General features: G+C 33.9%; 3 protein-coding genes, 1 long non-coding RNA gene and 1 other non-coding gene across 9 annotated transcripts; 4 read left to right on the top strand and 1 right to left on the bottom strand.

The window, feature by feature from the left end:
• Positions 1-25,329: 25,329 nt before the first annotated feature.
• On the top strand, positions 25,330-29,787 carry LOC110787896 (cytochrome P450 734A1). Its single transcript, XM_021992536.2, has 5 exons — positions 25,330-25,708; positions 26,499-26,722; positions 27,060-27,301; positions 27,496-27,961; positions 29,017-29,787. Exons 1-5 carry the CDS (start codon positions 25,408-25,410, stop codon positions 29,440-29,442), a joined length of 1,659 nt encoding a protein of 552 aa, XP_021848228.1. The 5' UTR covers positions 25,330-25,407; the 3' UTR covers positions 29,443-29,787.
• A 3,340-nt stretch (positions 29,788-33,127) lies between these two features.
• Positions 33,128-42,521, bottom strand: LOC110787898 (uncharacterized). 5 transcript variants are annotated; one of them, XR_008932310.1, is made up of 6 exons: positions 42,265-42,521; positions 39,371-39,482; positions 38,132-38,228; positions 36,739-36,796; positions 36,185-36,234; positions 33,128-33,770 (listed from the first exon to the last, which is right to left on the bottom strand). It is a non-coding gene; the product is annotated as an uncharacterized lncRNA (long non-coding RNA). The 5 variants fall into 5 exon arrangements; XR_008932312.1 differs by having other exon boundaries at positions 39,057-39,482; positions 42,265-42,511; XR_008932311.1 differs by having other exon boundaries at positions 38,132-39,482; positions 42,265-42,515.
• On the top strand, positions 42,419-42,490 carry TRNAH-GUG (transfer RNA histidin (anticodon GUG)). Its single transcript has one exon. It is a non-coding gene; the product is annotated as a tRNA-His (tRNA).
• A 13,967-nt stretch (positions 42,522-56,488) lies between the features above and the next one.
• Positions 56,489-63,769, top strand: LOC110787899 ((6-4)DNA photolyase). Its single transcript, XM_021992537.2, has 14 exons — positions 56,489-56,923; positions 58,254-58,325; positions 58,481-58,561; positions 58,909-59,088; positions 59,182-59,253; positions 59,861-59,947; positions 60,090-60,188; positions 60,263-60,346; positions 61,712-61,798; positions 61,923-61,994; positions 62,074-62,187; positions 62,671-62,758; positions 62,850-62,945; positions 63,349-63,769. Exons 1-14 carry the CDS (start codon positions 56,528-56,530, stop codon positions 63,540-63,542), a joined length of 1,722 nt encoding a protein of 573 aa, XP_021848229.1. The 5' UTR covers positions 56,489-56,527; the 3' UTR covers positions 63,543-63,769.
• Positions 63,770-64,679: 910 nt separating this feature from the next.
• LOC110787900 (cytochrome c oxidase subunit 5b-1, mitochondrial) lies at positions 64,680-69,433 on the top strand. The gene is made up of 6 exons (XM_021992538.2): positions 64,680-65,064; positions 65,166-65,251; positions 65,362-65,412; positions 68,071-68,137; positions 68,283-68,362; positions 69,118-69,433. Exons 1-6 carry the CDS (start codon positions 64,884-64,886, stop codon positions 69,178-69,180), a joined length of 528 nt encoding a protein of 175 aa, XP_021848230.1. The 5' UTR covers positions 64,680-64,883; the 3' UTR covers positions 69,181-69,433.
• Positions 69,434-72,089: the final 2,656 nt, after the last annotated feature.

The raw sequence follows: 72,089 nt of genomic DNA, 5'->3' as shown, positions 1-72,089 counted from the left end.
GATTGCTTGTAGTATTTAAATGCTTCCCCTCTCTCATTTCTGCTTATGAGATTCAGTTAATATAAAACTGATTTTTCTCTCAATTTGCTCCAACAAAACGCTACTCTTTTATACATGTTTATCTGTAATATCGAATTAATATTCGTATGCATAGTACTTTGTATGTAAACTTTTTCATATTAATGCAAATTTTATTGATTCATGCAAATGATCAATATAGACGGAATTAAATATTACGTTTAATCCTCTAATTAAAACTTTACCAACTTTACCAACTAATTGCCAGTTTGGCACCCGTTGCAGCATACTGGATAATAAAAAGTAAGTAAAATTGTTATACTCTCGATCTCTCCTCTAAACTCTAGCACCCATATATTGGTAATTTTTGAGGGGTTTCTATTGGTTTTTACCGGTGGAAAGCCTCAATTATTTTGTTTTCTTGTGTTTTTTCAATTAGTTTTTGTTTTTGTAGGTCTAATAATGCTTCGAGTGATCAAGGGGTATTGTTTGTGTATTTCATGGTGGAAATTGTGTTGTTTCTACGATGTATATTTGCAATTTGAAGATCATGATCAATTTGGGATATGAAGCATATTTAGTTTTCAAGATGACTATAACGTTTGTAACGAGATCCTGCATACAACAAAAAGATGCTTTGACATCGAAGTTATTTCATGGCTACACATATACCATGATTCCGGAGTCGTTCTTCAGTATTTGCTCATTTAGTTATTTGAAAAAATGAATTTATTATTATATTTTAGATTTGTTCTTGTTCTTGTTTAGGAAAAAAATTAAATTGTAGATGTCGTATGATTTTATTTTAATGATATTTTCCCTTATTCGTCAAAAAAAATTATTATAATAAAAAGGGTAAATTGTTTTTTACCACCTAAACAATTAAATTGATAAATTGCTTTTTACCACCTAAAATAATAAAAATTGTCTTCTACCACCTAAAATAAAATAAAAATTGTTTTTTTACCACCTCTTAACCGGAAAGATGGACGAAAACATCATGCGAACCCATTTCAACGACTATATATTTTATTTCCTTCTCTTCTCCCACGATTTTCATATATATAAGCTAATATTTTCCCCTACTTACCATTATTTCACATAACTTTTTCGTCCATTTTGTAGTTAAGAGGTGGTAAAAGACAATTTTTAGATTGGTAAAAAATAATTTGTCAATTTTTTTAGGTGGTAAAAAAATAATTTAACCTAATAAAAAGTACGTATATAAGCATAAAGCATATTATGAAAAACAAAATGTGTATAAAATGCTACAAAAGCAACCCTAGAAAAAGCATTCAATCCTTTTCAAATAGGCTTAGGCTTAGGCTTGGACGTGGCTGATTAATGTCTAAATAAACTCTCAAAAATTACGGAATACTCCGTATATACTTTCTGTTCATTATCACGTCTATTTGTTGAACCAAAATTTCTTACTTTCACATTGAATTGACAAGGAAACGGCATCAATAACACCAACTCACTAATATGCATCAGGTATTCGATCAGGTGGTCAATTTTAATACTACTATTTCTTTTAAGGTTAAGTGAAATATCCGTTTAACCTTAACTACAATTTTTTGTAAACGTCGACCCTTTAACAGTTTACTACGAATCGTTAACTGCTGTACTCGGGTACCCCAAAAACGACGCGCTCATATTGTTTGTTCATTCTTGTCGACTGTTTGTTCTTTTTTATTGTACTGTTTGTTCATTCTTATTGTACTGTTTGTTCTTTCTTGTTGTACTGTTTGTTCTTTCATGTTGCTTTTTAAATTCATCATCAAATTTTCATAATTGTTGTATTTTTTGTTCTTTTTTCTGGAATTTTATGTTCTTTTTTATATTGTTTGTTCTTTCTTGTTTATTTGTTTGTTTATAATAATCATATGGTTAATGTTCATAATTAAACTCTTCATTAATCTTTTATTCTTTCTTTTTGTATTGTTTGTTCTTTCTTGTTGTACTGTTTGTTCTTTCTTGTTGTTTTTTAAATTCATTCATCAAACTTATTGTTGTATTGTTTGTTCTTTCATGTTGGCTTTAAATTTCATCATAAATTTGTTCATAATTGTTGTATTGTTTGTTCTTTTTTCTGGAATTTTATGTTCTCTTTTATATTGTTTGTTCTTTTTTGTTGAATTATTTGTTCTTTCTTGTTTATTTGTTTGTTCATAATAATTATCTGCTTTATTGTTCGTTCTTTCTTGTTGTATTGTTTGTTCTTTCATGTTGGCTTTAAAATTCATCATAAAATTGTTCATAATTGTTGTATTGTTTGTTCTTTTTTCTGGAATTTTATGTTCTTTTTTCTGGAATTTTATGTTCTTTTTTATATTGTTTGTTCTTTTTAGTTGAATTATTTGTTCTTTCTTGTTTATTTGTTTGTTCACAATAAATATATGGTTAATGTTCATAATAAAATTGTTCACTTCATTGGTCTTTTATGTTTTTACAAGCGCCTATATTGTTTATTTCCAAATAAATAAATAAATGTTCATTTCCAAAATAGTAAATGTTCATTCCAAATAAATAAATAAATGTTCATTTCCGAAATAGTAAATGTTCATTTTTGTAGTTTATTTCCAAATAAATAAATAAATGTTCATTTCCAAAATAGTAAATGTTAATTCCAAATAAATAAATAAATGTTCATTTCCGAAATAGTAAATGTTCATTTTTGTACCAGTATTTGTTCTTTCTTGTTGTATTGTTTGTTCTTTCATGTTGACTTTAAAATTCATCATAAAATTGTTCATAATTGTTGTATTGTTTGTTCTTTTTCTGGAATTTTATGTTCTTTTTTATATTTTTTGTTCATTTTTGTTGAATTATTTGTTCTTTCTTGTTTATTTGTTTGTTCACCATAAATATATGGTTAATGTTCATAATGAAATTGTTCACTTCGTTGGTCTTTTATGTTTTTACAAGAGCCTATATTGTTTATTTCCAAATAAATAAATGTTCATTTCCGAAATAGTAAATGTTCATTTTTGTAGTTTATTTCCAAATAAATAAATAAAAGTTTATTTCCAAAATAGTAAATGTTCATTCCAAATAAATAAATAAATGTTTATTTCCGAAATAGTAAATGTTCATTTTTGTAGTTTATTTCCAAATAAATAAATAAATGTTCATTTCCAAAATAGTAAATGTTCATTCCAAATAAATAAATAAATGTTCATTTCCGAAATAGTAAATGTTCATTTTTGTACCAGTATATTAATGTTCATTTTAAACAACACAAAACGACATCGTTTTGGATGGGGGTACAGCCAGCTTTGGCTGTACCCGGGTATAGCCAAAAATTTGCGGTTTACTACGGATATCACCAAATTCCTACATACTACATACATATTTGTCATACTACTAGACATATATAGTCTAACAGTTAAATAAATATAAGACAGTCTTTTAAGAAATTACCTAAACATTAATATATACTACGTACTTTTTTTTATTAAAAATTAGGTAGAAATATGAAAAAGTTACGGATTATTATTATACTACCTCCGTTTCAAAACGATATTACATTTTCCGTTTTAGTCTATTTCATAATGTTCTTAATACTTTGCTTTATTCTATTTTTTGACATAAAAATTTACTATCTTACCCTTTTTAATTACCCCATAATATTTATAATTTTTCACTCACTCTCTCTTACTTTATTCCTTTTTTTTTCTTACACACATCCACCATTTTACACGTTCATCTTACTTTATCTATATTTTATATTATTATTATATTCAATTATTTGGGGCTACCGCGCCCCTTTCCTTGCAGAAGCTATTACACTCCGCAATGGCTTATTATTGACAATGAAAAACAATATTTGGCATATTTAATTTTCATTGAGGGAGATAATTTGCTTATAATTCAGATTTTGCAACAACGAGCACATTGTCCATGGAAAATACAATTGTTTGTGGACGACATTCGACAACTGCTCTTTAATTTCGACAGCCATAATTCAAGACATGCATGTATATCGAGAAGCTAATCGAGCTGCTGATTACGTAGCATCCCTTGGTCATCACATTACAAGTCACATAGATATTGATCCTTTTATAAACAATACATTTTCTTATTTTATTTCCTTAGATAAGTTAGGAACTTAGGATATACTTTTGAGAAAACACTATTCTAACTTCTGGGTACCTTTCCATTAAAAAAAAAAAAAAAAAAGGAGTACGTCCGGATGGTTTCTTTGTCGTCATTTATCCCGTTAACATTTCGTCATTCCCTTCGTCATGCATGGTGATCTTTAATCATACTGAATGCACAAGTGTTAATTATATAAATTAGTGTACAACTTATTAATGTTTGTGTTACTTTTTAATTTCCTCCTAGTTTTCACGTTGACCTTGGCTGGATCATAATTGATTAGGGCAAACCGCAATATCACAATCTTTATGATGTCTCCGAAAGTTACGAGATACGTATATTCATAGAAATTCTAGCTTAAAGAGGATACTCCCTCCGTCCCGAAATACTCGATCCGGTTTGACCGGCACAGAGTTTAAGGGACTTGAATTGACTTATTTAATTTAATAGATAGTAGTTGATAGTGAGGTATTATTTTAATATAGTTAGTGGGAAATGTGTAAAAGGGTGGGGTTGGGGAGAGTAGGGGTTGAATTTTTAACTATTTTTTGTATGGAATAGGGGTAGGTAGGTTAATAGGGGTGGAGTGAGAAATAATATAATATTGTTAGAATATTTCCATTTTTAGAAACAAGTCAAGTATTAAGGGACGGCCCGATAAAGAAAACAGGCAAGTATTCCGGGACGGAGGGAGTATATAACAATCAACATTACCACATGTTTCAAAAGATTGACAACGTTACGTGTCAATTTCGCGACCAACTTTCTGTCAATCAAACACTAGTACTACCATATCATCGTAATTATTCAGATCAAGTTTAGGACATATACAACATGTTATTAATAAAGTTATTTATGGGTTATTAGAGTAGATTAACTCATATGTTTTATGAACTTTATGAGCTCGGGTCTAACAAGTTTGGATTGGACTTGAAAGCTAGGGTTTTAGATTGAATCAACTCGATTATTTACTGAACTTCTTACACTTTTGATTATATATGTTTTCCTCAAGTAATTAAGGTCGCATAGTTATCTTCATTGCACGCTAGAATGAGAGATTATATATATGTACTGTAATATAATAGTCAAATCAGTTAGGGTTATTTTATTATAAATGCTCGACTTAACTTTACACTGCAATTTCAAATGTGACAAGGATGGTTCTATCCACCTACACTACAAGAAATTATACCATTGACGACGGGAAATCCCGTCTCTAAAGGCCAATAATTGTTGATTAACGACGGTATTCCTGTCGCGAACCCGTCATAAAAGGGGGCCATCATTAATTAAAATTCTCGTCGTTAACCCATCGTAAAAGACATTTGCGACGGTTGTTCCCGTCTTTGTTTGGTTGTTATCCCCGTCGCAAAACGCTTTTGCGACGGAATTTTTGACCCGTCGTTATTAAGTTGTCATTAAAAATACAAATTTTTGTAGTGCTACTAATAATCAAACTTCTTAACTTAATTAATGATTGTCAATTATATTGATCATATGATGAATCCTGTTAGAGCTTGTGCCGGTCAAATTAACTCTTTTGTGTATTCAAAAAAGTTCATAATAAATTAAATGTGTACATTGTTTTTAAGCCGATGAAGATCTTTACGCGTTGTCAATTTTCATAAGGTTCGAGGTCGGGATTTCTTTCGGCAGGATGAAGGCTCCACTTTCATTAAAACTATTGTTGAACATATATATTGAAATTTTATCTGGAACAGGAAATTTCAACAGTATTATTTGTCGAATTAGACCAGAAACTCACTAAGTACCCATGACCTACCATGAAAATTAACTAGCTACAAATCCAAATATCAGCATTTCAACCTTTTGAGTTTTTACTCCAATGTAGTTGAAAACTATTGCTACAATGATACAATAAAAAAATCGTAATTGGTTATGATTTTTTTTATTATTGTTAACCTAGCTAAATCGGCCTGAATATTACATGTCAGCAATTTTGTATGCACAACAGGTTGTACCTTGCGCATAGTACAACCAATGCTATTATCTGTCTATGTACTTGTACATTGTAAGCACATGCATGTAGGGGCGGATTTATTATGCAAAGAGGAAAGACAATTTTCTACCCTCTTTACAATATTATTTCTATAACATCATAAATAAAGTACGTACCCTCTTTACAATATTATTTCTATAACATCATAAATAAAGTTGTAACTTGGTAGTAATTGGTGATGCTTTTAAAACTTTGTTTAAATATTTCCTTCAAAAAAAAACTTTGTTTAAATACTAATGGTCATGGTAGTAGACCTGAAAAATATGCCTATTATGCCGGGCCGGGCCGGGCCAAGCTTCGGGTCAATTTTGTGTGCCCAAAATTCGCTATTCCGGAAAAAAATAGCGGGCTTTTCGGGCCGTGCCAAATTTATACGGAGTAACTAAATTTTGTGTTTTACGTAGTCCAAAGTCGCAATTTTTTTATAAAGTTCGGGTCGAGCCGGGCCAGGCATATTCTGCCCAAAGCCCGGTAATTTTCGAGTAGGGCCAGTGGGCCAGGCCCATGCATGTTCATCAACTCTAGGTCATGGGTTCTAAACTTCTAATCCTAGCTCGTGCCTAACACTAATTTATCATTTCAACTTTGAATCTTCAATTTTCTTTCCTTAAAATATTTGCTTTCTTTATTTGGAAAATCATTTTATTATTTTCTCAATGTATGAAATACTGATACGGATTAATATTTTAATAAGTGTATTTAATTACCCTATTCTAAATTTCTAGATCAGTATGGCATAAAACTCGTATAACTATACAAGATATACATATAACTAATTGTACGGTGAATATCTTATACGTGTCTTATAAACAATAATTAACTATATATTGCACAAAATTACAAGTTGGATACCTGAGAAAGTTCCAAATTAAATTTGTATGTCCACTGTTGGTAGTTGAGAGTCATATCAGTGGACAAAAACGAACAGCTAGACCATCTAAAAATGAATGATCGATGGACAAAATCTTATAGTAATTCTGTAAAGTATGAATGGCCCTATCATATCATATCATATCATATCCTTACTCCATTTCAATTCCACATTTTCATTACTAAAGAGTAAAGACAGTTTGTTCCTCCCACCGCGTTGGTTGTGCCATGAACTTCACCACCTGGCACTTCAATTTATGGATTGGTAGATCACGGTACTCCGCGGAGTCCGTGCGTAATTATCTCCATGTTTGTTAAGATCTGACCCACGAAATATTATATTATGAGTGCTCTATATTGATAAGAGATGAGAAAGTTAATCACTTAATAAAAATAATTTTTTTATAATTAGTTAATTACCACCTTATACAGTTCAGTTTTTCAAACTTACCACCTTATAAATTTTTATTTAAAAATTACCACCTTAAATTTATCCAAACTTTCAAAATTACCACCACTTAACGGAAAATGTTACGTTGTCTATTTATGTGGTGGTGATTTATAACTTGAAACAAATTTAAGGTGGCAATTTTATAGTTGAAACAAATTTAGGTTGGTAATTTTGAAATAAACTTTTAGGGTAATGATAAAGGTCGCAAGTTGCGACAATATTTAGTTGTCGCAATCTTACGTGTTGGAATCTAATTGGTACATATAGGCGTGACGTAGGTTTGCGTCATCACAATATTTTTACTATGAAAATATGTAAATAAGGTAATCGATATAAAGAAGGAAACAAATTAGAATATTAAGATTTTCTAACCTTTTTGTGAAATATATATAATAGGTTATATAAGTTAAATATTCTAGTTTCCAATTTAAATCACGACACATAAGCATGACATGTCATCATTGTGACACGGCTTAAAGGTCGCATGTTGCGACCTTTATCCTTTTCGAAACTTTTAAAATTCACCTTAAATTTATCTAAACTTTTAAAAATACCACCACTTAACAGAAAATTAAATGGTTCCCATTAAGTGTTGGTAATTTTGAAAGTTTAGATGAATTTAAGGTGGTAATTTTTAACTAAAATTTTATAAGGTGGTAAGTTTGAAAAATCAGATTTTATAAGGTGGTAATAATGAAAAAATCCTAATAAGAAATCATATGATTTTACAATAAAAAGGAAAAAAAAATATGATTCTACGGTGAAACCTCTTCTGATTTCAATTGAACTTCTCCAAAATCTAAAAAAAAAACGGAAGAAAATTAAAACCCTCGAGAATAGTTACTTATGGAGTTGTAACAAACGTCCTTAAACCTAATTAACAACATAATGGGTGAAACTTTGTTAGGTTGTATTATAGGTGGCTAGATTGTCCTCCAATAAATAATTGAAGATTTGCCTTGGTTAATTAAAGACCAACTCCAATAGTTATAGCTAGGGATTTGTTTGTAATTTGCAAAAGTTTCAAGCTACTAGCTTATATTAACCATTGGAGTCATTTTGATGAATTTGATTCGCCAAGCAAATTAGCTTGGGGAAAAAAGCTAACCAATTGAAATTTAATAATAATTAAAATTAAATGATTAATTGTAAAAGTTGACCCATTTGAATATCAAGTCAGTTTGGTAAATTAGCTTACCATTTGAAATACAGACTAACTAGAGAGTTAATTAGCTTAAAATCGTAAGTGGCATGACAAGCTTAATTTGTCATTTCAGAACGTAAAGCGGATATCTTTTCCTATTTTCAATCCACAAAGGGGACTATAGTCTAAAAATGCAAGTTGACGTGAAATCGAATGAAACACAAAACCAAACAACAAAATTGATCGCTATATAGGGGCACATTCCGCATTACAATATATAGAGGTTCATATATAAGAGATCTCGACAGGAATGCTGTGATCTTTTCTTATTGAAAGACAAAATAGGTTCATATGTGAAAATTATTGAGTGGGCTACTATATAATCTAGTACGGATATGTGGCTAACTATTGTTCCATACTTCCATGAATATATGTACGGGCAAGCCTATTTAAGGTTTACAACTCAGCTAGTGTAATACTACTACATCCATTTCAAAAAAATCTTTACGCTTTCGTTTTAATCTGTTTCATAATAATCTTTACACTTTGTTTTATTCTATTTTTGACATAAAATTTTACTATAATACCCTTCTTATTCCACAATATTTACCATGTTCTACTCACTTTCTCTTACTTTATTCATTTTTTTCTTAACCCACCCACCTTTTTACACATTTCTCTTACTTTATCTATATTTTATTATATTCAACCAATTTCCCTACTTTTGTCTTAATATTTATACAAATAGTAATTGTAAAGATTTTTCTGAAACGGAGGTATTAGGATACATTAGGCAGTTCCGCTGCTTAATTGTACTTATGAACAATAAAAAACTACGGAGTATTATGTTACAAAAATTTTGAACAATCAATAGGGTGTCCACATCTTAATCCTTAAAAACATTTGTCAAGGACATGTCATACTCCTTATAATTGTGATATAAAAAAAAATTGATCACAAGATTTCCATTTGAACTTTAAGGGTTTGAAAAAATAAAGGGATTTGATGATCTAATTGAATCTTGATTGAGTTGATTCTCTCGTTATTGTTTTTGTTATAACGGATGCAAAAAAAGATTAAATAACGCAAATAAAGAACGCAAAGATTTAACGTGGTTCACTAATAATGTGTTAGTTACGTCACAGGCAGATGAAAATTTTATTGATCTTGAGGAGTACAGATTACAGAATAACATTAGTGTTGACCTAAAGAGTTTATATAGTACTCTCTAGACGGATGCGAAAAAGCCCATAAAAAGTCTCAAAACAAATAACCCTAGTTCAGAACCAGTGAGATCTCCGTGTTGGGACGTTACAGTAAAAGGGATTGATCAATTCAAGACATTATTCTAACAGTTTTTGAGGGTGCCAAAATATAATTAAACAAGGTAGATTAATTGGGTTATGAAAAATCTACATGGCATGTGAAGACCCAAAAAGAAGTGAAAGCCCCACATCCCAAAACCATAATCCAAATAAGAAATAAATCGGATCCAAAAACGGTCCCTCCAACGAAATGGACCCAACATGTCTTGGGATTATTAGGACAAAGATTTGGGGGCGGTGCCCTAGCGTGGGACACCTTGTTGCTTTGAGTCTCTCTAGACTTATCTAGTCATTTGTCACTTTAATTAAACTATTCCTCTCATCCCTAAATTAACCCCGTCAAAAATTAAAAATTCGTATATGTACCAAGAAATAAGGTGCATTCTTTATATTTACAGACTTATATGTTAATGTTTATGATGAATAAACGAACATAAGTGGTGGAGTTGGTGGGGAACTCACCTTGTGACTTGGAGGTCACAAGTTCGAACTCCATTAACTGCGAAATGCTTTGGAGTGGCTCAAACGATGACCTGCGGAGCTGAACTGGTTTACCTGTCCTATATATATATGTTAATGTTTATAACAATTTGTGTTACATAATATACGAGAGCAATTAATGCACTCAAGCACTAATAGATGTTTCTGCTACAAGTAGCCTAGATAGGAAATACGAGAAGAATATCTAAATACTACAAATGACTAATTGAGGTTGGCATGAGTAGTTAAAACCTCTTGCTCCTTAATCAAGATCTCGGGTTCGAGTCTTGAGTATGAAAAAAACCTCAACTTAAAGGGATGTTGTCCATCGAGGTACCCATGCAAACTCCCGCAGGATATTAATCTACATACTGAAGACGCTGAAAACTCCACGTAGTAGAATAAAAAACAATTGCAAATAAATATACTTCTTTATATTTCGTATTATTTTCATGTTCTTTAACTCACGACACATAATCTCAACCATGAACAAGTATTATCAATGTAGGCTATAATTTGTTCATCTGAAGCTATGTTACGTTTACCTCATTTTCACTTATTTCAGAGGAAAAATAAGTTGAGATAAAATCAAATAATATAAGTTCGGGAAAAATAAGTGTTGGCAAATTCCAGTTTATAACTAAAAAAAGTTCTAATACGTTTGAATAAGTTCAGATAAGATAAGTTCAGGAAAAATAAGTGAAAATTAACTGAATAGATGTAACGCCCCGACTTCTAAACACCATTAATTAGGTTAATTATCTTTAATTAGCAGCGGAAACCCTAATTTAGTCGGAGCGTCACTTGCCGTATTTCCCTCGTGGAAAATACAAGGCGACATAACCTTTTTAAATTACTAAATAAACTTTAATAATAAATACTTTTAGCATTTGGTTAATATTAGTATTAAAATCTAACTCAAATCATGAGATCAAACTTAGAGTTTAATTAATACATCCCTTTATTACTAATGACATAATTGTCTCTACTAAACATCGATCGTGAATTTGATGGTTGCATCCTCACTCTAAGGCATCCCATGATCTTCTTCGTACCTAAAACAAAAGCAACATCGTGAGCCGAGGCCCAGTAACATACTACCCTAACAGCGTAAACTCATTTCAATTCATTTTATTTACTTTGCAATCAGGGAGAATAGAACATAGTAAAACATTTTCATAAATGCAATAAAACATCATTTATAACTTGAAACTTTGATAGTTCCCATTATCTTTCTTAAAACCTTCTTTTTACTTGGTAACTGACAAGTTAGCCTTGCGGGACGTCTCCCACCTTGCGATAGTCCTCAAGGAGCACTCTCCCTTGTTGGACATACGCCCGTACCTAAGTAGTTTCTCTTTTAGCTTGCGGTAACCCTCAAGGAGCACTCTCCCTTGTTGGGTGTCCCACGGTACGGCGGTACGTGCACGACCTAGAAATAGTAACCCCACTAACTGCCAGAACCGGTTACACTTTTATTTATCATGTTTCGTATCTTATTCGTAACTCATCATTCTTATAAAATCATTCATAAACACATTTGAATATCATCATGCATAAAACACACTTTGTAAACACAATTCATATCCCACAATCCATTAAAACATATCATTATAAACATATTTCATAAATTCATAAAACACAGTTCATAAGGGGATTGTGGGTGTTAGCAATAGATGTTACCTCAACCGTAGTTTATACTTCCTGTTCGATGGATCGTTCTTCCTGAACTCCGAGTCCAATTTCTTTCAAAATATTAAATAATTGAATTAGTTATTAAACGATTAATATTTTAAAATTAATACTTTATATTAAGTTTATAAATAAATTGAATTTACGAATTATAATTTCATAGTTTTAACGAAAATGTTATTATTAATCAAAATTTCAATCTAAATTCATATTTCATAAATCGATTTTATACGAATATTATTTAAACCAAAACTCTGTCGAAATATATATATTTTAAATTACAATTAAAAATCTATTTTATTTTAAGCAACCATTTACTTTATAAAAAAAATCTAAATTTGATAAGTAATTGGGCAAGATAACCAACTCACATTGAAAATTTTGGGCCAAGAGAATTGGGCCTTGGCTGGAGGGGTAAATGAAAACAAAGTTCCTAAAAGGAACTTGTTTTCTGAAGAAGAAACACGGCAGGGGAAGCACGAGGAAAAAAGGGGAGAGCAGGGCACGAAAAGGCAAGGAGGATGAAGACAAGAGGTGGTTGGGTGGTGGCCTTCGACGCAGCGCCGCAACACAGCAGAGGTAGCCGCGACGGAGATGATGGCTGGGCACGGAGGAGCGAGAAGGCAGGGAGGTGCGAGTGAGGAGGAGAGAAAGGCAAGGGGTGTGAGGGGGGGTGGTGTTCGGCCGAAGGTGGCCGAAACCTGGGCAGCACGGCGGCGCAAGAAAGCGCCGGAAATGCGATGGGGATGGTGGTTCGCGGCGGAAGAACACGAGGGAAGGGAAAGGGGTGCGAAACAGAGGGGAAACAGGGGAATTGGTGGTGGTGACTTGGGGCGGTTCTGGGCGGCGACTATATAGTTCGTCGGAGTATGTGGGGGAGGGAGTTGGTTTACAAGGTGGTGGGGGAGGTTGGGAGTGGTGGCGCGACGTTGGTGGTGCCGAAAAAGGGAAAAGACAGAGCGAGGCAGGGGAGTGCGTGGGAGGGGAAGAGCAGGAGAGGTGAGGGATGATGGTGGTGCGATGGTGTTGAGATGGTGGAGGAGCTGGCGATTGGTGGTGGTTTCAGTGGCAACAGCCACTGAGGGTGGTGGTGGTTCGCACGGAGCAGGAGCAAAAGGGAGAAAAAAATTGGTTTTAATTTCTCTGATTTTTGATGTTGAAAATTCAATTGGAATTAGGATTGATTTGTATAGTCAAGTAGAGTGAAAGAGAAGCTGAAATCCTTGGGGAACAAGGAAATGAATCAAGACAGAATTGAGGGAAGGAGAGGAAGGAAGAAATTTCTGCATTTCTTGCTTTGTACGTGGAGAGCAAAGAGAAGAAAGGGAAATGGAATCTTGGTGCTCCAAGGGCATTTTCGTAATTTCACATGGTTGACTAAAATTCAGAAATTATGTTTCTATTTTTGGAAATTACTAAAAATAGAAATGTTTAATTAAAACAAAGTCTCGTAAAATATATCGTTAACGAAAAATAAATAAATTTTCGTTTATAAATTTATCGTTTAAAATAAATCGTAAAATCGTTTTAAATAACGAAATTTTTAAATTATTTCTAATAATTAAAACGAAATTACGTTAATAAAATATTATTAATTTTAATAAATCGAGTTTAAAAATTTCGGGGTATTACATTCTTACCCCCCTTAGAAAAAGTTTCGTCCTCGAAACTTGAATTGATTGTTGAAAGTCGAATATATTTGAATAAAAGTACGATATTTTATTTTAAAACCAAGATCTCACGATTTCATTCCAATTCCGACAATGTCTAGCTTTCATTCCACCATCTTTTTTAATGACTCCGCTTCAACTCGAGACCTAGAATCGAAGAGTAAAGAATACAAAAGGGGCAAAATTATATGTTGATCTTAATCGTCATTAAGGTCAATTATATTCCGCCATCGTCTTTTGTATCTCTACTTTACTTTATAAAATAGGATCGAGGAGCAAAGAACACAAAAAAAAAGGGCAAACTTGTTAGCGTAGACTAGGCTCCCATTTTTCTTTGTGAGATCCCGTTTGAAAAATATTTTCCACCAAAAATAGTAATTTTTAATGCAAAATTATAATTTTGAAGATATATAATGAAAATAAATATTTATCTAACAATTTTAATAGCCAAGTAATTTGTAAAAATTATTTATTATAACAATCTCGTACTCTGAGCTCAGGAGAACTTCCATCGAAGGCGGCTTCCATGTAAAAAGATTAGTTATTACCAATGCAATCATGACATCATAAACATAATCCATAAAGTATATCATAATTCAAAAATTGAAATTTCACTTTCAACATAAGCATAACATTCATATTATAATCATTTGATCTAACACACGAGCATGGTTGATTCATAACACGTTTACATAAAACATCGCGATTCGTACATTATATCATTCTTAGGCGACTATTTGGAGATATTGCGTTTTCGTTTGTTCTTGAGCTTCCTTGCTGCAGGAATCTTTTCGTTGACTTTCTTTATTCGATTCGTTTTGATTTCGATCTCCGCTCTTTTCTTCTACGTTGAATAACTTCGTTGACTACATTCGTTGCAGGGGTTCGAGTCAATCACGTGACAGAAAATACATCGTTTGACATACGACTTCGATCGTTACTTATTCTTAGTATTTCAGGTAGACAACCCTCGTATTTCGCGGATAATGCTAAGTCATCAAATGTGCCTTTCTCAGAAACAATCTATCTTCCAGAAAACTTAGTTCAGACTACCTGGTTTTATAGACATGTCATTTTGTCGATTTCTTATTCTCAATTTCATTGCATTCCTCAATCATTCATAACTCATTTCGAATTTCATAACATTCATTGATATCATCAACCCGATACACAGACTTATTCTTGATAACTCATTTTGGTAGAATCCTCAAAGCTTTATATGCAAAACTCAATTTCGTCTTTTCGATCACCACAAAACATATTTTCCCATAACATTTTGCAAAACCTTAAATTATCTCACTTAGCTTTCTTTATGGAGATTATCAAACATCCTTTCAGATAAATACATAAAAATAATCCTTATAAATTATGCGGAATGGTAATCTAAGAATCGATTTCAATCGTAACTTCAATGCTTTAAACCTCGATTTAATTGTTGATTCACCACTTACGAAATACAAACTCATGCTCTTTCGATACTCTATCATTCAATCTTTTGATATACTAATTCCTGATAACTCCTTTTGATAAAATCCTCAAAATCTTATTCATATGTCAACTAAAACGGGTCTTCTACCCTAACTCATGTGGTTCATAACGTTTATGTATAACTTCTTAGCTTCCTTAATAGAGGCATATCAATCATCTTTTAGATACTAGACTTTTGTACTTATACACCAAAATATTTATCATGGATAACACGGGAAGGTAACCCTAGAATCAATTTCATTCATAATTTAAACACTATAAACCTATAATAACCTTAACTTAATTAGTGATCCACCACTCGTGAAATACAACCTTATGCTCGCTTGATACTTAAACATTTATACTATCCTTAAAGATTCCATAACCATAAAAATTCCTCAAAACAATTCATATCCACAAAATCTTTGTGTTCGCACCGTGCTATAACTTAACTTCTTTCAAGAAAACAGTAATGCTTAAACTTTGCCTAGTCTGTCTAAGGTAGGAAACTCATAACATGATAAACATGAAAACATGGGAAGTTCGGATCCAAAGCGAGAGAGATAAAATAAAATAATACCAATGTTGGCGCCATCGTGAATGTTGCGCTTGTTGTGAGCTTCGTTCATGGCATCGTTAATGCCCTCGACAATCGGTATTTCGCATAATATATTCAATCAGGAAAACATAAATAACAGGAGAATAAATCCCTTTAATCCCGTTCCTACACTCACACTCATTCCATTTTAACTTGAATTGATTTTAACATATTCTTTTTAACTTATTTCTTGAAACTCTTCGCTTAAAACCTATTGAATTTTATTACGTGCAAAACCCGTAAGTTTTAGCACTTATGGTCCAGAACCTTGGCTCTGATACCAAACTGTAACGCCCCGACTTCTAAACACCATTAATTAGGTTAATTATCTTTAATTAGCAGCGGAAACCCTAATTTAGTCGGAGCGTCACTTGCCGTATTTCCCTCGTGGAAAATACAAGGCGACATAACCTTTTTAAATTACTAAATAAACTTTAATAATAAATACTTTTAGCATTTGGTTAATATTAGTATTAAAATCTAACTCAAATCATGAGATCAAACTTAGAGTTTAATTAATACATCCCTTTATTACTAATGACATAATTGTCTCTACTAAACATCGATCGTGAATTTGATGGTTGCATCCTCACTCTAAGGCATCCCATGATCTTCTTCGTACCTAAAACAAAAGCAACATCGTGAGCCGAGGCCCAGTAACATACTACCCTAACAGCGTAAACTCATTTCAATTCATTTTATTTACTTTGCAATCAGGGAGAATAGAACATAGTAAAACATTTTCATAAATGCAATAAAACATCATTTATAACTTGAAACTTTGATAGTTCCCATTATCTTTCTTAAAACCTTCTTTTTACTTGGTAACTGACAAGTTAGCCTTGCGGGACGTCTCCCACCTTGCGATAGTCCTCAAGGAGCACTCTCCCTTGTTGGACATACGCCCGTACCTAAGTAGTTTCTCTTTTAGCTTGCGGTAACCCTCAAGGAGCACTCTCCCTTGTTGGGTGTCCCACGGTACGGCGGTACGTGCACGACCTAGAAATAGTAACCCCACTAACTGCCAGAACCGGTTACACTTTTATTTATCATGTTTCGTATCTTATTCGTAACTCATCATTCTTATAAAATCATTCATAAACACATTTGAATATCATCATGCATAAAACACACTTTGTAAACACAATTCATATCCCACAATCCATTAAAACATATCATTATAAACATATTTCATAAATTCATAAAACACAGTTCATAAGGGGATTGTGGGTGTTAGCAATAGATGTTACCTCAACCGTAGTTTATACTTCCTGTTCGATGGATCGTTCTTCCTGAACTCCGAGTCCAATTTCTTTCAAAATATTAAATAATTGAATTAGTTATTAAACGATTAATATTTTAAAATTAATACTTTATATTAAGTTTATAAATAATTGAATTTACGAATTATAATTTCATAGTTTTAACGAAAATGTTATTATTAATCAAAATTTCAATCTAAATTCATATTTCATAAATCGATTTTATACGAATATTATTTAAACCAAAACTCTGTCGAAATATATATATTTTAAATTACAATTAAAAATCTATTTTATTTTAAGCAACCATTTACTTTATAAAAAAAATCTAAATTTGATAAGTAATTGGGCAAGATAACCAACTCACATTGAAAATTTTGGGCCAAGAGAATTGGGCCTTGGCTGGAGGGGTAAATGAAAACAAAGTTCCTAAAAGGAACTTGTTTTCTGAAGAAGAAACACGGCAGGGGAAGCACGAGGAAAAAAGGGGAGAGCAGGGCACGAAAAGGCAAGGAGGATGAAGACAAGAGGTGGTTGGGTGGTGGCCTTCGACGCAGCGCCGCAACACAGCAGAGGTAGCCGCGACGGAGATGATGGCTGGGCACGGAGGAGCGAGAAGGCAGGGAGGTGCGAGTGAGGAGGAGAGAAAGGCAAGGGGTGTGAGGGGGGGGTGGTGTTCGGCCGAAGGTGGCCGAAACCTGGGCAGCACGGCGGCGCAAGAAAGCGCCGGAAATGCGATGGGGATGGTGGTTCGCGGCGGAAGAACACGAGGGAAGGGAAAGGGGTGCGAAACAGAGGGGAAACAGGGGAATTGGTGGTGGTGACTTGGGGCGGTTCTGGGCGGCGACTATATAGTTCGTCGGAGTATGTGGGGGAGGGAGTTGGTTTACAAGGTGGTGGGGGAGGTTGGGAGTGGTGGCGCGACGTTGGTGGTGCCGCAAAAGGGAAAAGACAGAGCGAGGCAGGGGAGTGCGTGGGAGGGGAAGAGCAGGAGAGGTGAGGGATGATGGTGGTGCGATGGTGTTGAGATGGTGGAGGAGCTGGCGATTGGTGGTGGTTTCAGTGGCAACAGCCACTGAGGGTGGTGGTGGTTCGCACGGAGCAGGAGCAAAAGGGAGAAAAAAATTGGTTTTAATTTCTCTGATTTTTGATGTTGAAAATTCAATTGGAATTAGGATTGATTTGTATAGTCAAGTAGAGTGAAAGAGAAGCTGAAATCCTTGGGGAACAAGGAAATGAATCAAGACAGAATTGAGGGAAGGAGAGGAAGGAAGAAATTTCTGCATTTCTTGCTTTGTACGTGGAGAGCAAAGAGAAGAAAGGGAAATGGAATCTTGGTGCTCCAAGGGCATTTTCGTAATTTCACATGGTTGACTAAAATTCAGAAATTATGTTTCTATTTTTGGAAATTACTAAAAATAGAAATGTTTAATTAAAACAAAGTCTCGTAAAATATATCGTTAACGAAAAATAAATAAATTTTCGTTTATAAATTTATCGTTTAAAATAAATCGTAAAATCGTTTAAAATAACGAAATTTTTAAATTATTTCTAATAATTAAAACGAAATTACGTTAATAAAATATTATTAATTTTAATAAATCGAGTTTAAAAATTTCGGGGTATTACAATAGAACACACATTTTTCCACATATTTCAGGAAAAAATTAATTCAAATATGTTCAGAAAAAAAAATAAGAATTGTTCAAGGACAATTTATATCTAAAAGAAAATTCGATAAGTTATAATAAATTCATATGAGATAAGATCAAAAAAATAACTGAAAATCTTATAAATAAGACACACCCATAAAACATAAAAGTAATTACCGGAGAGTTTAAACTTCGGACCAACAAGAACAACGTTATACGATTTTAGCAACTTTTTATCTATTAGTCCTTATGGAACTTATGGTTCTCTCCGTATCTTATTTTATTATGTGGTGTTTATTTTTAGGCAAATTTGCCAAAAACAATCTTTTATAACCATTTTTTTTTTGTAAAAACCTTTTATAATTTTTTTTGCAAAAACATACATAAAAGTAAAAATAATTTGCAAAAGGCATCCTTTTCCCAATTTCAGGCATTGACCCTCAATTATCCGGTTTGACTTGGCCGGTTTTACTTATGGCATCACTTTCCCTCCCTTTTTATCACTTAAACCCATTTGGAGCCAAAATAAAACCCCAAAATTACAGCCTTCTCTCTGTTCTTCATCCTCGTTCTTCATCCTCCACCAAATTTTTTTTCCTCTCTTCTTTCTTTATCATTTGCATGAATTGGTAGATTGCTTCTATACTAAGTGATTTTCGACACTCAACCACTAATTTTTGGTAAGTTTGTTCATTAATTTTGCCTAATTTTAATGTAGGAAACTTAGGGTTTTTCCCCCAATTTTGTGAATTGGTTATGTTTTGTTGATGGAATTGCAGGACCATGGCACCTTTGAAGCAAGTTAGATGTGGTTGTGGTTTCCCTCTTTCCTATTTTGGGTAGTGCCATTGAAGTACAGCAAAGCAAGAAAATTCAGAGCCAAAAACGGAATAAAATGAGTGCAAAAGTTCAGAATTTTTACCCAAAAATGGAAATTAAACATCATTTTAAATAGTTGAAGAAAGTGATGTTTGGAATTGAATGACTTACAACATTCAATGGAGGTTCATTGTTTGCAGAGCTTCATTAATGGCGTTCCTTCACCTTCTTTTTGTCTTTTCGGAAGTTTTTTTTTTTTAAGGTTTTAAGGGAGTGTGTTTTGTATGGGAGGAAAAATGGAGGGAAAAGGGTGGAAATAAGAAAAACCGGCCTCACGTGACCGTCACATGCCAAGTCAAACCGGAGAATTGAGGGTCAACGCCTGAAAATGGGAAAAGGTTGCCTTTTGCAAATTATGTTTACTTTTAGGTCTGTTTTTGCAAAAAAAATTATAAAAGGATGTTTTTTGCAAAAAAATGGTTATAAAAGGTTGTTTTTGACAAATTTGCCTTATTTTTATTATCACTTTTCATTAATGTGGTGTTTATTTTTATGGTATGTATCTTATTTTATTTTGCATTTGGCAAAACACATTTTTACCATGTATCTTATTCTTTTTCCCGCGATAATAATAATTTTTATCATGTATCTTATTCTTTTTCCCGCGATAATGAAAAGTGGGGACCATGCCTATGTATAACTTTGACCATTAATATCTTTAACTACATACTCCGTATTAACTTATAAAAATATTATTATTTTGAAATTATATATTAAGATGAAGCCAATAATATATTATATACTAACATTTGTTTTCATATACTAGAAATAAAATAGGGTCAAAATAAATTATATAAATAATGCAAAAAGTCAAAACGGTGCGAGTATTAAGGAGAGAGGAGTACTCCGTAGTAAATTAGTAACAATACATAATACGAAGTGTAAAATAAATGGATAAAAAAGGAAAGGAAAGAAACGTGAAAAGATGGCGTAAAAAAATTTATATAAATAGACCCACTTGTTGTTCCCATGTGCTAAATTTTAAGAGCAAACATCCAAAAAAGGCTCCCCAACTCCCATTGTGTTTGTGCCCCCTCTAATCTTAATACTTTGAAGCATAGACATTTTATTAATGGTTGCCTCTTTTTTCCTTTCATATCCCATCTCTCATCCCATCTTTCACACACCTCACTATTTACTTTTGGCCCTACTATTTTCTTTTTTTGTCTCTATTTTAGATTTTGATGTCTCATAAATTGATAAAATGTTTTTGTAGAATCTTTAAATCATAATCATACAAATAAATGTTTTTGTAAATCATAATCACAAGAAAATGCTTGTGAATTTGACACATTTGCGTGTTTTCCCGGCCTTTTCTTACCCATGTATATTCTCCGTATAATATATGTCCACACCAAAACACCATCTTCACATTTTTTATGTCATATTTGTTGTATTATGCCTCACCCTTATTTTTTTCACGTTAATCTAATATAAATCGACAAATACTTAATGAGGCTTTGTTTTATTAACATTATTCTCATTGCTTATTAGATCAGATCAGAAAAATCAGATCAGACTAAAAAAACACGTACAGTAAACATCATACCAGATCAATCCAGAAACTAGAAAAATCAGGTCATGTCAGGTGAAGAGAATAAAGCACGAGTCACGATCAAAGTCTCTCCCTATTCACATGAAAAATTCTAACAAACAAAAGAGAATAAAGGGATTATTAAATGACGACTAATGATTACAATCTTTGTTTCTATCAGACCGGCTGATACTTATGAACTGTTAAACCATTCTCGTTTTCAAGTTGGGTAGAAAGTGAGTGAAGTGTCAGGTGATATGACATTTTACTACTTCGTAGTAAATGTTAGACAGACTTTTCCAAGAATATATCTCTAAATGATTAGTACAGTACTCCGTTAATAACTTATACCATCTCTATATGTACCTTAATTTTCTAGTTACAGTAAACTTTTGTTTTAAGAAAACTTTTAAAAAGATAAGTGAGTTTAAGTAGGAAGTGAATAGAACATTAGGGAGCGACAAGCGCCTTATATATCCATTTAATAATCACGGGTGTAATGATTTAGAAATGGTGATCAGAAATGAGCTTCAAACTCCCCAAAATGAAACAAAATGCATTATGAATTTGTACAAAGTTTTTAGTAATAATTATCAAACTCCAAAAGTTGACGACAAATTAATTGAAATATATTGGAATTTTCTCTCTATAGTCATTGTCAAGTTTCCATAGTAAAGAGTACGTAGATCAAATCTAGACGATACAAATTGAACTACCCAAATAATGAAAGTTGTGTACACTCCAAACGAACTCCAATTATTATTATTATTTCTATAAAAGTAATTACAAGATTTTTGTGTAATTACAAAAATGACAGTGAAGTGACGTTTCAATGTGTGCTTCACGGCATTCGCGCCATGGATTCATAATGTGCATTCCTTCTTTGGACAATTCATAATTAATGGAGCTTGAGTGGTTCCAGATTTTAATAAGTCGAGTATAACGAATCCTAACTCAACTTAAACATATAATTGAGAAACTTGAAAAGAGGAATGTGGTAAAATAAATAAATATCGGTGTCAAGGAGGTTCTTCAATAATGGTTAAGAATGAGAGCTTGTGCACAATAAGTTTCACGTTCAATAGTTTTCTGATTTTTGTTTTATGATTTTGAAATTCACGTGATTTATGTTGATATAATTGAACATAAAGCTAGTCATACATGGAATAATAATGTTAATTTTGAAAACCAATAATGAAAAAGTTAAAATTACGTGCTCATTCGGTGTCACTGTCAGTTTTTAGTTTTATGATATTGTAAGTCACATGTTTTAGATTAAATCATGAACTAAAAAACAACCATAACTATAATAACTATGTTGATTTTAAAAACTGACAACAACAAAAAAACTGAATTTTTTGTGTGTGTGGTTTGTTTTTAATTACGGAGTATCTAAGAAACATAAAACTGAAAACAAAAAATAATACAGACTGGGACCTACTTTTTCTGTTTTTATATTTTTGTTTTAAATTTTCTAAAAACATTAACTAGGAACATAAAATGACAAAAAACAAGCGAGCTGTTAAACATTTGTTTATTACAGAGTACTCCCTCCAGTTCGAAATAATGAGGACAATTTACCTTTTTACAATTGCCAATGTAAATGTCTGGACATTAATATCTCTAATTTTGTATTCGTAAAAATTATTAAATGTTGATATTCCGAAAGTACATATCGAAACAAATCAAACAAGACCCACACAACTATATTTTTCCTTACCCATAAATCACAAATGATAGTCAAATTGAAATTTGTGAATAGTATTAAAAGTCAAGGGTGATGATAAAGGTCGCAAGTTGCGACATCATTTAGTTGTCACAATCTTACATGCCTCAGTTTAATTGGTACATATAGGCGCCACGTAGGCTATGTGTCATCCGAATATTTTTACTATCAATTCAATATTTTTACTATGAAAATATGTAAATAACGTAGTCGATATAAAGAAGGAAACAAATTAGAATATTAAGATTTTCCTACCTTTTTTTGAAACATGAATAATAGATTATATATGTTAAATATTTTGGTTCCCAATTTAAATCATGACACATAAGCATGCCATGTCATCAGTGTGACACGGCTTATAGGTCGCATGTTGCGACCTTTATCATTTTCGAAAAGTCAAAATGTCCATGTTATTTCGAAACGGATGAAGTATATTGTATGTTAGTTTTTATATCAAACTAGCTAGGTAAAGGGATGAATATAAAAGAAATTATTGGACATCTATTGAAAATTTCTTTACAATAAAGCATTTGCTTTCAAGTTAAGTTCAACAATTTGAGTTCGACTTGAGGTTTTAATGTTTTATGTGTTTGGGGCAACATAATAGGAGTACTTATTAAAAGCCATAATACAAGCTGGTCAAGTGATAAGATGTGTGCAATGTTGTCAAAGTTGTGACTTGAGCTATAATCAATCTTACTACTTCGTATTTGATAAAATTATACGGAGTATGAACTTCCATGAGTTTGTCATTTTATTAACAACGATTGTATATTCAGTGTGTAAGGATATGTGAATAGAAATTATGAAAGATGAAAGATGAAAGATGAAAGATGAAAGATGAAAGATGGTTTATCATCTAATTATTATTATATGTTGAATCGGGTCAGTATCGTATAACTGTACTCCGTATTAAGATCAAGATTGATGTCATATTGTGAATCATAAAATGGTACGTAAGACACATATCTAGATTTTCACAATCACCTTAGGAAAAACCAAAAAATTTACAAGTATCTATCTTGATTTCGATCTTTTCCATTATTACAAATCTTGGATCAATATCAATGGAAATATCATAAGAGAAAATACAAACTTTTATATAAGACGGTCTTATAAAAAAAGACCTCATTGGTGTCATATAAGTTAAGTAATGGAATCAATTAGTTAAACATTATAACTAATTAGTATAGTATTACAATCAATTAGTTAAACACTGAAATTAATTAGTTACACACTGAAACTAATTAGTTACACATTGAAACTAATTAGTTAAGCAATGAAACCAATTAGTTAAACAGTGAAAGTGGTCTTTCTGGTAAGACGGTCTTACACAAAAATTGTCGGAGAGAAAATCATAAAAATAAAGTAAGAAAACCAAATTAATGAAGATTTTGTAACCTTAATAGCATTTAAGAGTAATGATACTTTAATTCCAATTAAAGTCGATCTTTCTCTTAAATACATATTATCAAACAAGAGTAGAATCAAAGAAGATACGCAAAACCATTAAAACATTTACACATTGGTCAAATATTAGTGGTAATTCATGTGTTCTTGACTTCTTTTTTTTCAAATTCTATATTTTCCACATAAAAGTACCATATTAATATTTTAATATGTAAAATTGCTGACTCTCTTTTAGGCTTTTAGTTCATTAATTATTACAACAAATCTTATTAAGACCATGCTTTTTTTACTTTCTCTAATTTTCCATTTTTGTATTATTATTATTTACTTTTGTGCCCTCCAATTCTGCCTTTGATGGATGCGCGTAGTTGTTGGTCATCATCCTTTCCTTACCATACCTTTGACATGATTTGTAGGCACAAATTTAGTGTGCTTCCAATTTTTTCACTAAAAACATGTAGAACGCGAGCAATTTAATAAACTTGGTTCATCTAATTTTGACTGAAATTGATTTATTTAACTTTTTTTGAACTTATTTTTTGCTTAAAAATACTTAACTTTATTGTAAATAACTTATTTGTGTGTTAAATTGTCTAAACATAACTTGTTTTCGCCAAAGTTATGAGAATGTATTTTGTCTAAAATAATCTAAAATCATATGAAATTATTTTTTTCTAAAACAAGTTAAAATAAGTTGAAATAAACAGACATATAACAATTAGTACTACTCCATAGTATTTATTATAGTGGAGAAATCTTATGCGACGTGGATTATTTATTTATAATATCCATACGGCAACCAATGCAATGCAATGCAAATTAAATAACTAAATTACTAACACGCAACGAAAAGAGATGTGCATAATTTATGGAATGACTACTATCAAAAACCCAACTAAGACAAGGGCTACTTTTGTCTTTACACTTTCAAATTTAATATTTTCCCTCAAAATTACAAAAATTGCCCTCACAAGTTGACTCTAATGGCGGCCCTCTATATAAAACAAACAGAAAAACATTTCTTCTTCCTACCTTTCATTCCTTTTCTCTCTTCTCTTTTCTCTCTCTTGTCTCTCTCTCTCTAAAACAAATCATATAGTTTATAAAAATGGATCATGATCAAGAAGGCAAGAAAATGATGATGATGAAGGGTATATGGGTAAATGTGGTAGTGTTGATAGCAATAGCAATTGTAACAAAGCTAGTTGTACAACTATGGTGGAAGCCAAGGAAAATTGCAAAGCATTACTCAAATCAAGGAATTAAAGGCCCTCCTTATAATTTCTTCATTGGTAATATGAAAGAATTGGTTGAAATGATGCTCAAAGCTTCTTCTCAACCTATGACTCTTTCCCATAATATCCTTCCTAGAGTCCTTCCTTTCTACCACCAATGGAAGAAAATTTATGGTAAACCATTCATTCCATATTTCAATTCATTCATTCATTCACGATTTGTTCCGTAAAACAACGGTTTGTGACAGATTACAGAAAGATTGCGTACAATCTGAGTCCCCTTAATCTCGCCCTAAGGGCAAAACTTGTGTGTTTGTGATGTATGATCACCATTCACCCTTCTTGTCATGGTTTTTGTCAAGTGGACAAGGCCAAGGAAGAAAACAAACCTTTCTTTTCAAATATCAAAAGATGCCAAAAAATTGATTATACTTTTGATTTGAAAGGATGGAAGGATCTGATGAAGTATATGTGGAATTTCCAATTATTGCATCAACTTTTTTTTCAATTTCTTTTCCTTTTTTTGTTTGCTCCCATTTTTGTACACAATCTTTTTTGTCCATCTTCTTCTACATTTACACCCCATTTGTTTTTTGTTTTTTTGAAAAAAACATCCCCGTTTTTACATCAGTCACAATGGAGTAATCTTTTAAAGACGGAGGGAACATGAATCATATTTTGGATGTATTACATAAGAACTATTTTTTTGAGCTGTCTTCTTTCCACCCTCTCACTAGTCACCACCATCATAAATCACATATAACATTATTCTTTCTCTCTCCTCAATTCATGTTTCCAAATTTGCCAACTAGCTTTTCTCATCAAATATTCATGATCATCAAACAAAAATTTCTCCTATGCTTAATTTCTTTTAGAAAAGGATTAGTACACCATAATTAATAATAATTGCACCATAATTTTGTTAATTATGAAAATTAATTTTTTATTGGAAATTTATTGACAGGTGCAACGTACCTTATTTGGTTCGGGCCAACCCCGAGGCTAACAATAGCGGATCCGGGTCAAATAAGAGAAATATACTCCACCAAGTCAGAATTCTATGAAAAATATGAGTCTCATCCTCTTGTTAAAAAACTTGAAGGTCATGGTCTTGTATCTCTTAAAGGTGACGTATGGGCTCATCGTAGAAAGACCATTTCACCCATCTTCCACCTCGAAAATCTCAAAGTAAGTCACATTTTCTTTTAACAAGAACAAAAAATTATGGAAAACATGATGATAGAATTATATAGTTGTAACAAGATTTTTTTTTCCAAAAAAAAGTTTCATAGTAATGAATATAACAATGATGAAATTATATACGTATACCTTACAGGAGTCATATTTATTACAACCCATATGATCTTGAATTACAACTCATGGGTTTAAAAAAAGTTTCACAATAATGAATATAACGATGATGAAATTATATTCGAATACATTACAGGAATTATATTTATTACAACCCATATTATGATGTTGAATTACAACTCATGGGTTTAAAATTTGGAAAATGTGGGTGCAGTTGATGATACCCATAATGGGAAAGAGTGTGGGCCATATGTTAGACAAGTGGTCCTTGATGTCAAATTCAGGGAAAGTTGAACTTGAAGTCTCAGACTGGTTTCAAAATTTGACAGAAGAGGTTATTACAAGGACTATCTTTGGGAGTAGCTATGATGATGGCAAGAAGATCTACCAATTACAAGCTAAACAAATCGTCTTTGCCGCTGAGTCCTTTCAAAAGGTTTTCTTCCCCGGACACGGGTATGTTATCTTAATGTTACTCCGTACTCACCAGCACATTCTGCTGGTGCTGCTGCTACTGTTGCAGCAGCAGCAGCAGCAGTTGTGCAGTAAAGTTGTACTACTCTCAACCAAGCACGCTTAAATTATTATTTAAAATGAATAATAATAATTATTCACGCGCTTTGTTCTTGTCCTTTTTTCTTTGGCTGCAGATTCCTGCCAACGAAGAGGAACAGAACGACGTGGAAACTAGACAGAGAGATTGAAGGGTTATTAATGAAGTTGATTAGTGAGAGGAAAGAGAGTATTCTAAGACGGCGAGGAAAGGAAGAGGAAGAGGAAGAGGAAGAGGAAGAGAAAGTCGGGGAAAAAGAATGTCATAAAGATTTGTTAGAGATACTAATACAAGCGAGCATAAACACCAGTAATAATAGTAATAGTAATAGTAATAGTAATAGTAATAAGAAAATGATGATGAATATAAGAGAAAAAGACATAGTAGAAGAGTGTAAGAGCTTCTTCTTTGCTGGGAAACATACAACTTCAAATTTGATGATATGGACAAGTATACTCTTAGCAATGCACCCTCAATGGCAGCAATTGGCACGTGAGGAAGTTATGAGGGTGTGTGGAGCACGTGATATCCCTACCAAAGATGATGTTTCTAATCTAAAGACGGTAAGTGACTAAGTGCTCCCTCCTCACTCTTCCTTCTCCCTAAAATATGCCACTCTTTTTTCTCTTTTCTTTTTGGCATATATCATGCATTCTTGTCTCATTTCAGAAGGAAATTTAATTAATTTATTCAACATGGAATTTTTATTTTTATTTTTATTTTTATTTTTAGTTTCAGTTTTTTTTATGACAATTCAAGATGGAAACTGATTTTTTTCATTATTTACAAAAAAAACAAAATAAAAAGGACAGTCCGTAGATAAGAGTAGGATCGGTATTTTAATAGTCTATAAAAGTTAACTCGTATCTAAAATATTACTCCGTACTTAAAAGGATTGAAATACAAGCAATTTTCATAGGAAAATGAGTCAATTTATAAATGAAAGTAGATTTTTTGTCATAAATATTAGATCTTTATTATGAGTAGAAACTCACCATAACGTTTTTATTTTTAATGAAAAATGTCTTTATTAGTAAAGAGCAACATAGTACGGAGTAAAACAAATATCTCTTTAATTATAACGAGTAGCAAATTTTAACAAAAAAAATTTATACTTCTTATAGAACTAAATTAATTATAATAAAAACTTTAACATGTAGTAGTTCGGATATACTACTTCGTACGTAGTTTGCTTGATGATATATTGATATACTTGAAATAGTAACGACGTCGTAAAAGATCAATACTTATTAAAGTAAACGAGTATTATTTTAAATTACCTATAAAAGAATTTTCCATTTTTATTTTTTCGCACCAGAGAAATACGAAGTACTTAAGTACTCCTTTTATTTTATTTTATTTTTATGATTATCAACTTATTTTCCTACATACTCGGTACATTTTTTTAAAGGCCATTATATATCTTAGCTGAAAAAATAACAATGTCACAAACTTTTACCATTATTTACTGTATTAGCACAGTACTACTGGCATCATTTTGTTTTTAATTGAGTTAAAGATTGCTAGAAAAAATAACATTTCCAAAAATCTTCTAAATTTTCTTTTCTTTTTTTATCTCACAAAATAAATTAATTGACATTATCATTAATCCATGCAGTTAACAATGATCATATACGAAGTCCTAAGGCTGTACCCACCCGTGGTAGCAACGATCCGACGGGCCAAAACCGAAGCGGACCTTGGAGGCCTTAACATTAAAGAAGAAACCGAGCTCCTAGTCCCAATCTTAGCCGTCCATCACGATCCGGCAATATGGGGCCCGGATGCATCAGAATTCAACCCGACCCGTTTCTCTCAAGGCGTGTCTCGGGCTGCTACCCACCCGACCGCCTTCATACCATTCGGGCTCGGGGGACGCCAATGTATTGGCCAAAACCTAGCATTGTTACAAGCCAAATTAGCAATAGCCATGATCTTACAAAAGTTCACCTTAGAAATGTCACCCAATTATAAGCATGCACCAACCGTTTTAATGCTCCTATATCCTCAATTCGGAGCTCCGATTATATTTCGTAGCTTGTAGGATCCAAGATCCGACCCTAACCCACATATTTTGAGTCCTACATACAAAAAAACCCTACAAAATAAATTTTTTTCTCCCCTTCTTTAACATTTTTTCATTCCTTTTTTAATTTGGTTGTTTTGATGGTTTGCTTAACTTTTTTGCCATTTCACTAACCCGTATGTGAAAAATATTAGAAATAGGACTTAGAAATCTTTCTTTTATTTATTTTTTATATATATAGTTAGCATATTGTGTCACTCATTGTAAATTAAAGTATATATTTGTATACATTTGCTCCTGACTGACACCTTGTAATATATGATAAAATTGTTCATGTTATACACATTCTCTCCGTTCCATTAATAGTCGGACATACTATTTGTCTATTTCACATACGGGGTACTTTTTTTTGGTGCGTGAAGATCTCGAATCAAATCCCGTCTGCACGATTACATCACCGCTCTTTGTAATTTGGTGCATGAAGCAGAAAGAAGACAAGTGAACATGAACAAAATCATGAAACTCTATTTATTAGAAGAGAATAATAATTTTGTAAATGTCAACGCTCATAATCAGTAACATAAATAAGAATGTGACAATAATACATCACTGATAACCAAAAGAATAATAGAATTGACAAAATAATGTAGGCAGTAGTAGACCAGTAGTAGTTCTTTAACGCGGAAAGCCTAACCATACAAGTTAGAAAAAACAGGATAAAAGTTAATCAAAATATGATAAAAGTTCCAAAAAAACTTGGTAAAAATTATTCTGCTGTACAATAAATTTATTGTATATCTTGTACGTGCAAAATCTTTGAAAATAGAATTAATTGACAAAATAATGTTGGCGGTGTAGACTTGTAGCTAGACCTGTCAAACGGGTCGATCGGGTCGGGTTGTAAAAAATTATTTTCGGGTTCGGATTTAATCAAGTCGGTCATTTCCGGGTTCGGGTTTACAAATGCATGATCAAGACCCAGAACATTCGGGTTCGGGTTTACCCAACGGGTTGAGAGATTTTAAAACAACATTATATTTTTATTAGTTTAGGTAATAAGTATACAAAATACGAACACAAATGAACAAATTTTCCTACACAAGTTTATATTTAGTCAAATTCAATCATAAAATGGCGTATAATTCAAATTTAAATCATATTACACACAACAAAAGTAAAAATAACCATTTTACTATGCTTAAAATTCCTCATAATCTCATTATAAATCCAATAATTTTCAATCGATCGGGTTAAAATGGGTTCGGTCGGATTTTGCCCCTTTACTTGCAGGTTGCTCGGATTCGGATAAAATCGAGTTGTGGGTCACAAAATCATGTTCAAGACCCAGTATATTTAGGTCGGGTTCGGGTCGGGTTGCTTTTTGACAGGTCTACTTGCAGAGTTGCAGTAGTACTGTAGTAGTGGTAGTAGGAAGAAGCTGATTCTTTAACGCGGAAAGCCTAACTGCACATACAGGGGGAAGGGAACATCAGTAATGAGGCCAGCTTATCATGCCAGAATGATCAGATAAACTAATTTTAGCCTTGTCATTAAAAATTATTAACAAAATTCAATTTAATATAACATGAAATTACGCAACTAATCATCATCTAATACTGTTTTCGGAACGCGACATCCAAAACAACATGAATGCAACAAAAACTAAACACAAAAATGGGATTGATTGACTTTACACAATGTGCAAGGGGTTGCAGATTGTTAACTAATTTGGTGCCTTCAAATTGTATGCAAGGGGCATGAATCTCTCAGTAAACTATGGGATTTTTTTTTAAAATAAAATAATTATTATCGAGACAGAAAAGTAGGTTACACAATTTTATTGTTATCTGATAATGTCTGAAAAATATAGTAATATTATGAACATCAGTTAGTCAAATGAGCACATGATTGTAACATTATTCATATTAAACTCATAAATTAAGTACTTACTTTAGGAAATATCAATGTGAACCTTCCTGTCCCTATCTCTCTCTTAATGGATGGTGGGCAGACAAAAAATTAACAAGAGATTAAGAAAGCTAATCCAAAAATAGAGGTTTCATCAGCAAAACCTTCTATCAGATAATCTTAACCATTAAACTAACATACTTTATTATGTGATGCAAATAATTACCTTTCAACCAATATTATTAGCTGTCGTTATGCAACTGTTGTATTGAAAATCATCTTGTATCTGCATAACGTTTTAACTGATCAATGCATACCTGAAGAATTTCAGTTAAAAAGACCGTGAATTAAGATTTGAGTTCATATGTTAAAGCTAGGATGCATGACAGTATAATAGTATAAAGTTCATTCAGAAAATTTTATACTCCGTACAACACAGTTAAACTTGCACAAACTATAAGCGAAAGTTTTAAAATATGAATCCACAGCATGACAATAATACATCAATAAAAAAACAGGAAAGAATTTCTTGAGAAATAAATTTACAGTTTCGATATAAAGCATATATAAACAAAAAGAACTGCAGTAAACCAAAAATGCATATATTGATAAATGAGCAAGTAAATAAACAAAAAAAAATGACACAAAGCACAATACAAAGTGGTAGGTTCAGCTAGTTTTGGAGCAACAATGCCAGGGTTTCCATATTGTACAATTCAAGATAGTGATCTAGAGCTTCAAAAACAACAAAGTGCTAGTTGTCCCCATTTCTTATTAGTTAAAACTACTATAATGTTAAGTACAATGATAAACAAGATTAGCACATATAAACATGGTGCATGCCAAAGATTGGAGCTTTTGATACAACCATGCCATTCTTAAATCGCTTAATCCGATGAAGATAAAGCAGATAAACAGTCACACCATAGAAAGTGTGATGTTTCTTTCGGAAGTTGAACGCCTTTCCCTACTTTTAAAGCATTTAAATCATATATTACATCAAGAGTTTAGTTGATTACCCTTCTAACAAGGTGCAATCTGGAGGAAAGATCTTGAACTAATCATATATTACAGAGGCCAGAGAGCACATCCGTTCTTTTCTGGCTTTGAAATCCAAAAAAATATCCAAACCAATACAAATGTCATTCGGCTTAAGGGTTAAATGGCAAAAGACACTGTCACATATGTATTGTTCTAATAATTTGACTGTAATTAACGTGACTTTTAGACCAGCTAGTTTTTAGCCCGTGCAATGCACGGGTTATATATTTTATTAAATCTACATAATTGTGCAGTGTATGCTATATAAAAATTAAAAGGGTCGTGAACTAATCAATTATTCCACCATTGAAGAATTAAGAATTTAAGATGTTATTTATATGAAAATTAATTAAAAGTACATGGCGAGTCATGCATGATTTTTATTTTATTTTTTTTTAAAAAATAGAACTTCAAGGGTAAATAGAACAATTAAAAAAAAAAGGAAAAACATATAAAAGTAAGAAAATGACACGTGGCAAAAAAAATCATTGTGTTTTAAAATATTAGTATAGATTACTTTTGAGTAAATAGGTCTGGAGGTCCCTAAACTTTGCCAAAAGGAGCAGTTAGGTCCCTCAAGTTTCAAAAGGAGCATTTAGGTCCCTCAAAATGGATGGAAACCGCTGCTTTTTGACTTCTGTTACTAACGTCTGTTAAATGAATTAAAAATAAAGGCAAATTAATATAAAAGGCAGAAAAGGACAAAATAACAGTTACTTTTACATATTAACAATAATTAAATAAAGGGAAACCCTTTTAAGTTAGCTTTTTACAAAAAACTAGCAGTTCAAAGTATTTAACAAAGCCATTTGTACCCAAATTATTCAACACTTAATAAAATAAAATAAAGGATCAACGCTTCCTACTAATCAAATCCCCCAAATTAACACACCCAACAAGCATAGGTTAATCAACAACATTTCTCATAGACAATTTATCAAACACCTTGTGTGCACACCCAAGTAACTTACATTTCCGGTAAAATTCATCCGAGCTCAAACCCATAAACTCCATGCATCGTCATCATCTTCAATCTCATGTTTAATCAGCAAGTCGATCGATCGATCGAGAACCAATACTCACAACCACAAAAACAAAGCACCTTGCTGGATGTTCCTTAACAACAGGGCCCGACTCCGAATTTTCAATCGGAGCCTCTGAGTGGGCTTAGCCAAGCTCTGGACACCTCTTGGCTGATTTCCTGAAAGGGGGTTTAATTTCCTCCGCCTCTTAATTCTTACTCAAAGTCTCGAACCATCTTAGTTTACTCCTCTTCTTCTTCGGTATTTCGTGGCTGCAAGTAGGGAAAAATCCCATGGTTGATTGGTTTCTTCACTGCTACTCTGCATCATCGTTGATCCTCATCATGATCACCATCAATCATCTATCAACTTGAGCTTGAGATCACAATAATCGTGCACCTTCAAAGATCACTTTCAACAGTATCCCATAATAAAAGAGGAGAGAGAAAGAGAGAGAAAAAGGTAGAAGAAGAACTAGTGGTAATAGCAGACATCTGGGAGAAGAGAATTTGAAACTTTAGAGTTGTGGAAGAACAACAATTAGCTGAAGTTTATGACGATAATTGCTGAAAATTTAGAGTAAATTTGCTTGGGTTACTCACTAAATTCGATTTGATTAGGAAGAGTTGTGGAAAAACCTAGAAAAGGGAATATAAAGGGTGAAACGTGTAAATGGAGAAAAAGCCATATGAAAAAGCTAAGTAAGTTGAAAAAGCTAAGTCATAATTAAAATCAGCTGTTTTCATTTATTTATACACATGTAAATTAATTTTCCTTTTCTTTAAAGCGGTTTTATTATTATTTTATTGAACTTAACGGAAAATGAAACGGTGTTAACAAAAGTAGCTGATTCCATCCATTTTGAGGGACTAAAATGCTCCTTTTGAAACTTGAGGGACTTAACTGCTCCTTTTGCCAAAGTTTAGGGACCTCCAGTATAGTTTACTCGATTACTTTTCCTAATATGTGTCTTGATGTAATCAATCCATTAATGACACATTAAGTCTATCAATGTATACTTTTATTATAAAATGAATCATTCATAAGCATGAACATTCATCTTATGTGTATTATCATAATGCATCTAATGTCTAAAGTTATCATATCTTTAAAACAAAGATCAACAGAATGGGTTAAAACTCCGAAATTGAAAATTTTGGTTATGAACATAAAAAATCCGGACCTACAAAATTACCGGAACCAAAATTACACCACCCCCACATCCGACCTAACCAATGAAATTGGCATCTCACTCTCCCCATAGTATATCTTCCGTTACTTCGTCATAATTCCCTATTAAGGACCACATAGCAACTCTAACTGCAGTATAACCAGTTAACATGGTCCTTTATTACTTCAAACTACAGCCTAGAGCTGACTCAATATATATACATATAGACCCATCAAAGGAGGTACAACTACAACCCAGAAAGTCTGCAACAAACAAACATTTCCCATTAAGACTAAATGGAGGAAGCTCACTATAAATGAGTCTTCATTCATTCATCCAGTTCTTCTTCCATCATTCTGTTTTCACAGTGAACTTGACATTACCTGGCAAGATAGCCAAATCTACCAACTATATGCCCTCATGGGACCACGAGGTTTCTTCTTTATTGATTATTCTATTGTCCTCATGAAGCTGTTAGAACAGATTACTAATTGATGGTCCCCAAATGTCATGTGGCTAAGAGATCTACTATCTGTCCTACTTCTAAAGAGATTGCAAAATTTTCAATAAACATTTAATGAAATACAAGCATTATGTCTAATTAGCTCCTAATCCCTACTTATTCAATTTCCTAACCCAACTCCTAGCTGCATGCGGAGTATATCTTATCTTTACCAATTTAAAGTATTAATCAACGTCAGTTAAGCAAGAAACGTGCATCTTCTGAACTCAGTATCACAATAAAGTTGTCATCAACAATGACTACAAATATGGGAGGAAAAAGTTACTGAATAAGGTCTTACACAAAGTTTTTGCTATGTACTAAAGAGGAACTATCGAATGTAGTATTGATGACATTAAACCAGTCTAAAAAAGTCTTTTAATGTTCAAGTGTGTCAAAAACAAGCAGCAGGGTGTTCTTATCCCTTTGTTTGCTGATATCTAATAAGTTGATTTAACATTAAATGTCATGTAACCTATGCTACAACATCAACCAAGATATTAGCATATGCCAGCTTTCAGCTGGATTCCGAAGAACTATCCTAATCTTCAAACCCAAAGCACCTTCTTATTCTTTCTGACATGACAGTAGGCATACTCATGCAATGAACTTGGGAAGGCAAACATTAATATCATTCAATTTAAATAATTTCCTTTCAACCACATATCACCTCTGCAAAACCCAACATTTGGAAGTTTATCTGTTTCCTTTCTCTTCTAACATAGGTAACTGCTAAATCTATCATCACTACGAATCCTCGTTTAGCATCATGAATGCAACTCTTTGCATTTAAACTTCACATAAATAGCCTCAAGGATACTACTTAAATCTGTTTACTCTTGGGGGGCTTTTTCATTCTTTTGTGGGATTATACTGTTTTACTCGGTTTATTAATACTGCAATGAGTGTTATAACTTCTATGCGGTAAACTTGTTCCACAACTCCCTCCGCAAGTCCCAAAATTTAACATCTCAATACATTTGATATTCCGAAAAGGACAAAAAACATCAAACTGAGTTTTTCTTTCAGTATTTGTGCAGGAATACAGGTGCTAACAATTTTAACAAAATTCACCAAACACACGCATACATTAAATGTTAGGAGCAGAAATATAACCTCTCATGTTACTTGAAAGTCCAGAAACAAAGGAACACTTCTTGTGGCATCTGCAAAATTATAAGAAATCATATTATTAGAAAACAAATAAAAGACAAAGCAGCTACTTAATTAAATAATACTCCATAACTAAAAATATTGTACATTCTTCTCGGAGGTATCCAGCTCATTAGCTCATTTACCAATTAGACACATCCACAAATCCCTAGTAAATCCCTTAAATCCATGGCTGTATGAAGACCTTTCCGTTTAAATCTTATTACTTTAAGAAACATTGTCTCCTATGGTAACCTAAGGCCAAAGCAATTTAACTGGCTTTGTCTATCCTTAAATTAAGCCACTTTGTCGGGCATTTCTAATTCTCTTCCTATGATTGGTTGTCACCTGTCTTTTCTTTAAAATCTGTATAGCAGCACCAATCTCAGAAGGGCCGGTAGACGGTAGTAGCTGCTATTATATTCTAAAAATGACAGGATCTTTCCTAAAAAAATACAAAGACTTTGGAATTTTATCAGTAAACTTATGTATATGAAACCTTAGTGCTTGAAACTTACTTCCATTAAGATCGCAGCATTGTACAAGATGTCTCCGTGACATTATCACCATCATTAGCTGTAAACAACGAAGAACATTATAGTATGACAAAACCAAGTCTAAATAACTAGTAACATATTTTCATTTTAAAAAAGCATGATCTCTGCACGTATGCGTGGCCAGGCATATGATATTTGTTTAAAAATAGTATATTGGGGTATCTACTTAAGCCCCAATCATTGCAGTATAATACCATACATGAACAGGCAAAGCATGATGAACTCCAGTGCAGAGCAGCATATATTGGAACAGCAGCAACACTTCTAACAGACATTTCAACTAACAACCAGAAAAATGATAATTAATTAAACTTAAACTAATATAGTAATAGCCTAACAGGTCCCCTAGTCTTCTATCATTAACAAATGTGCCAATACTTTTTTGCGTCACCAAGGATTGTCATGTTTAACTGATAAAACTATACAATAATTTGCCCAAAAGTTTTCTAATAGAACGTCAAGTTTCAACTAAACAACAAGGAAACAATTCCTTTATGGCTTCTTTATCTTTAAGTCCGATGCACATTTCATTTGTCGTCTTCTTGACTTGCCTGTTGCTAGTAACTTAAAGGGAATCTCTCTCTCATGTGACCAATGCCATACTTCTATCTGATAAATGGGTGTTATCACAGGTGAACCCCCCGTTATACAATCCTATTTACTCATTGTGCAACAGTCGGTATATTAGCTACTCAGTCTATATCTCAAGCATTTGATGAATGTGGAATACACAAATGATCCGTGATTCTGCCACCACAAGCAAAAAGTTATTCATTTCATCCCTAAAAATATGCCAATATAGGTAGTTGAAGTGGAGGAGAAACTGTGACTTGGAATGTATATAAGATAATCTAGGTGCATCATCATAAGATAAAACTGAAAGTATACCTTGAGATCTTAACTCATTCAATCTAGACAAAAGCTAGATCAAAGGCAGGAGATGAAATCCAAGCAAAAGGAGACGAATGAAATACTAGAAGATGATAACGTGGATCTTTGACATAATACAATCCTAACCAAAGTTGCAAAAAAGGAAATCAAGTTGTTGTTGACAAGCTCGGCAAATTATGAAAGAACTCTTTTGGCCCTCAACATTAATCAAGATGAATTAGCCTATTCGGCTGCCCATAATGGCAAGTAACCAAAACTTATTTACTAACTAATCATTTCCTTTTTGGCCACTTGCAAAGAGCCCATAAAAGTTTCAGAACATACAGAAAAAGACCAGAAGATCCTGACTTCATTATGAAAGCAAAAATTTAACTAACTGTATGCACTTTATAAATCCTGATAAACTATTCAATACAAAACAGTACGCTGAAAATCACATCATTCAACAATTAATAGCACTAACCCTCTTCTGAGGAAACTACTGCTCCAAGCCTGTCCCATCTTATCCCTTTTCCATTGAAGAAAAAGTCACCAGTAAACTTATGTCTCGTCTTAGCAATCTGACCATAAAATAATAAATAGAAGAGTTCACATTCACATTTGACTACGACAGGTGATCCAGAGAGGGATGTTCATAATATGCTATCTGAAAATAAAGCTTCTTACAAACAATTCATGATGCACTTAGAAGACCTTTAAGCAGTGGCATACAGTTTCAAGATAAGATAAGTTCCATGAACAACAAAAGTTTAAGTAGATAATATATTGAACACTTCATCTCCAAGTAGACTCCAATAACCAGCCATATATAATTTCTGTCTCTCTGGCCCATTAGAAGTATATGAAGTCTGATAAATATAGTTACCACATGTATCCCTTTAAAGTCTAGTAAACATCATATATATTTTCCCTTAAAAAATGCAACCAAGAATTATGTGCGTCTCCGCTTTAAGTCTAAGTGTCTAACAAAAATCCAGTAAACATCATCACAAGGAATCCAGTTAACGTCATCAAACTCTCTCTTCAAAGAACCTAACCAATATAATTTGAGACAAATTCTGCTTCATGTTTCTCAGATTTTGAAATACAGCCGCAATAAAAAAAAAATAGCAATCTCTAGCATGATCTCCAGAGTTCCTGAACTTTCAAACACAATCTAAACCCCAGAAGAAAATAAGCATATGACAACAGAAAAACACCATTGGAAGCTATGTTATGAGCCGATTTTGTCATCTTAATCTTATTATTTTTTTAAATAAGAAATTGTTGAATCAGTTGAAAGAGCACGGCATGACGACAAGGTGTCCTCATAAAGAAAACATAAACAAATTTACACATTAGCCCAATTCCTCTGTATCCCCTGATTGAATAATCTTTTAAAACCTCACCTACCATGGCCCATAAAGACGCTAACAGGATTAAGTTGTCCCATAATAATTCATGTTGGACTCCAGAAAAAATATGGGCATTTCGTCCCAGCCATAATTTCCACAGAGCTGCCAGAATAGCATTTCGCCAAGGCATCTTCATCTCTTTTCCACTTACCAACACCTTATAAAAATTTCGTAACCACTCTTGTATATACAACGGACAAACCTAATCCTCTTTATACACCGCAAAGAGTCATCTCCAAAGGTAACAAGCCATTTACACAGTGAACAACACTCGCTATAAATTGTGCTAAGAACTCAAGCCTTCTGACCTCTGTTTTTGGAGCACATCAGTTGTCCCAAGCCTTCCCAAAGCTAACGTCCACACAAATGCTTTCCCAAAGCAAATGTTCTCGCCTTTGCAACAATTGCCACCAGATACATCTGCTCATGAATAAACACCATCTTAATCTATACCAAATTTTTTTTTTTTTTTTTTAAAAAAGTGCTTGTCTAGAAGAAATGTCGGGTACAAGATATCGGCTATGTCTAATATTAGACTTCTACAATGCAATCAATTGAAGAAAGTGGCTTTGTGACTTTGTCTAAAAGAACTTTTACAATGTAATCAATGGAAGAAAGTGGCTGCCACTTTGTCTAAAAAAAACTTCTTCGATGCAATCAATACAAATTTAGGTCTATAATGCATATACATAAACAGCAAGACAGCAAAATTAGCCACCTTTGGCAGTCAGAAAATCCATAAATCAGCAGCACAAAAGTCAGGCTATCTCAGAAACTCCTGATAAGTGTTAAATGGGCTCCAGATTCCCTCTTTTATTGATTGTTTGTAGGCTATCATGGCTTAGATCCATATGTTACCCTCTTTTGCCCCCAAATCCACAGGCTTAGAAGTATTGTTGTCAAAATAGCATGCACTTCAGGACTCCTTAATGGAAGTCATAAATATCCGGTACACCCACACACTCTTAATTTCAGGTAAGCATGCCCGCACCTAGAGTAGCTACAGCCACAACACCAATCAACATTCAACCCGCATCACACTCTAAAAAATACAACCTCTATTTGGCATAAAGTCAAGGGAGCAAAGTTCTAGTTGCAAGATGGTGAAAGCTTGATAATTGGTTAACTGTATCAACCGATCAAACAATAAAGAACTGAAAAATTTGTAGTCAGAGTTGTCATCCTAGCTCTAATCCAAATGCTATGTTACAGTGCATCTTATGAGAGACAGAAAAAACTAAAGATGAACAATACGAATGTCATGCATTGTAAATGTATATTTTGATACTAGTCATACAACCGTCATTGTAAACTCCGTATACACGTCTCCAGCAAACTCTGAGTTTCTAACTAATTTCTAACATACCTCTTCTAATAGCTGCACAGTTTATGGGTTACAAATATATAATAGAGTAGTTGGCTAGGTTGTTGTTACACATAGAAGTCTCCTGATGCAACAACCAAGATAAGTGTTCTGAAGCTTGTTGTTCATCAAACTTCACACTTACACAAAACATTTGACCTATTTAGAAAATCATGACAAGCTCACAAGTGCGATGAACGAAATCTATGAGAGGGTGGATACTCTACCAGGATTATCATATTCCAAAGTGGAAATGGATAAAATCTTAAGCTAACCCATTAAAATACTTCCACAGAAAAGAGAATGCGTACAACCTGTACATTTAAGAACAACACTAAGCAGCGACTATGCCAAGCAAACTAAATTAAGGGTAGTCCAAAATGAATAAAACCATAAATCAAAGACATTGTGTCCACAGTCTGCAAGTTCCAGAAGATGTTAAGTATATTTTTTCATTCATGAAATTGCAGAAAAACCCACCCAAGTCCTCACAATGGATAGTACCTGGATAGAAAGTATTTTACAATACTCGAAACTTGCTAGTTGCTTCTTAGTGCAGTGTAACATTCTCCTTTGTCTTTGTTCAATAACATCGCCGTCTAACAGTAACTAATCCACTTTCTTCTTTTGCAAAAACATGCAATCTCTTTTTGTACATAGCAAATAAATTGAAGTTTTCCAATTTAAGTGGGAGAGTGATGAATAAAAGCCCAAATCAAACCCATAAATCTTAACTGGTCATTATCAAGAATCACCACATCATTTAGAGTTGCAAGGTGCAGCCAATGACACCATAACTAATTATTCCACAAACATTTGAGGCACCACTTTCCCGGGATTCCCAATATGCGATGGCAGGAACGTATTAACTCTTGTCCTAAAGGCTAATCAGTCTAATCACATCACATCACATCACATCAAAAGGAAAGGGAGGGTTTAGAAAGAGAAGTGCAGATTTCCTCTTATTACCCCCTATGCTGGCATACTGCTATACATAAAAAATCCACAACTTCATCATATAGCTCTGAAGTTTCAAGTCATAATTCCAATAAAACTAAATCTTTCTGCTCCAAGATGAACATTCCACTTTCTAAAATTAGGCAACCCAAAAAGAACTTCAAGCTTCCATCTTACACTTCCTTTTCTCATTTCCCCGCCCCCTCCCATCAATTTTTTTCTCTTTTCCAACACTGCCTCTTACTTCCTTTCTATCTACCCACTCCCAATTCTTCATTCTACGTTTAACTATAATAATTTTCGTGCTAATTGCAAGTGTGAGTATCATTTTGAAACGGAGGGAGTATTTTTTTTCTCTAATTTTGACTACTATGGTTCTCCATACTTATTCAACTCCCAACAGCACAATTCTATAAATAGAGGGGGGAATATAAGCTTATTTTCCATACAAAATTCACACAAATGACAGAACCCTAAGCTTCTTTAGGTTACTAATTCACATTTCTATACGAACGATTGCAACTTTTTTAAACCCTCGTATCCCCAATACTCCCATATTTAAGTTCAGTCATATAATCAATGCTCTCCCCAATTTCTTCAGAACCCAATCAACTAAATAAAATTAAAACTCAACCAAAATCAAACAGAAATTCATTCCAAGCTCCAATTTTTGTTCTCAATTACGTTAAAGAAACGCAACAACAAAACAATAGCAGCAATGAAATTAAACTACGCGCTTGACTTACAAAGAGCAAAATCATTACAAAATCTGACAAACCGAGGATCAAATTAGTAACTTCAATACTATGAAATTGAAATAGAAAACAAAATCAATCGAAGAACTATAAACAGATACAAGGCGAAAATACAGAAGAATCATACCTCAGAAATTTGCAGTGAATTCTTCGAATTTTTCTGGGAATTTCGAAATTTTTTTGTACTCCCTTTTTCTTCTGTCTTAAAATCCGCGATAGGCGGTAAAATACCTTTATCTTTTACGACTATTTAAAATTTATGAATAAAAGTTGACAACAAAGTGGCTGTAGTTTAGTGGTAAGAATTCCACGTTGTGGCCGTGGAGACCTGGGCTCGAATCCCAGCAGCCACATATTATAAACTTATTATAATATTATTTTTTGTGCTAACTTTTAATTTTAATTGGTCTAATTTTTTTTTTTGCAATTTCCGAAGTATGTTAAGTTACAATCTTTGTGTTTTTCCATTATTGGTTTATTTTGATAAATAAAACAATCTTATTGGTTGTTGTAATGATTAGTAGATTGATATTTTACTTGGGTTTATTTTTTTTTCAATAAAAAAGCAAAGAATCTTTATTATACGTTAATAAACGTGCAAAAGTTCAAACAAAAAGAAATGGAGGGAGTAATTACTAAATACTCGCACCGTTTTGACTTTTTACACTATTTACTTTGACCCTATTTTATTTATAGTATATGAAAATAAATGTTACTCCCTCCGTCTCTTTTTGTTCTTTACGTTTTCCTTTTTGGGTATTTTAAAATGTTCTTTACATTTCCTTTTATATTATCACATAAATGACTTAGTATTTTATCAAAATTTGTGTCCAATTATTATTTTAACCAATTAAATTCATTGGGTCATTAACTTTTCTCATTTCCCAATATCAGAATTTTGATAAAAGTGAAAACATTATAAATAAATGTAATTTATCTTGTTTAAATAAAAAAATTGAGAAATCTCGATGCAAATTAATTAATCGTTAAAACGCGTGAAAAATACCAAATGTAAAAAACAAAAAGAGACGGAGGGAGTAGTATATAATATATTGTTGGCTTCATCTTAATATATATTTTCAAAATATTAATATTGTTATAAGTTTTTATAATATGTAGTTAGAGACATTGGTGGTCAAAGTTGCGCATCGACAAGCGTGTCCAGTCAAAACGGTGCGAGTAGGAGGGAGTACATGATTATAAATTCGTGCATGAACCTCTTGTTATTATTTGGGGTTGGAGATAGAAATGGAAAACATAAAAAATACTGAAGTGTTGTCATACATCGTATTTATTTTCTTTAAGAATGAGCCACAAAGGGAGTATATATTGACGAGGAAGAGGAGATTCAAACTCATGACCTGTTGTACACATGTAAATACAAATTTATTGAAGTATTTTTCCCGTGAAAAGTTTCACTTATCTAAAGGGCTAGGTACGAGCAACTCCAATGGTTAGCTATCATGAAATGCCGCATAAGCTTTCTAAACTATACAATTTCCAGCTATTTGTTGCTCCATTGGTTAGCTACTTCTCAATTACTATTTTCAAGTATTATGGGAAACCACCAAAACGTTACAAGCTTAACAAGCTACAAAGATCAAGTAAACTACAAGAAGTTGGTAGGGAGCCGAGATACAATCTGGGCCCCTACTCCTCTAGCTATGGCGAACCCGATCCTGCTGAAAATGTGGGCAGCTGCCCGTGCCCCTATGTCTTGAGCCCTGGAGTACGTCTGGACCCGCTTCAGCAACGAAACAGCCCCTTTCTCTAACTCCCCAAAAGAAGAGAAGGAAAAAGGAAAGAAACCGTAACCCAAAGCCCTACAACGTGCCGCATACTTATCCTGCTTCCGCTGCGCAGCAACCGCCACAACCCGACCCGGAACGAAGTCTGACAACCCAGATTGCGTCATAGGTGAAGACCCAGTCAAGTCAACACACACATCTACACCGCTATCCCAAGAATAAAGCAATATATCTGCAGGACGAAGAGCTCCATCACTCTCACTAGTCAGCCCAACATCAACCTCCTTACGAGCAGAAATCCCCGACCGGTAGCAAATATCCAAAAGGGTATCACGAACAACATTATGTCGATGTTTAATACCCACAATCCCAGCACAAGACACGGCATGATCCCCATAAATGTCCCCATCGAAAACCCGAGAGCAAGCAGAACACGGCGTCGAATCAGAGAACAACGGAATACCCAACCGATAGCAAAGAACCGAACGATAAGTCTTACAGTTCATAGTCTGGCCTAAACCCGAGATGGGGACTGCCCGCAGCCAAGCTGAGGAGTGATCCCCCTGCTGTGATTTCCAAAGGGCAACATGACGTGAAGATAAGGAGTAGGCGGATACCGCATCAGCAGTAACCTTCGTGAAATATATGTCTGCCAATTTCTTCATGAGAGTGGGGGCAGCGATTTCACTAGGGCTACTCATAAGGTCGGTCTCCACGGTCCTATTGAAAAGACAAGAGCATCATCAAAGGCCGACCCCGGACCATCAACACCTGAAAGCCGAAGAAGCGAATCCTGTAAACCAGAAGACTGCAAACGGGATGCAAGAAAAGCATAATGCCGAACATCACCAGCTGAATAAACACCCAATCCTCCATAAGAATAAGGCAAGGTAGCAAGACGCCATTGCCAGTCACCGAACCCAGGTCCCGAAGCAGTCACGATACGCTCTAAAGAAGCCCGAAGAGCCACATCAAAAGATAATTGGGCCGCTTCAAAAAGATGAGGTGGACAAGTGCGCATAGCAAAGTAGAGTTTAGAAACTCCAGTGCACGCACGAAGAAGCAACAACTCACACTGGGGATCATTAAGTTTAGCTACAGCATCCATCAACACAACAGCCTTCGACACCCGTCGCGAAACCAACTCCTTACAAAAAGAGGAATCCGTACTGACTGGACCACCAAGTAACTTAACACCAAGCGCAGGACGAGCAATGTCCGTAGGAAAGACACCCTCTAGACGACTGCGTGGGTCCTCCGAAGGCCAGAAAACCTCTGTCTTCTCAACATTAACATGGAGACCTAAATGAGGACCCTCCTCCAAAATCAACTCCAAGACCTTTCCAACCATCAAAGTGTCACCAATGATAGTGCCATCATCCAAGTACCACGCCTGCAGAGATAGATCAAAAGAGTCCCTGATTCGACACACCAATGGATGTAGAACCAAAGAAAATAGCAAAGGGCCGAGAGGATCCCCTTGCTGCACACCTTGACAAGACCACAAGGTATGCTCCCCATAATACAACCGTGCTGGAGAAGAGTAGCAGAATTCAACCCAACGCGAAAGAGCAGGACAATGTAGCCGAACCTCACGCAACAAAGCCGAACGATCAACCAAATTGAATGCATTCTGAAAATCCACCAATAACATAGAGAGGCCAACATCTTCCCCACGAGCCTCAACCAAACGATTGACAGCATGGAGAATGGCCTCACCACCTGCTGGAGCCCCAACTCCAAACTGAAGCCCTCCAAAGTAGTTCCCTAAACGCGGACCAATCATAGCAGCCCCGACCTTAGAAACAAGACGCCTCCAAATAGTGCCCACAGCAATAGGCCGAATACCACCACCCGGCTTAACAAGTGGCGTAAGAGGAGCACTAGCAATATATCCACCAAGCTCAGCAGGACACTTTCCAGCGAGAAAGAGATTAACTACCTGAGTGATAGAGTCCACCAACTCATCAGAAACAGCTACAGCAGCACCACCCAAGCAATCCAAAAGGTGTTGAGCACGCAAGCCATCTCTACCGCACGAAGTACCACGCGGAAAGCCCCTAATCTGCTCCAACACAACAGCGGAGGAAGCAGTAAGGTGATGATCAACTGGGATATCCGGTAAGGTAGGTTCCGGAACTGAAGGGTGCTTTGCTTGCAAATCAGCAAGAGTAGCATCACTGTAAGGGGCAAGAACTGAGGACGAAAGAACTCTAACGGCAGTCGTGTAGTGACCGTCAGAAATCTTTCTCTTGCATTGCTTAATATTACGCTCTGCCAAATCATGGTCGTCGTCAACATCCAATAGAGGGGAAGACACGCCAATGTGTCTATAACAAGCTGCTCAGAACCACCAGGCACACCCCAAGAACGAATAGCAGAGGTGATACTCTCTTCCTGTCGTCGACGCCTAACACCGGAGAAACACTCACGATTGCTCCGCGGAGAAAAAGTCGTGAGGACACAAAGAGGTAACACGAGCAACTGAACCCAACAAGCGATGTCATCTGATTTGCAAATCACCTTATCAAGCGCCCCTTTCAGAACTCGCGAAAAACCCAAACGACATTTGGGAGGGATGGATTTCACAGAACGCAACCGCTTAGACAACAAAGAGTCTAGAAGAGCAACATCAAAAGAAAAATGATGTTCCCGAGGCGCATCAGAAGAAGGCAGCTCGGAAGTAGGAGCTAGGGGTTTTTGAATACCGTATAGAATAAAACGAAGAATACCATCCCCAGAATCAGGAGGGTCCACAAAAACAGTACTAGAACCACTGCCATGCCGACACCTAGTACGATGAGTATGAGTCTTGAAACAATCTCCACATAGCCAAATTCCCATACGACGAAAGGTCACCTCAGCCGAAGAAAAAACCTGCAAATTGGTAGTAAGGGAATGACGGGTAACATCCCGCACACCAAAGCAACAATGACGATCCCGTAAGTGAGTAAGCAGAGAACTCCTCACCAAACCACGCCCACCACCATCCTGGCACCCACTAAGACCCACGAAAGGGCAATGAAACTTCTCCACGGAAGCCGCCATAACAAAGCACTTCAACCTAAAAGTAACTCCAACGTCACTGCACCGGTGAACGCACCGAATTTTGAGTCCCACGATGATATGGCAGCAGCAGGATAATGCACCACAAACAAAACTGAACTCAACGACAGAGATAATGCACCGCAAAGAAACCACCGGAACAACCCACAGCAACACACCGGAAACCACCAGAACCAACACACCGGAACACCCCGAAACACACCGGCCACACACCGGAGAAAACCCACAGCAACACACCACAAATCCGGCACGACTAAACTCACGAAATGAAACTGAATTGCTGACTGAGCACACGAATTGTTGAAACTGACTTCCAGACTTATTATTATTATCGCCCAAATACGCCTGAAACGACGCCTGTAACCGCACGCCCAAAGACAATCAATAAACGATCAAAGGCACGCCGGAAAGAACTCGCAACAACCCCCACTCCCGGCGAAACAACTTAAAAACTGCACGCCTAAAACCGACCAAATGCGAACAATAACACCGGAAACCGATCAATAGCACGCCTGAATGTCGCCTGAAACAACCTAGAGACTGCACGCCTTGAATGTCGCCTGAAAACTGCACCCGAAACACGCTGCCAACTGCTCCAAAATACCTGCAAAATGCCCTAAAACCACCCTCAAACTGGCCGAAAACCGCCGGCCAATCTCAGGCAACCCTCGCCGCCGATATTGTCACCGGATTTGACGTGGAACCGACGACCGTGAAAGCCCTAATCCCCCATAATCGCCCCTTTGAGAGAACCGACGATAATTGTCTATTATTATTATTATTATTATTATTATTATTATTTTGTATATTTTCTTTACGTTTTCAAGAACCATATATGTCTGTCATATTTTAATATTTGCAAGCTAGTCATTTTTCTCAATTATTGGAGTTACTCACATTTTAGGGGAAAGGTGAGACTTCGTAAGACCGTAGGAGGTGTGACTTCCCATATTTTTGCAAACCAAAAAACACTACAATTGAAAGTGTTATACTTCCATTGTTTTTTATGTCAACCATATAATACTTCTATGAAACAAACTTTGCCAATAAATAAAATAAAGCAAATGTATAGAAAAAAACATAACAAAAAAAGAAATAGTCAGTAGAAATATATATATATAAAAAAAAAAAAAAAAAAACCAAAAGACTACATCATGAATTAAAACATATACTCCCTCCGTCTCTTTTTGTTTTTTACGTTTTCCTTTTTGGCTATTTCAAAATGTTCTTTACATTTCCTTTTATATTATCTGATAAATAAATTAGTATTCTATCAAAATTTGTGTCCAATCATTATTTTAACCAATCAAATTCATTGGGTCATTTAATCTCTCACACTTTTCCATTGGGACATTAAATTTTTCTCATTTCGCAATATAAGAATTTTGATAAAAGTGAAAACATTATAAATAAACGTAATTTATCTTGTTTAAATAAAAAAATTGAGGGATTTCAATGCAAATTAATTATTCGTTAAAACACGTGAAAAATACCAAACGTAAAAAACAAAAAGAGACGGAGGGAGTATAAAATAAGTTGTTCATTCTCAATAGATAGTTGTTTTATTGATAGTCTAAAACTTGGGCATAAACCAAAGAGGAGGACAAAATAAGGAATGTATATGACCTCCTCGATAAAAGAGGTCAATCTCTTCTTCCTCCATATTGAAAATTCCCATATCGTGGCCTCCAACAAGTAATTCTCCATCCCTTGCTCCAACCCAAAGTCTCGACGTATCATCAGTATAATAAATACAGTTGCGTCTACAATTAGGGGTAGCTGATGCACGAACAGCCATACAACAATTATTGCCCACAAATAATGCAACATCGCCTATGTCGTCAATTCGCTCCCATTTTTTGGTGTCAAAATTAAGTTTGCGTACCAAAAAAGCAAGTGTTTGATACCTAATACCTCCATCAAAAATATATAGGATTAAAATCAGGTTGACCCTCATCTACGTCCTGGAACCGAATAAGTATTAGGAAGGCGAATTCGAACCCCAGTAAATGGGTTCTACATATGCAACTCTAGTTTAAGATCAAATGTCACAATCCAACCAGAGGAATGAACCCCAACATCTTGCCCCAAAACTTTGAGGGAGGCTTAACGAATAACAGCGTTGCCTCATATGACAAAATATTTTCCTAAGATGATTAGGGTTGTCTTCTTCTTCTGTGTTCTCCGCTAGCATTTTCGCGGTCCACTTCTTTTTAACCATAGTATAAACACAATGCCATGAACGACATACAGCAGAAAAATCAACCAAGTCTTCTACAGCATCTAGTTTCAATGCAATTTCATAAAGTACATCAGTAGCCAACTTGGACCAATCAGCCATTTTTAATTAGCCTGCAGATGTTAAGTAAATTTTGTAAGCTGTTTAGTATTTCAGTCCTGAAAAATGCTCAAATGTTTTAATCGGATATGCAAATAAGTAAACTTTAACTTTACTTAATGAACTTATCTTATCTGAAACTTATTAGAACTTATCAAAACTTATTTATTTATAAACTGTACTTGGATACTAAGACTGGAAGAGCGTACTCTCTGGGTGGTACCGTGGCAGTAGATAAACCACTGAAACTAAAATTTTACTCTCTTGGTCCTTGTCGTAGAAAGAGCCTTTCTTATAAGGCGAATTCCTATCTTCTCCTTTCATTCTAATGATAGTTGCTACAATACAGAACTTTGTAGTTTCCTACTGCCTTAAATGAGAAATTTTAGACTTATTGCCGATATTGGACATTATGGAGTGGAGAGAATGGGTAATTATACTAAATACAGAGTAGAATAGAACTGGTTATTTAATCTGGTAAGTATAGTCTAGAAGTTCAGATGTATTCAATCTGGTAAAGAGACATTATGTATTTATGTGTAGCTTTTAAATCCAAATAATGTGGAATATCCCCTTCGTCCCTAGAATATTGTCTCATACCTTAAACGATGAAGTTTGAGGCAATCTTTTAGGGTCGCAGGGATTATGATTTTCTAGGTTTGACTGTATGTCAAACTAAAATATTTTCGTGTCGGATTGGTGCCATACTGCCATGGATTCTATTGTTCTTACTGTAAATAAAATACAGGTCAAATTTTTCATGACTTCACCTCTACCTATAAACACCTATGGACATTGAACACCAGTATACATCGATTTTTTTTTAAAAAATAGCTAAATTTCACTTCACTTTTCAATACTCCGTATATAACTAACCATTCTCTCCTCTCAAATAAAGAACCATAATCTATTAATTCTACCGATTCTGTGGGATTGCGATTTTTTATTAGCAATTTAAATCGATTGTCTATGTTAAATCACGATTATAGCAACATTTGATTACATATATACGAGTACAAAATGGAATACTGCTGTGAAAAAATTGATTACATGATCTTTGCCCCAAAATATTCAGCCTTCTAGAATCTCGTAATGTTTCAGCCTTCTAGAATCTCGTAATTTTTCATATGACAAAAATATCATACAAATATCAGAAAAAGCAAATAAAAGTAATTCAATCAAAACAGCATAATTATTAATTGTACCAGTATAATTCAATCAAATTCAATCAAAACTGCATAAATATATAATTGAATTGATCTAGGTTACTCCGAATCTAAACAAATAAAATCAAGTTGAAACTTACGAAATAAAATTGAATAAAATTGAACTAAATTGAATAGAAAATCACTAACCTCTATCGCAGGATGTTCCGTTGTTAAATTCAATTTCAAAATAGGAGGTTGATTAATGATTAAATTCAATGTCTTCGAGTATACGGACGAACCAACTGGAACACTCACTTTCTGTTTTTCTTTCTCTCTCTATTTTTGTATATTTTCTTTTTATAGTTTGGAGGTTTACAAACTTTTGTGAAAGACGGTCTAACGGTTAGACCACTTTTATGCATGTACTTCAACTAATTAGTTAACCAATGAAACCAATTAGTTAAGTTTGAAATTCAATTAGTTAAGCAACGAAAATCAATTAGTTATGTAACCGAGCCTATTAGTTAAGCACTGAACAAATTATTTAAACAATGAAACTGATTAGTTAAGCAACGAGATCAATTAGTTAAGATTTTATGAGTTTTAGTTACTAATAAGTTTGTTAGAAAATAATAACTATTCGACTCTTAAATTTAATTATTTCTCTTTATACCTTAACTATTTTGTTACTCAATTAGTTATTATTTTATTAAATATAGTTATGTTTTACGCTAGTTTAGTTAGTATCAAAAAAATGGTCTAACCGTTAGACGGTCTTACACAAAAGCTTTGTTGGAGGTTTGGGAATAGGTAGTTGGGTGTATGATGTTATTTGCTTGTGAAATACTCCGTAATAAACGTATCCTATTTCAACTCTAATCCGTTTTACCACTTTTTTTCCCTAATTTCTCACTTGTTAGTTGTTAGTATATTTTAACTAGACTTTAGCCCGTGCGATGCACGGTTTCTATTAAATTGTTACGTTAAAATAAAACTCCTCCATATATCAATTGCTATATTTTATATATTAGATTAAATTGATTTTTTTTATTTTGGATTGAATTTCATTTTAGATTTATTTTTTAATTATTATAGTGTTTGATTTTGGATGAAATTGTATATAAGAAATATTAATAATTATTTAATAAAAATATTTACGTGGCACCTACTTATTTATCTACATGGCATTGGACTTTTTAATTCAAAAATAATTTTGAAGTCTTATTTTTTATTGGCTGAAACAATTAGATTTCCTACGTGGCGCTCTAATATTGGATTAATGTTTGATTTTGGATTGAATTTTATTTTAGACTAGATTTAAGCCCGTGCGATGCACGGTTTTTTTTAAATATGATTTGTTAATCGTTCTTAGAACTATACTCACTTACTATTGTGATCAAGAATTGCGTTAATCATTTATTTTATTTTATTTTAATTGTGAGATCCAATTTGTACTTTTATTTTTTTAACTCTTATTAGTTATTACTATGGATAAATAACAAACTAAAACAACTACTCCCTTTGCCTCTAATGTTACACTTTCGAATGTTAACGGTATTCATAATTGAAGAGAATCTACTAAACTCTTTCCAATACTTAAGAAAAAACATATTCATGTAGGGTCTTGTTTGATCCATTTTTATGGGTACATTAAGAATATCAATGTTATTATTTTGTCTAATGTATTATTAGAGATTAAAGTGATACAAAATACGTATTGGCAAACATGAAAAATAGAAACTGTAATGTCTGATTATTTGTTAAAAAACAATTTAAAGAATTTCCTAGATCATTTTTCTAAATAAACCCGCCAAATCATTACAACATGTGTTATCATATATAAATAGGTGTTTTATAAATTACACATATAATAGAAAGTTAAAATAGATCCCTATTCAAGTTAGAATATAACTATTTTCTTAACATTGAAAATGTTTATGCATAAGAGTCTCATAGAAAAACCGAGTTTATAAAATGGTTAGTTCAATAATGGAAAAACTCGAGTTAGTTATTCATGTGATGCTATTAGAACTCTATTAAATACTTAATAATAATTATCATAATTAAAATTTATGATATGAATTGATCCAAATATCAAACGTTTAATATAAATAAAACTCTATTACATGCTTGATAATTATCTAAAAATAGAAGTTAATCGTATATCATGTGTATGTTATCGCACTTTTATAATAATGTATTAGTAAAGTAATTGTCATTACCTACTTGTTACCAGCTTTGAAACATTAGTTGTTGTTTTCTTGGTAATGTCGTGCTTAAATACTGTATACGACTATAATAATGTATTAGTAATTGTCATTTGAATTAATTATTCGCATCTAGCACTTGAAGAGTTGTAGTCTTGTAGGGGTTTAAATCACGGGTTACACTCTATGTTACGAATATCAAAGGCTTAATGTAAGTAAAACTCTATTATGTTAAAAAGTAGAAGTACGTAGGATAAATTTACGTTGAAAATCTACTATCATTTTGTTTGTTATCATCTTTTCAAATATTTATCTTATCACTATGGATAATTTACACGTAGTACAAAACATGGAAGAGATAGAATATGATAAATTTTCGTTAGGATATTTTATTCGTATGGGGTATTTTAAAGATAATTAGAATGCTATTTTAGTTATCATCTTTTATAATATTTATCTTATCATTATGGGTAACATATATAGAATATAAAGCATGGAAGAGATAGAATATGATAAATTTTCGTTAGAACATTTTTCATATGGAATATTTTAAAGATAATAATGATACTATGTTAATTATAGACTCCTTAAAAAAGTATTAGCATTATCTGACTCAAATTCCAACTGAAAAACGCAATCCAAACTGGGAAAAAAAGTTGGATCATAATCACACCATACATTAGAGAAGTGAATACTTATTAAAAATTAATTAGAAGCTATCACACCATGCATTATTTTTAATAGTTCGACTATTGTTTCAGTATAAGACCCCAAATTTAGATTCGTTTATGTTCAGGCTGACCATTATTTTGGTTTAGTATAATATGTTGGAGCCAACTATTAAAAACAACGTTGTTAATAGCTTAAAGTGTAGCCTAAACTATATCAATTAAAGTTGTTACCGTTTAGGCTAAAATTAAATTGTGTTTACGTATTGGTTTACTTGTTTACCTCTTTTCATCCATCACCTCTCACGGTTGTGATTAACGGTTTTATGTGTGATATTAGGGTAGAGTTCACCTTGCTTTTGTAGTGTACATCTTATATACGGAAAACCTATTGTTGCAGCATTAGTTTATATATGCAGCACATGATCTTGAATTTGTTTTTGTTCTCTCTTTACAGTGCTTAAACAAATACAAATTGTTTATCTCCAACATAATGGACTTGCTTAAAAAAGGAAATATCCAGATATCTAAACATCTAAAGAATAAGAGGGATCTGAGAAGGTAGGAGGAGAATTGAAAAAATGAAACAATTGAGGAGTTTGGCCAAAGTCTTCCTCCTTAATTGAAGCTAAGGGAATTCTATAGTATTTTAAAGGAAAAGGAAATGCAAGCAATTAAGGAGAGAACCAATTTACTTTTATTAATCATCAGCACAGTTTTAGGATTATACTTCATATAAACTCTAATTCAAGTCACGGCATTTATAACGCAACTTCAACTAAAATTGTGAAGGCTATTAAGATGAAAGCTTCAAACACATGAAGGTTCCTTTGAACCATGCAAACTACTTCGTATACCATTATATAATAACGAAAATACTCAGTATATAATTGTGTGCTCGTATATTAATTACGGCTACACGGACCTAATTAACTAAAATTATACCATCAACCGTGAGTTTTTGTGGATTGTTGAAGTAGGATTTTTGGTAGCCATGAGCTTATATGTATATATATACAAAAAGGTAAAAGAAAAGTAAGATAATTTTTTGTTGGAATCTATCTTTATCATATTATGTATCTATCTTTTTTTTTTTAATTAATTAAAATATATTAATAATGATTATATTTTAATCCAAGTAGAATTATAATGTAAATAAAATTCTAATGTAAATGTAAATAACATTCTAACGAAATTTTTAGGTGTTAGCACTCTTATGGTGTTAGGATTCTTAACATAAAGTAAGATTTTGATACCTAACATTCCAACGGAAACTTTGATCCAATGGAAATTATAATTTATCCTTTTTTTTAATTAATTAAAATATATTAATAATGATTTTGTTTTAATTTATCTTTATTTTTAATTAATTAAAATATATTAATAATGATTTTGTGACTGGACATTCCTACGTGGCGTTCCGAATGCTCTCCAAAAAACTCCCCTTTATATATATATATTAGATTAGTGTTTGATTTTGGATGAATTTTATTTTAGATTTATATTTTAATTATTAGAGCGTTTGATTTTGGATGGAATTGTATATATTAATAATTAATTAATTAATTTAAATATCTACGTGGCACCTAATTAATTATCTAAATGACACTCGATTTTTTTAATTCAAAAATAAATTAAAAATCTTATTTTTTAATTGGCCGAAACCATTAGTAATCCTAGGTGGCGCTCTAATAGTTCAGCAAATATACCTTCTTTATATATGTAATATTAGATTTTTACCCAACTTCCTGATATGAATCCAAAAAATATATAAAACAACTTGCTTTCCACCGTACTTCATTCACAGCTAAAGCTTTTGCCGCGAAATTATTAATCTCAATAAGTTGCTAGTATTGCATGTTTGTCGCCTAATTACCATCACAAGCCTACTCCTTTTCCCTTTCTTCTAAAATAAGAGAGGAGCGAGAAGATGGACAAATCAATTCATTTAAGTATGTCACGTGTACGTTTTGGGGAGGGGGACTAACGTAGGTGGTTAGTGAGGTTGGCATGGGGCTTTCTTTTTCAAATTTCAATTTCTTTCCGCGAAACGGTCTACGCGACTAACACATCATTTCCTTTATTGAGACACCACGACTAGTCCCGCAATTGCGACGGATACCGCATTTTTGGGTCAATGATTGAGTTGTTAAAGGTTTTTTTTAAAAGTTATTAAAACCAAAGTTGTCAAATTAAGTTATTGGATTGGTTTAGTCGAGTATGAAAAAATATGTTTTTACTTCAAGTATTCATTTATGGTATTTACTCCAAGTCGAATTAATAAGTTTCAAATTAATTGAGAAGTTAATCATATTAAGGGAGATCGAGTGATTGGATTGCCTAACTAGAGGTCGCTTCCTATTAGTGAAATTAATTCTCGTTTCAGTTTACAACTTACTTTTGACTGAAATCATGGTATCACAACAGATTAAGTATTTATGCGTATAAAATATAAATATGGTAAATATTCTAAGGAACGTATAAGTTCGGAAATGACGGATGTTGAGCCCAGTGGGAGCGGAAAAACGTCTAAAGCAAAAACAAAATTAATTTAGTAGACCGGATAGCCGCACAAAAACACTAGTCGGAGTTTATATACGAATCGTCAAAGCAAGGCACAAACCATAGGTCGAAAGCATGGGCCAAATGACGCGTGCATCGCTGCTCATGGCCAAGCCAATCGAGCAATTGCATAGGCCTAACAAAGTTGTGTCTTGTGTGTAGGTTGGCCACAAGTCAACCCACACAGCGCTAATCGGGCCAGGCCCACCCTAGGCCCACAATGTTCCGGGCCGGCCCGAAAATTAAAAATGAGTTACAAGCCCGGCCCAAGCCCACGAGCTTTCGTGTCGGGTCGGGCCGTCGTGTTTAAGGCTAATTTTACTAAATTTAGCGTGCTTTTGGCCTGCCAATTCGAGTCGTGCCGGTCCTTATCGTGCTTTTTCCAAAAATTTAGGCACAAGCCCGGCCCACGACTTCACGGGCGTGGCAAGCCGTGTTTTTTCTTGCTTGTGCCGGGTCGGGTTGAGCTTCGACCCGGCCCACAACCATCTTTACCATACGCCCCCTAAATGACACGAGTAGTTAAAGAGTCAAAGGTTTGGCAAATGTGAATGGTGCAACGTGGCACTTCCCCAACCCAATCATCCCATCTCCGCATAATCACCCACCCATTCTAACTTCCAACTTCAAAGGCGCCAAAATCAACCTCTCAAATGCGCTTTCTCAATTCTCTCTCCTCAAACCACCACCTCCTCCTCCCTACCAAACTCCAAACCGCTAAAGCTTCTTCAATTGTTACAAAAATGACGGCTTCATCCAATTCTTCTATAACGTGGTTCCGAAAGGGGCTGCGAGTCCATGATAACCCGGCTCTTGAACACGCTGCTACAGGGTCGGATTTTGTGTACCCGATTTTTGTGATCGACCCGCATTATATGGACCCTGACCCGGATGCTTTCTCGCCTGGTTCGTCGAGGGCTGGGGTGAACCGTATTAAGTTTCTTCTTGAGAGCTTGTTGGACTTGGATTGTGGTCTTAGGAAGATTGGGTCTAGGTTGTTGGTTTTCAAGGGTGAGCCTGGTGATGTCTTGATTCATTGCTTGAAACAGGTATATTTCTTCTTTAATTTTTCTTTTTAAAATTATATTGTTGATTTTGTTACTAGTTTTTGGAGCGATTTCCTTTGATGATGCTTGAAAATTAGTAAATTCCCAAAATACGTTATTTTTCACTTATTTCCATTCCACTGTTCACGTTAGCAAGAAATTCGGTCTAAATTTTTAATAAATTTACAATAAACCGCTATTGCTATCTGTTACAAAACCGATCAATTTTGTTTTAAAGCAAACTCGCGGTTTATACCATTGAACCACCGATTCAAATGACGTTTTGTTTGAAAACGAAACCTTGTTTCAATTGGCGTTTCTAAGCTGAAACGGAAAAAAAATACTTTTCTATCTTATATGCCGACGTGGACAGTATGGAGGGAAATAAGCTAGAAAATAGCATATTTTGAGAATTATTGGATCTTTAAGCAATATGGAAGGAAATCGCTCTAGTTTTTGTGTTTTAATATAAACCTTTTTTTTTTTTTTGAAATAAATATAAACCATTTATTGGTAACTGCATAATTAACCAACTGCGAATACTTATTGGGTGTATTGAATTTTTTACTCCCATTACATGGAATTTGTTAAGAAGATAAATGGATAATGAACATCTTTCTAAGGAAATGAAGTAGATTTGGATGACCAAACTCGAAAATGAAAGCAGAAACTGTAATATGTTTGGCATATTTTATTCATGTGCAAGATAATTATGCATATTTGGACCTATGATTCTGTGTTATCTATAGTAGTTTCTAATGTTAAATTTTGCTTGGTAACATGCTTTTCCAGTTTGTTTTGTGTATGAGTATCTGCTTTTACTAAGGCTCCGTTTGGTTGGTGTAAAACATTTTCAGTGTAAAAGGATTTTCATGGAAAACAATTTACAATGGAAAATACAATTCTAAAATTAGTTTTTCGTTGTTTGGTTCCATGTAAGACAAATGAAGAAATAAAAGGAAGATGAAAGGGAAAGTAAGTAAGTAGTGAGAAGAGTGTACAAGAAATATAATACAAAAGGAAGGAAAACCGCTTTCCCTTCATTTTGAAAGGAAAATGGTTTTCCATCATTGGGAGAATAATTTTACTCTTAGGGAAAGTGATTTTACACTCCTTTGCAAACCAAACAATGTAAAATTTAAAATAGATGAAAATTGTTTTTTTGGAAAATGTTTTACGCCCTACCAAACGGAGCCAAATGAATAAGTTCATAGACTTTGGGAGAGTTTTACAATGGTCTTGTATAACAAAGCACACACATAATGAACAATGATCTCACACAAAATTAATTTGATTTTTCTCGTTTTTGTTTTCCTTTATGGATTTTGTGCAGTTGAACATAAAGAAGCTTTGTTTTGAGTATGATACTGATCCATATTATCAAGCTATAGATGCTCGAGTTGAGGTAAATGTTTGAACTAGTTTCTTCCTCGATTTCCTGATATCAATGTAGCCAGAAAGTAGGAAGTAGGAACTCTCTTGAAAGGTCTCCTTCCATGTGTTGCATTTTTCTTCTTTTCAGCAGATTACTTTCTAACTACTAGAAGTTGCTATTCACAGAAATATTCATCTCAAGAAGGAATTGAGGTTTTCTCTCCTGTTAGCCATACACTGTTTGATCCTAGAGTGATCATACATAAGGTAAATACAACCCTCATTTGACTAAGATGAATTGTTTCAACATTGGAGCATGTGCTGTTGCAAGAAAGATGCTCCCTAATATTGTAATTTCAATTTCAAGTTTCCTGTTTTTAGTTTTTTTTTGTTATAAAAGTCATATAGTTTAAATTGAATCATGAACTAAAAAATAGTCATACTTGTAGTAATCATGTTGATTTTGAAAACCGACAACAAAAAACTGGAAATTACTTTTTGTGGTTTTCATATTTTGGGTTTTAGTTTTGTAAAAAACAGAAAATTGAAAACAAAAAAAGGATACCGGACGGGGCTAATTCCTGGAATCGGTTTTTTGTAAAATGTTTCAACAGAACGGGGGAAAGCCACCTCTTACTTACCAGTCATTTCTGAAGCTTGCTGGTCAACCCTCTTGGGTATCTTCCCTAGTTTCTACTGGACCATCATCAATTCCTCCTCCTGGAGATGTAGGAGATTTGCAGATCTCAAATGTTCCAACAATGGAAGAACTTGGCTATGGAAATGTTGCACAGGTTTGAAATTTTAAACTGCTAACTGGTTAGGGCCTTTTGCTTTTTAATTTTTTGTTTCACATATTTTGCTAGAAATTTAAAATAGTGTTGCAGCATGAATTTTCTCCCTTTAAAGGTGGTGAATCTGAAGCACTGAAGAGGTTGAAGCTATCACTTGATGATAAGGTATGATGCTACCATTTGTCCATTTCTGGGAATTTTATAGACTCGAGTTCTAGATATTCACTTGCTTTTTTTTGATGTGTGCTTCATTGGGTAAATGATTTCTGAAATATCAATTCTGCATTCACGGGGTTATCCCTGAGAGTTTCCAAATTTCCATCAAACTAATGTCAATGTTTGCGGGCATGTCAATTGAGCCCTTTTCTTTTCTTTTGGGGTGGTTGTCGTATGAGAATGTATTAGCAGTTTAGCACTAACATAAGCATTGATTTTACATAGACATGATATAGTTTCTATCTTTCTTTAAGGTTGTATAAAGGTTAACAATGATGGCTAAGGGTTTAGGTAATAGTGGAATTTTCGCTCATCGTAGAGTAACTCTTAATTTGCAGTTTGACTTGCTTGACTTCAGTTCAGGGTAGCTGTTTCAGGGTTTCTTAGATTTGTGTGGTTTATTTGTGTTTCTGTTATAATCTGGTATATTGTCTTGTTTTCCCCTCAGTAGTTATGGATAGTTTTGCCGGATTAACTACTGAGTGTGTATGGAAAAGAAATGTGATAGAGATTATCATGCTTTCCGAAGTTTTACTTAGTCTTACCATCGTTGCAGGCGTGGGTGGCAAAGTTTGAGAAGCCAAAAGGGGATCCCTCTTCCTTTCTTAAGCCTGCAACTACTGTTTTATCACCATATTTGAAAGTAAGTGATGAGCTCACAGCCTCAGATTTCCACCAATGGACCTTTTATTGTTCGTGCCTGTAACTTATGGTGCGCAAGTTTTATAGATCGGCTCAGACTTTAAGAGCACTTCTAATGTCTTTCTATGTTATATACTGTGCAGTTTGGTTGTTTATCTTCGAGGTACTTCTACCAATGCATTCAGGAAATTTATAAGAACGTCAAGCAACATACATCACCTCCTGTTTCTCTTCATGGGCAGGTCAGTTCTTTCAGTTCTGAGTTTGTGGTTGAATTGATTTCAAATTTGTTGCTAACATAGTTCAAAATTTGTAGTTGTTGTGGCGGGATTTCTTCTATACAGCAGCTTTTGGCACTCCCAATATTGACCGGATGAGGGGTAACCGAATATGTAAGCAGGTATGTTGCATGGAGCTTTTTCTTTCTGTTTCACATCTTAAATTCAGTTATAATACTGTAGTTTTTCTTCTTGTGTACAATAATGCCCTCCCTTCCCCACAAAAGATTTTAACATTTTGCTAAGAATCAGATCACTACTCAACAAACAACCCAGAAATATAAGATATTAAGCTCAGAAATCAAATAAAAAATGCAGAAGAGAAAATAAGGGTAAAGTATAAGTTGTATTGCTTGATCAGTGTAATCACACAATCACAAGTTATGCTAATTATTCAACAATTTCTGAATGATTCTCTCTCCTTACTTTCCCCTCTTTATTACAGGTATGCTAACTGTTTGGCTTGTAGCTCATTTCTCTTCATAACTAACTTCTCAGCAAATCCCCCGCGCTCCCATTTCCCTTCTGTATGCATTTCCAGAAGTACCCTTCTACCTTCTTCTAGAATATGTAAGCACAATGGGATGCTTATGTGGATGCTTAGCACATTTCAATGATTTCATAATCACTTTTGGAAGCCCTAACTTGAGTATAAAGCTAGCTTGAGCATTCTTTTTCCTTAACATGAATTAGTTTCTTACCCTCTTTGATTTCCCCCTTCAACGTAAGCATTTCTACTTGGGATTTCTTAAAGTTAATGCCTCAGAACTGTCTCTGTCAATCCATACTTAAAAATTGAATCAGATATGAAATTCTGAGTTTCTGACTTTAGGTACCAACACAAACTCTCTCTTTACCCTCTTCCTCTAGTTCTATCACTACCTTCTCGTCGTTCTTGGTGTTTCTCTTGTTTATTTTGTCAAGTAATATTCATTGTCTGCATAGGCTTTTATTTGAAGATTTGTAGCATTCTCAGACTTGCTTTGCTATCAGACATGAAGAACTTATCTGTAACTGCCTTACTTTGCTCAGAGGACTGCTTGTTCTCATTGTTTGTTCTCCTTTATTCCTACTACTAATATAACTAGTATTGATCCCGTGCCATGCACGTCTTTTGTGATGTTCTAAAAGAGTTTAATTTTTCATATCAAAAAAGAGTAAATGTATTTCATTTCATGTTTCACTAAGAAAACAATGAAGATAGAAATATAAATTGGTATTTTACTTGAAATTCATAGAAAAATTTAAAGATAAAGGGGCATAAAATTTGTTGTAGGTGAAGTGCATGAACCTTTTTTGTGGTGAAGAGACATGAAATTGGAGAAGGAATCTACATGAAATTTTAAATAAAATAAAATAGAAAGATGTTTTCAAGAAGGGACACGTGACATTCCTAATTTCTTGCAAATATACTTGTTATTAAATATTAGTATAGATATCTTTTCTTATATTTTTTTTGATCATACTTATCTCACTTCATGACATAGATTCCCTGGAACGAAGATAGCGAGCTGTTTGCTGCTTGGAGAGATGGAAGAACTGGATATCCTTGGATTGATGCCATCATGATACAGGTAATTATCTTCCTTTGCTATTTAGGATTTTAGGCTGGCTGCTTTTTGTACGCTTATGTATGTACTTTTCAAAGAGTTCCTTTGCGTATGTTTCATAACTCTGAATCTTGTAAATGTTCTGCAGCTTCATAAATGGGGCTGGATGCACCATCTTGCTCGGCATTGTGTTGCATGCTTTCTTACCCGTGGTGATTTGGTGGGACTCAAATTCATTAACTCTTTTTTTTTTTTTTTTCTACTTCTTGTATAATTTATGTTCTATGTGGACTTTACAGTTTATTCATTGGGAGAAAGGCCGTGATGTCTTTGAAAGGCTATTGATTGATTCAGATTGGGCAATAAACAATGGAAATTGGCTCTGGCTTTCTTGTTCCTCATTCTTTTATGAGGTATGCTTAATGTCATCCTGTTGAATGACGTACTTAACTGATTTTATCAAGTGTATACCTAAATAAATTGCGAACATAAATGTGTTCCTACGTATTTTTTTGCTCCTGCCAATTGCATTAAAGTTGAAGTTTGATTTAGTGCTTCATGTTATGTTTGGTTGAGTCTAGGACTCTTCCTACATAATCTGCAAAATGTTGATAACTTTCTCTTTATAATTAGATAATGTGGATAAAATATCCTATGCTTCAGACACCATCACAAATACACTGCTAATTTTGGGTTCCTTGTTAGCTTGTTGCTGTATGTGAACTGAATATATGTTGGTGCTATCAAAGATCGCAGTTATGCTGCTTCTGTTTTTTTTTGGTAAAATAGCAATTTATTACCAAAAGGAAAACAGGACAATTTTATGCTGCTTCTGTTAATTGTAAAAAGTATTCATTTTTGAGAATAATTGGTATGCCTGGGTTTTATCTTTCCAGTATCACAGAATTTACTCACCAATCTCATTTGGAAAGAAACATGATCCAAATGGTGATTTTATCAGGCATTTTCTCCCAGTATTGAAAGGTATTATTGAGTTTATTAACACTACTGTTTTTCGAGTTCTGGTATCTGTATGAAGATAGATAATGAATGGTGAGTAATTTTGATGATTCAGATATGCCAAAACAGTACATTTATGAACCATGGACAGCTCCTAAAAGCATCCAAGTAAAGGCTAAATGCATAATCGGAAAAGACTATCCAGGTCCTGGTGAGTTAACTTAGGTTATATTCTATATAAAGGAGGATCTATACAGGGTTTTTTTGCATCATATTTTAGTTCAGCTGTCCTGTTATTGTGGAATACAGTTAAGTATTTAGGCTCCGTTCTATTCGACTTATTTTGACTGAACTTCTATTATCTGAACTTATTTTATCTGAAAAAAGGCTTATTTTGTTTGAAATAAACCTATTTGTGTGTGAAAATATCTGGAAAAAACTTATTTTTTCTGAACTTATATTATCTGGACTTATTTTGTCTGAAATAAGTCAAAATAAGTCGAACAGAACAGAGCTAGAACTAACAAGCAACCCTAATTCTGCTTTTCCTATGAGCTTGTTTTCCTTGAAATACATTTCTAGCTTGGCTAATAATTCTGCTGTACCTTAACCAGTGGTTGCCCATGACACTGCAAGCAAAGAATGCAAAAGGAAGTTGGCTGAAGCGTATGCGTTGAACCGCTTGTCCAATGGCTCTGTTAGTGAAGATGATTTAACAAAGTTAAGACGAAAATTAGAGGAAGATCAACAAACACCAAAACAAGCAGTTAAAAGGCAAAAACAGAAGTTAATTACTGATTCACTATAGACTATAGTATCTTGATCTGTAGGTAAGCTGATTGTCTAGATTGTACACATCCATATTCCGGTCATGTGGATGTTTGTAGTAAGTTATGTGATATGTTAAGTCTTTATTGTGATCTAATGTAATTAGTTAAGTACTAAAACAGTTCCCATTCTTCTGTAGGACAAAAGTTTCTAATGTAACAGGTTGAAAAGTTATTAGCGTTTAATTTAACCATGATTATTTTACAACTCGAGTGTTCTTAGTTCTTACTACTATGTTTTTACATTTTGCATTTTCTTTGATTTAACAATACAAAGTATTGTCCGTAGTCACTCTATGTCTCTATGTTACTTTTTGTAGTACCATTTTTCTTTTCAAAAATCCTCGACATTGAAACTATAATCCACACACAAAATGTGTAGGCGAAGTGTATATGCTATGGAAGCGTGAGTTTCGAAGGTTCTATATTAGAACAATTTAGAACTTTTCGATTGGTTTTAGAAAGTTTTCTTTCTATTTCTATTGCCCTGACTATCAAGGTTTGTACAGTGATGAGTTGGCATGTGAACAAACCTCATTAAAGTTTCTTCTATTGCTATTGCCCTAATTATCAACTTTCCTCCAATTGCTTTATTATAACTTGTTTTGTCCACTAGTTTTTACGATTAGTGTATTTTTTTTTTTTTCCTGAGCGAGACTCGGTTTTAAAGGCAAGAATTGTCGTCCTACGACATAAAACTAGTAGTGGCTTTGATATAGGATTTAAAGGCTAGTAAGCAGGAGCCGGTTTGTAACCTAAATTAGCATCGACAGTCTAGTAAACGCGAACAAGTACGACAGACAAATACAACATTCATTCCAATAAAATTTGAACTCGTATTATTAATTAAGATCCATCCTTGACTCACAAAGATGGTTAGTACGTCGGACTTCTTTTTAATACTCCGTATCAAGTCTTCTCTTAAACGGCTAACACCTCACCGATACAACATACGGAGTAGTATTTCGTATTACTCCATATTTCGTACTCCGTATTTATTACCGTCCACCAAACAAACCCTTAAAAACTTAAAATTCCTAAACCGGTGGAAGGTCAAGTCAACTCATAAAGAAAGGTCAACTACTACACACAACCCAATTCACATCCTGGCCCAAACCACAACCAAACAGCCGCCCACTCCAGCCCTCCTCACCCTCCATCTTTCTCTCTCCTCATTTCTCCTTCCCACCTCAAACAAAAAGCCACTCACTCCATTTCAGGAGAGAGAATAACCAGAAGAAAAAACAATCCCCAAATCAATCGATCGATTCATCCATTTCCAACAACCAGGGGTGTAACCTAAGATCCAGAACACAACAATCATGTGGCGAAGACTAGTTTTCTCTCAACTCAAATCCATCTCTTCTGCATCATCATCATCATCATCGTCGTCTTCCTCCGTTGCTAAATCGTCGTTTTCTTCTCTCGCTCGTCGTCTTCCTGCCACCTCCGCCGTCCGCTCTTCCTCGTTCCTCTCTCGCCGCCATTTCTCCGCCGAAGCCGGTAATTTTCTTCCCTCCACCCTTCTGCTAGGGTTTTGATTTAGATCTATTATTGTCGATTTTTTTTTTAATTGATTGAATTGTTTTTTTGTGGGAGAGTAGAGGTTTCGAAACCCCAGAAGAAGGTTGAAGATGTAATGCCCATTGCTACTGGTCATGAGCGTGAAGAGCTAGAAGCTGAGCTTCAGGTTTTCCCCTTTTTTTTCGTTTTTAAAAATCCTTTAATAAATAAATGGTGCGATTTTTTTTTGGGAGATGATGGAATTTCTCATTTTTTTGGATTGATTGTGTTTATTAGGGGAAGGACATTCTGGAGATCAACTACCCTTCGGGTCCTTTCGGTACCAAGGTCAGTTTTTTCTTCATAAATGTTGCCAAATTTTCGGAATTGCTTTTGCATTGGTCGATTTTTTACTCGTCAGACTGTAATGCGTATTGTCAATATTTGAATCTGATTGTCAAATGTGCATTGATTGAGGGTTGTATAGTGTATACATTTCGTAGTTAGGATTCTGTTGAAGTTCGGTTATTCTTTTGGTTTTGTAATTTGACATTATTGGAGAAATGAGCGATCCTTCTTTTTGTTTGGGTACTGTTAATGAGAGAAAGGGATGGAAAGGAAGTATATGTTATTAGGTAAACTTGAACTTCTGTTACTCCATAATACAATTAGCCATTTTTATGTATCGCAACTCTTGTAGGCCACTTTTACCACATCCCTTGAGGTCTATCTTACCCTATGTTACTTAGTGACTCTTCATTTCACCTCGACAATTTGTAATGGATCCTTAACATTTAGATTTGGGTACGGACATCTGACTCTTTGTTTTGGAACAAGAACATGAAACTTTCACAAAAATTAGCCGTCAAACACTTGGACAAGAACCTGTTTTCCTCGCAAGTTAGCCTAGAGCCCTAGACTGTTACCAGATTCAGTTACCTTAATCAATTCTGGTAAGCTGGTTTTTACAATGATTGTGATAATACTGATTGTGTATTGGCAAATGCGATGGATGCCTGCACTGAAGATTGTTTGATGGTTCTGAGTATGGTGTTTGCAGTTTTTATTTATGTGTTTGCCTAGCTGTGACCCTTGGTAAGGATTGAAAGAATGAAATATATTCGCTGTTGCTACTACTTACATAGTTACATGTCATCCTGATGCTGTTTTTGTCACTGTGATGAAAATATGCTATGTCTAGACGTCCTAGGACCCAATCGGTAGGCTTCCTTCTCATACCTTCACATTCTTTTTCTTTTTTAAATATTCTGAAATCAGGATCGATGCTCTATAACCTTATGGAGTTATGGATGTTATGATGAAGAAAAAACATCCTTAGTTTGTTATGTGCAGAGCATGTGCATCCCTCTCTCTCTCTTATACTTTCTGGTTGTTTTACCTTATTTCCCTCCATGTGAAGCACGTTGCCAACTCCACCATTATTGCTTTAACACTAGGGAACTTTAGGTGTGGATTATTTGTTATCCCACTTCAACTAATAGACCACCATAATATATTTTCTCAAACTACATTTACTAATACGTCAATCACAATAATTCTTTTAAAGTTTGGAAATATTGTTATTCTTGGGTGAAACTGATGATTATTAGTTCTGTGAGAATGCCAATTGTTTAGCGGAGAACTTCAGCTATGCGTAAAAAATCAAGGCGCATCAAGGGGACCCGAAATTCCCTGCGCGTTAGGCACTTAGGTGCGCCTCATTGAAGTCAATGCACCTAGTGAACAAGATAATTTTTGCTATGAACTGTTGTGTGCCTCAGGTGCACTTCTTTTGAATCGCTTAGCCTAGACGGCTAGACCACAAAAATCCCGCAACAATGCTGATTAGTTGTAGTTGGTAATATATCTTGTATTTCTGTGTATGCCTACGTATCAGTTAGATGACCCCCCCCCCCCCCCCCCCCCCCCCAAACACACACACACAAAAGTCAAATATTGTTGGGGAAATTTTCTAGGAAAACCTTTCAGTTTGGTCATATGTGGCCATGAGATATTGAGGAATAGGGGCATCAAGCCCATGGTCCAACTTTTCACCTTGAACACATATTAGGTCCAGTAAAGGATCCTTTTGACCTGTTCCCCCCTCCCCTCCCCACCTTCTTTTATGTACTCAAATTATTCATGTATGGTTTTCTTGTATTTTCTGGTCTTGAGACTCTTCATCCATCATTTTCATGTGATCCATTCTTCACTTTTCTGCTTCAAATGATTTTGAAATCCGAAAGCCTCTAAGCTTTATTATTTTTTCTTTTAGATCCTAATCTGATGCTAATGATTCTAAATTATTTGTCGTTGGGGAACCCCAAAACTCTAGTCAAAAGTCTGAATTGAGGAACTTTGAAGCTTGTTCTATTACGACTATTAATTTTCCCCATACTGTAGTGAATAAAACATCCTAGGAGATCAACTTCTTTGTTTTGGCCTTTTCAGTCCCGTTAGCTTTATTGTGGTCTTCTTTGTCTTCAATTTTCTCCCTTTATTTCAATTTTTATCTGTTTCTATTGGGCTTGACAATGCAATTGAATTATTAACCTGTTGTAGGAAAACACCTAAAAAATCGGTGCTCAATCTTAATTAGAAGATTATTAAGTATATAATCTATATGCATAATGCATTTGCATGTATTTTGTAAGATCTTATTATTTCCAAAATTAATGTTATCTTGATCTGTGAAATTCCAGAAAGTATCAGGTTGATTTAGAATGCTTTTTTTTTTACTTTCATAAAACACTTTTGAAATGTCTGGCTTGCTATCACTTATTATTGTATTTCTTTTAAAAGTTAAACTGACTAAAAATTTTATAGTTATTCTGTCTGTAAGTTGTCATCTATGTTGTTGCACTGACAATGTAGTTGGAAAGCTACTTTAGGCAGGGCCCATGATCCTATCATTCTATTCAGATGATGTACATGATATTTTTTCTAAATTTTGTTTTAAGTACGATTTGTTATATTTGAATGCCGATTTGTTATATTTGAATGCAGGAAAGTCCTGCTATTGTGCAGTCCTACTATGCAAGAAGAATTGTTGGATGCCCTGGGGGCGAAGGAGGTCAGTGTAGAATTCCCCCCCCCCCCCCCCCCCCCCGTTCTTCTTGATAAAATGTCATCTGCGTTTTTCTAGTGCATCAGAATTGTTTTAATGTGCTGTACACGTACTAAAACCCTTTTAAATATTTTGGTTTCCTTTTTCTCAGAGGATGAACATGATGTTGTCTGGTTTTGGCTAGAGAAAGACAAGCCACACGAGTGTCCAGTTTGCACACAGTACTTCAAGGTGAGTAACGTACTATATTGGTGCTGACCATTGCCAAAATATCTTTATCAACTATGATGTTGTCTATTTGTTTGTAAGGTATCTGTATCATATCAAACTGGAATCGATATATACTTTCTCTGATCCAAAATAAATGTCAATTGTGGTCATGCACGTAGATTAAGGGATGCTTAATACAAGAATTAAAGTATCAATATTATTGATCAGAAGTATACGTGTATTTATTGTAGTGGTTAAAAAGGGCGGAATATAGAAAAGTTATCATACTTTTGTACAGAAATCAGAAAATGATATTTTTCAATCTAAAGGATTTTCTAGAGTGATTCTTGTTTTGACAAGTGACTAAGTGAGTAATATTAGCCACTTCTCTCATTTTCTGCTGATTTACCTGATCTAGTCTTGAAAGCTTGTAATTTGTTATCTTGTTCTTCGAGGAACAATACAAGTGTGCCACCAAATTGCAATTTTATATTCACGATTTATTATACACTGTAACCCGCCATCATTGCCAATTTCATCGACATGTTTATTTTAGGGGTAGTAAAACTAGATAATGTCCTTCCAACCACAACTAAGTCTTTGATGAAATTGGAAACTCTGCTCATCCTTTTCATTTAGCCATTTTTGTTTTCAGAGGATGTTAATGCAATTAAGCGACTATCTGTTAAATTTATGTGCATGATTTTTCAATGTTTGTATTTATAATATTGTAGGGTTTTATTAGAAATGCTTATTTGTTGGTTAATCTGTTGCAGTTGGAAGTTGTCGGCCCAGGCGGTGATCCTGAAGGTCACGATGAAGACGAACACCACCATTGAAACAGTTTGCAATTGTATTGACAGAATAAGATCTAGTGAGACAACAATGAAACAAGTTTCGTGAAACTTAAACTTCAGCTACTGCTTTCCAATTGAAAAGCGTTAAAGCTTGTTTGTTTTTTTGATGGGTCCTTGGAATGGATGCCTGTTGGTAACAATCTTAGTCCGTTGCTCTATTTTTGAGAGAAATACAAAAGAGTTGTTTCTTTTAACATTGAGCTATTAATTGGATTGGAAGTATAAATTTCATTCACTTGTCTTCGTTGCTTGAGCGAATAATCAATTGCTCCTTTTCTGCTTTCACTTTTAAGAAATCCAAAGTTTTGAATATCTCATTTCATGTTGTTTAAATTATTATAAAGGTAAAGCTAGTGTTGGTAGGAACCCAGGACGAAGTATATGATAAGTGATGGAGCACATAGGATACAAGTTATCCTACCTGTGTATTCGTAGTAGGCAGTGGCTTGTTTCCTACATTACGTTTAACTTGTTGGAAACACTCTTATAATTGGAGTCAAACATCTTCGAACCGGATTTATCCCTTTGCTTTGTCGTCTTAGGCTCTGTTTGTTTTGACGGAAAATATTTTTTCATAAAATTCCTTAATTTATATGTTCCGTACAAGTTTCATTTTGAAAAGAAGGAATTCACATTTTCCTTTATAATCCCTTATATTTCTTTTTCTATCCTCCTGTCCATCTGTCATTTCCATTTATATGTTATGTACAAGTTCCATTTTGAAAAGAAGGAATTCATTTTTTCCTCTATAATCCCTTACATTTCTATTTCTATCCTCTTGTCCATCTCTCTTTTCCATTTCTATTTTTTTTATACACCTAAAAATACAAAGGAAAACTATTTTCCCTTGAAAATTATTTCCCATGAAAAATTGTTTTTCCTTTGAAAATATTTTCAGTAGAAACAAACAGAGCTGAAATGTAAAAGCTAAACCTGCATATCTCGTGCAAATACACACCAAGGGAAAATGTGTTTTATAAAAATTTTAAGGATTCTTTTGTCATTTAACACCTTAAATAAACAACTTTTGTAATTTACCATCGTACTTAATTTTTATTATATTTAAACAACTTAAACAACACTAAAAATAAGAAATCAACACCACTTAACGATTTTCGTTAGAAAAAATATTGGTTTTTAACTATGCTATAGTTCCCAATACATGATTTGATGGTAGACAACTCTTTCAACTCCCTCTACCATCAAATCATGATTTGGGATCTTTAGCATAAGTAAAAACGAACGTTTTTCCCAACAGAAATCGTTATGTGGTGTCGATTTCTAATTTTTATTTTGTTTTTCAAGGTGCTTAAATATAATAAAATTAAGGGGCTAAGTGACAAAAAAAATCCACTTTTTAATTTATCAAAATAGGACAAGTATCAGACAATCTAATAGGATACTAAGCCCTGTTCTTTTTGGCTTAATTTCAGTTTCAAGACTTATTTTGCAGTTCAGTTCAGGAGCATTCAGTTCAGTTTAATTAAAATCAATTTAACTTAATAATAATAATATAAATAATAATATAAATAATAATAATAATATTATTATTTATTTATTTATATTATTATATTACTTATATTTGTATTTATATTTATTTAATTATTATATATTACTAATTATTTATTATTTAGGATTATTTACTTTAAATAATCCAACCTTAAAATAATCCAACCTTTTGATTATTCTGTGTTAATCTAACCTTTATACCCCTTTGACACGTAATGCTCCCAAAAACTGGGAACCGGCTAACCAAGTCAACGTTTTTGCTGACCCCTTGGTTTTTTCTGATTTCCCTCCAAAAACCAAAAACATTAACTTCATTCCAACCACCACCTTTCTGATTCACAACTCTCCATTCTGTCTCCACGCCATTGCTGCAATCAACATCCCAAACCTAAATCTGTACTAGCAAAGTGACGCGTCGTTGTCCTTGATGAAATTCTTTGCCATTTGAAGCAAAAAAGGGAACTTTGACTCTGCAATTCGCATTAAATTCGCACAGTTGAGGTAAGTTGCGAACCTGAATTTCGTTCTCAATTTTCATTAAAATTTGATTCTTGATCAGTTTTTGTTGACAATTTATGTTCTCTATGGTGTATTATACCTTGTTGTTGTTCGTACGAGTTAGATTTTGCCTCTGACCATGGATTATGTGTTTTTCCCTAATTTTGCGATTTGATTAGAGGAACAAGTAATTGAAGTAATTAATTAAGTAGATGTTGGCTAAATTAATTAAGTTGGTTAATTTTGTAATTATTTAGGGCATAAAATTCGTTGCTTGATAGTTAAAATTAAAAACCCTAATTTTTGTAAAAACCCTAATTTGGTCTAATTGTAACTGTACAGTATGCGTTGTGGTTTGAATTTAGCAATGTGTTATTGTATCGATTTTGAATTGTTAATTTGCCGGGAAAGTTTGACTGAATTAGTTAATTGTTGTTAAATTTGGCTAGGATGGGTGATGTGACTTTGAAATTTTGGCATGGTGGGATCTTTAAGACCGTTAATAATGGCCAATTAGTATATGTGGGTGGAAAGGGGAAAACTTGCCAAATCGATTCAGATGTTTTGTGTTGGTGGGATTTACTCAATTTAGCAAAGAAAACTGGGAATTACACCACCATTGAGGGGTTGTGTTATCTGGTCCCAGGGCAAACTTTGGAAAATGGGTTAAGAAAGGTTTATGAAGATAGTCAGGTGTTGGAGTTGACTGACTTAGCATTGAAGCATAGGTGCATTGAGGTTTATGTAAATCATGGGGTTGAACTTCCTGGGAAAATGCAGAAATTACAACCCAAAAGGGCCCCACCTCCACCTCAATTAGATTCTTTGAGATGTAGTCCTAGGAAACCAACTGCATCCCAACAGAACAACACACAAACTGCCAA

The sequence above is a fragment of the Spinacia oleracea genome, chromosome 4 (assembly GCF_020520425.1).
Source record: "Spinacia oleracea cultivar Varoflay chromosome 4, BTI_SOV_V1, whole genome shotgun sequence".
NCBI lineage: Eukaryota > Viridiplantae > Streptophyta > Magnoliopsida > Caryophyllales > Amaranthaceae > Spinacia > Spinacia oleracea.
This window is presented reverse-complemented; position numbering and strand designations above follow the sequence as displayed.

Excerpts from the sequence above, each read along its gene's own strand:
- LOC110787896 (XM_021992536.2), top strand. The coding sequence starts at position 25,408 with ATGGATCATGATCAAGAAGGCAAGAAAATGATGATGATGAAGGGTATA. Across the intron at positions 26,723-27,059 it reads TCCACCTCGAAAATCTCAAA|TTGATGATACCCATAATGGG; the intron begins GTAAGTCACATT and ends ATGTGGGTGCAG. Across the intron at positions 27,962-29,016 it reads ATGTTTCTAATCTAAAGACG|TTAACAATGATCATATACGA; the intron begins GTAAGTGACTAA and ends TAATCCATGCAG.
- LOC110787899 (XM_021992537.2), top strand. The coding sequence starts at position 56,528 with ATGCGCTTTCTCAATTCTCTCTCCTCAAACCACCACCTCCTCCTCCCT. Across the intron at positions 60,189-60,262 it reads CTGTTTCTCTTCATGGGCAG|TTGTTGTGGCGGGATTTCTT; the intron begins GTCAGTTCTTTC and ends CAAAATTTGTAG. Across the intron at positions 61,995-62,073 it reads TTCTTACCCGTGGTGATTTG|TTTATTCATTGGGAGAAAGG; the intron begins GTGGGACTCAAA and ends TGGACTTTACAG.
- LOC110787900 (XM_021992538.2), top strand. The coding sequence starts at position 64,884 with ATGTGGCGAAGACTAGTTTTCTCTCAACTCAAATCCATCTCTTCTGCA. Across the intron at positions 65,252-65,361 it reads AGCTAGAAGCTGAGCTTCAG|GGGAAGGACATTCTGGAGAT; the intron begins GTTTTCCCCTTT and ends TGTGTTTATTAG. Across the intron at positions 68,138-68,282 it reads ATGCCCTGGGGGCGAAGGAG|AGGATGAACATGATGTTGTC; the intron begins GTCAGTGTAGAA and ends CCTTTTTCTCAG.